This window comes from Dreissena polymorpha, chromosome 14, assembly GCF_020536995.1.
Source record: "Dreissena polymorpha isolate Duluth1 chromosome 14, UMN_Dpol_1.0, whole genome shotgun sequence".
In the NCBI taxonomy this organism is placed as follows: domain Eukaryota; kingdom Metazoa; phylum Mollusca; class Bivalvia; order Myida; family Dreissenidae; genus Dreissena; species Dreissena polymorpha.
Genome location: NC_068368.1, coordinates 17,982,736 through 18,042,858, shown reverse-complemented (window position 1 = coordinate 18,042,858; position 60,123 = coordinate 17,982,736). Strand labels below are relative to the sequence as shown.

Sequence of the window (60,123 nt, the reverse complement as noted above, 5' to 3'; positions counted from 1 at the left end):
TAGAGCTAAATTTATGAACGTTTACTGTTGTGATCCAGTTCAGGACTTTTGTCCTTCAATACAGGTTCACTCCCTTGTTCTGTTTTAGCTCCACTAGTCATCAAATAGTTTGACCTATACCGAGTGTTATGGGTTTAAGCATGAGGTCATTTACAGAATTTAATAATTCTTACCTGCAATTTGGAAGAATTATGCCACTTCACAATTCTAATTGAACGTTTGTGTGCAACAAGTCCATATCTATATAAATCTACTTAAGATATTTACATCAAATTTCATATATGTTTTTTGGGGTCTTTATAAACATTTATTGGCCAATACCTATAACTTTGACCAGCCTTTTAGCTGAAATAGGATATGTCTCCTTTTGTAACTTTACAAGTTAGGTTAAGGTCTGCGTGCCAATTGAAATTCATATTAAAATTTGCATGCAGCAAGTACATATCTCTGCAACCCCTACAGCTATTCAATGAAACTGCACACATGTATTTGGGATCACAATGTATCTCAATATGTGAAATTTTTTACAATAAAAATGAATTTTGTATAAAGAAGCGTATTTTGCCAAGTCCAAGTTTCGCAGGAAGACAACTTGCGCACAACAATAATACCGTACATATTATTAATAGTTACGATTCGTTTGGCAGGGCACGAGTGTGTGTTTTTTATTATTAATTACAAATCTTACAAAAATTAAATGCTATATGTGAGATCAATGTTTTGCAACATGTTGTCTGTGATATAAGCAGTTATCTCTATATAAAATGTATTCCAATATGTGAAATGCTTTACAATAAAAATAAATTTTGAATTAAGAAGCGATTTTTTCCGTGTCCAACTTTCGCAGGGACACAACTCGCGCACATCAATAATACGGTACATATAAATAATAGTAACTGATAAATATTAATATGGACTTTATATTGTGTTATTAATTTTATATTCTATTGACATTTATCTGCACAAAAATGTTCGGTATAATATAAGAAATAGAAAACCTCATTTCATGCCCAATGGCAGAATAGTGACCAGCAAGGCAGCCCCAAATAGTATATGGACCTCAGCCTTTGGCGTCGGTCCATATACTTTTTGGGGCTGCCTGGTTGGTCACTATTCTGCCATAGGGCCCTCAGTGAGGTTTTCTATTTCTTAAATAATACTTCAGGATCTCAAGACACAATGCTCCATCATCAGTATCTTTTCAGTTATTGCACTTTGTCCTATTATTGCCGTCCATTTCTTTCATTTCTCTTGTCGTGCATATTCTTTTGCAGACCTAAACTTTGAAAGTATTAAACGGTTTCACATTGACCTTAATATATCAATAGAGGACATTAAGGGAAGAAAATAGTACAAGAAAATAGTAATAGTACTCTTTTATCAAGACTTTTATAGTATTGCCTGTTTCGTCAACTGACTTGTGCAGGGAATTTTACTGCCGTAGTATTGAAGGTATTGAAATGAAACCGAGTACATTGCTATACGACATTAACTCAAAGGGCTGGTTACGATACCAACAACTTTTGTATCGGTATTTTTGGATATATTGTCCTTTATTTCTTTTTATAGTTCGTTTCTTGCATAGTGCATATCGTATACAATAATGAAGGAATTCAAATAAAATTCCAAATACTGATAACGAGCTTAATGAAAAGTGCAGAGTAACTAAAACGTTTTCATTATATTTTACACAGTTATACACCTTTAGTTTAAGTTCTTGCGGAGCACAACTCATTGAATATTGAAGATATTTACATGCAACCTTTGATAATAATAGAGGATATTGAGAGGAAGTGCACAGAGGAAGACCGAAAACTCTTTTAAGTATTTTTAAAATTATTTATTTTGTTTACATCTGTTTAGTCCGTTTATTGTGTAGTGCATAAACCATAAAGCAATAAACTGATTCAAATAAATTCAAATGACGCAGAAAAAACGAAAGAGGGATTATACTGATAAATATGATCGCAAACAATTACTATCAAACTCTACTTAATATACTTAAAAGGTGGTCCACTGACAACAATTCATTATCTACGACATGAAAACTGTGTCGTTTTCAAAAATAAAATGCTTTCTTTGATTGCATTTCAACATGCAGTCAATAAAATTAGTTAAGTTATAACTCAAAAAGAAAAAAAATGCGCATTTCTTGAAAACCAACAATTGTTTTATTATATCACTCTCTGCTAAGGATACAACATAGTAACGAAAAAATAAGTCACCACTTTGCAAACGCGGTATAGCAAATGTACCTGTGCGTCTAGTCTCATGTACGTTATCATTCTTTGGTATAAGCATCCATTGACTCATTAATAAGGGTCAAACAGGGAGTTCTTCATGACTTGAAATTTTCTAGATTAATAATATTTTAACGCCTGTGAACTAAAACCAAACGGGTATTATTATCTCTGGAAGAAATCAAACTATTCCTACTTTCATATACCAATAACGAGGAACTGTTCGCATGTTATCCTTATATAAAAGACGTAGAAAATTATTTGGAGTTTCTGGGCATTGTAAAATAAAGTCTCTAAAATCACTTTTTTCAACGGTCTAGCAACAAGTTCATATCGAGAACACAAATAAAAAGCCATTTATCAAATAATCCGCTTGTTGAAGAATGGAAATTTTAAGAGGTCCACCAAACGTATAGCGCAACAAGCGTGTCTTCGATATAGAGTGTGAATGAAAATGTAACAACACGGAATAAACCATTCATAAAGAATTAAATTAAATATGATTAGTTTCGTACTGAATTTTTGTTCCGAAATACGAGGTGTTCACCCAGCCAAAGACCCAGACGTAAAAATATTTCCATGGCGTGTTCAGACCTAATACACAAACAACAACATATTTTAACAAAAATATTGTTTTACAAATATTTAAGTCTTATTCAATCGTGTTTTAAATTTGCATAAACAATATGAAACTCCTACAATATCGTAACATAAACATACATCTTAATAAAAACACATTTAATAAACAATTTCTTAATTATTTACTTCAATGTTTCAACGCTTGCTCCAGCAAATACTAGTAATTGCTGCACTGTCAAATGCTTCTGAAGGGTCATCATGCAATTCGATGCCGTCTTGCTGCTTAATCCAGTCACAGACGTACACCGTATCCGCAGACATATTTTTAGTAAGCCATTTTAAATGACATTTCACGCAAACGTTCCTTGACTTTGACCATTCCACCATCGACATAATAACTTTAACGGAAACACATGTTTCCTTGTACCTTACTCGCATGATCGATACAGGAAAGTAATCGTGCAGTTGCGTATCATCAAGATGTCATCAGATAATAGAAGCGTTTGTAGACGTTTAAGGTGTTGAAGAGTTTCACATAAAAGTTCAATATTCTCACAATTTTCTATTTCAAGGCGACTGATTTTTTCACCAGTTGCTGACATCGACTCGAAGAGGACCCTTTCTGTTAATGGTGTTACGTAAGATAACTCACATGACACCATATTGCTGCAATCTACAGAGGTAATATTGATATCTCCATCACATGCCAAGTACTTGAGTTTTACACCCTGTAGATCAATGTGACCATCATCCTCTAGAATCATGTTATCATCACCATAGAGTCTCATATACAACAACGTTTCTCTCGATTGCGATATAATTTCCTGCAAAGGTTAATCGCAAAATTGACTGTCAAAAGAAAATATAAATAACATACTTACAATGTTTGATATGTTCATATCTATTAAGGTTTTAAGCACCTTCCCTTCCGGATGAGGTCGCCATAGCCACTCCTCAATGACCAACTCAGGGTCATTTCTCATATGACTGAAATTTAGATGGACGCCGGTATGCTTGTTTGCCGCCCCTTCCATGATGCCATTCAATACAATATTTTGAGCTTTATTAGATAATACACATGGAGAAAACACGTCAGAGTCATCCTGCAATTTACATTCCATGTCATTTGTAATGACATCCGAAATATGCTTTGACATTCTTTCAGCTGCTGGGGAACAGGTTCCGCATGTAAAGATGAACAACTGACCTATGTCTAAAATAGACCTACCATCACAATATGCCAATTGTAGTGCGTGCATGATTGCGTCCATTTTTGTCGGATTCATAGCAATATACAACGTCAACGATGATAGAAATTCCTGGATTGTTTTGTGCACAAACATATATGGAACATTCTTTCCTGGGCAAAGTGCTAAAGACTTTTTCTTCGTGATAATCCCTGTCTGAAGTAAGTAATCTAGTTCTGTTTTTGTCATGTATTGTATGATTGTGTTTTCTCGAAAGACAAGCGATGATTGTTTGTTAGTGTCTGTTAGAGTTTTAAATGCAAGCTCACTGGCGGAATAAACCAGCGACAAATTAGCCTGCACATACTCGGCTGTTTCTGTCCTTAATATATCTGGTATATCCCCACATGATTTTTCTCCAGTGTTAAATACTGGAATTTGAAGTTTTTGCAGTCCCCTGGCTATGTGCATATCTAGCATATTGACGTATAAAGCACACAGTGAACCTGTCGTTAAACGTCCAACGTAGAACTGGTGAACTAACTGAACACACATGGCTGGTATTGTAATGAGATGTTTCAAGTTATGTGTGTTTATTTGATGAAAGAAGTCAATAGAGTTGGCTTTTTGATCCGTTTTCGTTATATAGTCTTTCTCAGCTAGAACACGAAACATGTTCCTCGACAACGTTTTGTAGTTTAATACGCCGGAAATTTCAAATGTACGCGTTAAAGTATCGCTTATTTTTAAGTCGGCAAGTTTCCATGGTCGTGCAGTAATAATGTTGGTAATGTTCGTTCGCTGCAAATATAGCGGCATAGTACGGTCTTTATGACATATGCAAGTAGAATCAGATGGCGGAGGGAAGGGTATTTTGGCGTGGTACCATTCGTCTGCGGCATCGGTTAGAACAAGACATTTGTGTTCCCAGACGCAGTCATCCCAAGCTAGTTTTTTGCGTTTTATAGCATTCTCAATCATGTGAGTGACGTCACACATGTATTCACTGTAATCACGTAATGACACAAAGAACAGAAATGTGTAGTCTCGCAAAGTGTCAATATCGTCGAATGCTGTTTGCTCTGATGTTTTCTTGCTAGTTGTTGCGCTGCTCGTGTCTTTTTTGGATGTTACCATTGTCGAATGAGCTTTACACCAATCAAGTACGAGCTTGTTTGAAAACGTCGTTTTGCCACAACCCGGATTTCCTTGAATATAAACTGTATTTACCGGCTTCCCATCACGCAGCAATAGCCCATTATAGCTTCTGACATCGATTGAAAATGGTGAGGACTGGTCCGTGCGATACAAATCATTTCGGTCTTTCTGGTCTCTTTTAAGCTCCTTAATGGACGGGGTCACATATATCCGTTCTTAAGGTACATCTATGTCCGTATCTAGCATCGAAACCGGCGCGACTAACATTGCTTGGTACTGTTCGATTAACCACGCCTGTATTTCTGCAAACAAAGTTAGCGACTGACATGTATAAAAAAAACACCCGCAAATTCTAATGTATTATGTCCGAAATAGGTAATGATATATTGAATCGACACCAACGACACAGAGAGTTGCTAAAACAAGCTTTAAAACATTCTGCTAACAAATTTAGCGACTGACATGTTTAACAAAACACCCACAAATTCCTTTGTATTATGCCCGAAATAGGTAATGATATATTGAATCGACACCAACGACACAGAAAGTTGATAGAACAAGCTTAAGAACAATTTGACAATATAAAAAGTTATGTTTTGTAGTGTTTTTTTTTTCTTTGATCGTAGTGGCTTTGGAAATAAGGCAAATTGTTATTGTACTTGTAAGAAGCAATTATACATACATTTCGTATAAGACAATATTGATCACAAACATACATAACACTTACTAGATATTGTACTGCTCATTTCAACAGTGGGTGGTGTAGTCTCGTCAACTGTAACTCCTGGATGCTCAAGTTCGTTGGTTTTCGGCGTTGTACTCGGAATTAATAATTTTACAGCTGATGCTACATTATCCAACTCATTCAGCACTTCATCTCCTTTACTTTTTATATTTGCAAGCTGGTCGTCTCCAGCATCGATGATTGATTCAGTGATGTTTTCACCTATAGTCTTTAAAGCATCATCCATGGCCCTGACGAGTGTTTCCTTTTCCTTTTCAAGAACTTCTTTAATTTCTCCCGTCAAATTGTCTTTGAAGTGTTCAAAGGTTAAAGCGATATCTTCGTCTGTGATCGCTAGTGACCCATTCTTCAGCTGTAAACATAGTATCGATATGAGGATATGTAGTCTTACTGACTATTTATCTGGAAATAGTTTTCGATATGTAATCGGAATAAAATGTATTACATATGTAATATTGTAATACCCTATTTATTCTGTACACATCCTTAATTGCAAGGGGACATGGTCATGCTAAAAGCTGGCGATTGTGCTTATTTAACTTGGACAAGAATGTCCCTAAATACTCTGAATGCATTCAAGCGTTTACTACAATTTAATCATTTTAATTAGGGTAGATATGCACAGATTGAGTAGTTGCTTGCAAACGTTAACTAAAATTCTCAAAAGTACAAAAGGGGCACAATTCTACTAAATTGCAAGTCAGAGTTATAAAACTTTACCATTGACCTCACACATTGACCCCAATCACATGTGTTGACTTTCAATAGAGTAGCTAAGCATAAACAGTGACATGGAGATATTAAACGTTCAACTTAGTATTAAAAGAAAAAGGTTCATATTTCTTCTAAATTACAGGTGAGAATAAAATGGTCTTGGTAAAGTTCATCTTACAATGACCGCGAACACATTTGTAAAGTTTGAATTGAATGCCTGTAGAAGAAACAATAATATAGAGATTTTCCACGTTTACCTGAACCAGTTTTCTGACTACATTATTTGGCGATATTGCCTGTCAGTTACTAACCATTGTTAGTTACCACATACAATGACCCCGAACACATGTTTGAAGTTTTAATTGCCCTCGGTCACCCGATGTGGAAATAGACACCTTCGGTCGATGGTCCAAAGCCATTCTTCAGCAGGACAGCGAAGATGCCGAAAATTGTTGGAGCGTGGACGCAGCCCAGTTTCCAAGAGTGTTGAGTACCTTGTCTCCGATGTTATCAATCTCAAAGCTCGTTGGCTCTTTAGGTTCTAGGTAGAACACCTCCAAAAATTCTCGATTAACTTCACCACCTTGTCGGGTAGGCGGTCTTGCATAAATTAATACGATGTTTGCCCTCAGACCTAGATCGGTGAAACTTCTTAGGCTGATTCTTCTTGTGGAAAACCGGCGAGTGATCGGTGTCGCAGTCAGCAATGTGAAAGTTGCAGATGAGAAGATGCATTTCGAGGAAGATCGCCTGTTAAGGATTAGGTCGAGCTGGCGCAAGTCGTTGGATCGAGGGTGTCTCCAAGATACTTTATGCGGTGGTTTGGTCTGGAAAAAGGTGGAAATGAGACTGACGCTATGGCATGATTACAGAGCTGTGATCGGCGCCTTCTCTTGCATTTAAGTAAACCAGCAGTGCCATGTGTTCTTTTTTGGGGGGATTCTATTGATAAGGAATTCTATCTGGCTGTAGAAATCGTTATTGGAATCATTGGTGAAACAGACGTTTGAGTAAACACTCATAAAGTTGACTGGCTCAGTGGTGCTGTGGGACGGAGTGATTACAGTATTACAGTTCCTTGTTGTCATGGTTCTATCATCCTAAGCAGAGGACTACAAACAGTGAAACCAACGCCATACTCTCTTCTGTTCTCAGCCCTATTCCCTTGCCAGAAGAATGTAAAGTCCTTTTCTGTATGGATTCCAGAACCAGCCGCGTCTCTTGCAGTGTAGCGATATTGACCAGGAGTCTAAAAGGTTAATTAATGATAACTGAGGTATTTCGGGCATCACAGATGATCTGGAGGTCATTCGATTATCCTGGAGACAGTGTTCTAAGACTGTTCCCTATCCACGCAAGCTTACAAGTGCAGATGAAAGGCGAAGCCAAAACATCTTTCCACTGGCAGCGTCGCAAGAGTTTTCAAAGTGCCTTTTAGACATTATCAGACCACCTTGTGGATCTCGGCTCCGGATTTGAAGTAGGGGTAGACTCTCACCAAAACCTAACCTGCAAGGCGTAACTCTAGCATGAGGACTGAAGTTGTACTCGCACTTTTCTAAGGTGATCCCCTAGACTTGTAGTAGAACGGGGGTGTCGTGTTTTCCCGTTAAGGTTCATCATATGCCCACTGCCCCTGGGTTGGCCGTTGACACTATTGAGTGTCAATCTGCCCTTTGTTAGCTCTTATTCTTCGTGCTGCCTGGTTTCACAGTAACCCTCCTTAGTAAGGAGTCAACATTTTTGTGACAATATTGTGTGGGAGCCGGTTTAGTCAACGACAGCCCGACCCCGGTACATGCTCTACTTTGTTAAGTGGTACTAGTAGCTAAAATGCACACTTGACGTGTGCATGTCAAACCTGTGTTAACTTGTCCACTGCCGTCCGTGACGTAGCTTGGTGATCGAGGTGTTTCAGGTTCTGCAACAGCGATACTAGTGTGTCGATGGCTCTGTCACTGTCTTGTCTTATCATGGCCATTGCACACGTATGTCGTACAGCACGCCCCTCTTCTCTTGCCTTGAATGTGAGTTAGTTGATAACTTTTTGATTCATTCATTTGCATAACATATATACACAAATAAATATTCATGAAGTGTTTCGGAATGATGATTGTTAAGAGATTTTACCCTTTCAGCCATGGACTCAGAATATTGAAAACACATTTGCCAAAGTTTATTCTATTTTGAAACTTTACATTCATTAAGTGTTTGTAAATTTACATAGTTGTGTTAAAAAAGATAATTTGAATCAGAATAATGTAAACAAATTCGCCTTAATAAATTATATTTTGAAGCTTGACCTTTATTTAATGTTTGTAAAAATCCTTTGTTGTGTAAAACTTAAGTTAAATGGTTGCTCGTGTGGTTATGTTCAGTGTTTACTTTCGTAATGTTCTAGAGTTTATACGTGTATGAAATGTTAGACAAAAGGCAATACATTGACTTTTACCATAATTATATGGCGTTGTTACCTCATATAAGTATATTGTATCAATACATATCGACGCAATATTCAGTTTTTTCCTAAGTTTTGTTACCTTCGTGCACACATTTTCCTGTTGCGTCAGGTCGTCCTTGAAATACGTTTGGAAGTATTCACAGTTGTACATGACATTGACTATGCCGTTGAAGTCGGTACTTTCTGCTTGGTTGGCGTCTTTGTACCCATCTTTTGAGATAAAGCACTTAGAAATCTGCCATGGTTCAGAACACCATTTAGAGGCATCCGTGTTGATCCACGTAGGACCTTTAAAGCTGTGTGGGTTTTGTTGAGAGCGAAATCGGTGTTGTTTTACTAATAGTATATGTTTGCAAATTTCATCGCATAAATTATTTGGACAATTTCGCGGCTTGTGAATTTCATGAAATGCGCATTTTCCGCGATACGTTTTGCAGCATATGTTCGTAGGGTCACACGGTAAGACATTAGGAGTGTGACATTGATTACATACATCGCTCTCTAGAACACCGTGCTGTTGCTTGATCTCTCTACGAATGTAATCATAACACGCACTACTAATTTCCTTTACAATGTCAAGCAGGCAGTCACGTGTTATGTTCATACCCATGGCCGCCTTAAACCAGTTTAGAATTTCCGGGTTGCGAATAATGTCCTTGTAGTCCGACATTTTCCTTCACTCTTATATTTTTCTGCAAAACAACATCAAAATAGCTATAATTGTCGTTAAAGAACTAACTTATGCTATCAAAACCCGTGCGAACAAAAACTATAATAAATTACAGTCGATCGACTATTTTGAATGAAATCGAAGGCGTATAGATTCTTAATTATTTGACACTGTATGCATATTTACAACAACAATTGATGTAACAACTTACCAAACTGAACTTTATGGCATTTCCTTAGATAACACTACATGGCCATATCTCGCGCGACATACATTCATCGTGTGTATTGGTTTAAATCATAATCGGTTAAAAAGCTGTTAAAAAGCTGCGAAGGAATTATTTGTTACTGAAGTAAACTATATCAATAATAATACCAAGAGCCAACTGAAAGATGTGTAAACTTTGTTCAACTGTTATCTTCCCTTCCATTTGGTTTGATAATACTGTGTAAACTACGTTCAGCTGTTATCTTACCTTCCGTTTGGTTTGATAATATTCCTGTTGAGATCTAAGGCCTGGTCGCTCCAAACTCTAACCGCACTTAAGGTAACAGTGTGTTATATTCAGTCCCAAATGATATTTATTTTAAAAGGAATGTTTTATCAAACATATGCAAATTATTCGAGCATACACATTTGTTTACAGCTAACGCATATATACTTAAGGGTTAATAATTCACATAACGTCATATTAATAGATTGATCCAAACAATAGCGGCGGTTAGCTGAACTAGTCGTTAAGGTTTTAAGCAAACAGGCCCTATTCTTCGCGATTGAAATGCTGGCCTAGAAGATCATGTAGGCTTCACTGGAAGCTCGGATAGTGAAATAAATCAGTGTAAGTGTACTTGTCCTTCTTTTTTACACCATGCAGCCTTAAAAACTAACAGCGCTCTTTAAATTTATATATGTGTTTACATCGATGATTATATCAGTGGTTATTATTTATATATACATTATACATTCTAAAGAACTGGGCTCGATAAAGATCTTAAATGACCCGGTGGTACTAAAATAAATTCCTGAAATTAATATGCTGTACCTGAAACATTGTTTAACATTTAAAACAGATATAGTATTATGGTCATGGCGATCACATCGTTTTTCAGTGAGGGATATGTATAAGTACCATACATATCAAATGAACGGGTGATGTGTTACATATTTAAGATATTTGTCAATGCTTAGGCTTTAAGCTCATCTCAACACTTCATGCACACAGTGTAATTTGTGAAGACGAAGTCTCCAGCGTCGTCTGTCATAAATAATTTAAGACCGTGATATGGGCTTAAAAGATTGCTGTATTTGACTGCGTTCCACTGGTGAACATATTATTATTCTGAGTACACGTACCTTAAAATCGACATTTGCTTAAATCTACCGAAGCTCCAAAACGAACGTTTATCTTTGAAATAAGTGGAAACCCCGTTAAGGTATCTCATGCCCATCTACAACTAATTAATGTTGGTCATACTGATACCCTTTACGGCCATATTGGCAAAGTGTTTGTACTTTTCGAAAATAAAATAAGTAGAGATTTAAAACCGTATTAAATTAGTTGAGCGCTGAACATTTTGGCAATCTTTTCCACATGTTCAGACACGCTTTGTTGTGTTTCTTGCCTGATGTTTTTTTATTACCCATTTTGAGATAAAAGGTTGAACAAAGATATCTGTTATACTAGTCAAGAACAAGACCTTAAGAAATAGCATTCTGCATGTCTACTTTGTAATCGGCATATATTTGCTTCATATTGAGATTTGCTTCAATCATAAGAACAATTCTACACAAGACGTTGCCCACAGTGGTTCAAACTCAGCCGACAGTGCCCAGTTGCTGGGCAGGTGTCAGTACCTACCTGGTACTGACTGCACGTGGTATATGGAATGCTTGTCGGTAAAAGCGTAAATTGTGTTTACCGCATGCGGTATAGGGAATGTCTGTCGGTAGGAGCATATATCTTCCTAAATGAACATGGTATTGGGAATGTCTTTCGGTAAGAGCGTATAATAATGTTGTTGACAACACGTTGTATAGAGAATGTGTGTCGGTAAGAGCGTATATGTTGTTGCCAATACGTGGTATAGAAAAAGCCTGTCGGTAAGATGGTATATGTTGTTTACTGCACGTTGTATAGGGAACGCCTGTCGGTAAGAGCGTATATATTGTTGACAATACGTGGTATAGAAAATGCCTGTCGGTAAGAGCGCATATGTTGCTGACTGCACGTTGTATAAGGAATGCCTGTAGATAGTATGAGCGTATATATTGTTTACTGCACACGGTATAGGGAATGCCTGTCAGTCAGAGTGGATGTATTGTTGACTGCACGTGATATACGGAATGCCTGCTCTTAAAGAGCGTATATGTTGTTGACTGCACATGTAATATGAAATGCCTGTCGGTAAAAGCGCATATATTGTTGACTGCGCATGGTATATTGAATGCCTGTCTGTAGGAAGATATGTATTGTTGACTGCACGTGGTATAAGGAATGCCTGTGTGTAAGAGGGTATATGTTGTTGAATGCACGTGGTATAAGGAATGCCTGTCGGTAGGAGGGTATATGCTGTTGACTGCACGTGGTATATAGAAGGCATGTCGGTAGGAGGGTATATGTTGTTGACTGCACGTGGTATTGGGACTTCCTGTCGGTAGGAGGGTATATGCTGTTGACTGTACGTGGTATATAGATGATATGTCGGTAGGAAGGTATATGTTGTTGCCTGCACGTGGTATTGGGACGGCCTGTCGGTAGGAGAGTATATGCTGTTGACTGTACGTGGTATATAGAAGGTATGTCGGTAGGATGGAATAAGTTGTTGACTGCACGTGGTATTGGGACTGCCTGTCGGTAGGAGGGTATATGCTGTTGACTGTACGTGGTATATAGACGGTATGTCGGTAGGAGGGTATATGTTGTTGACTGCACGTGGTATTGGGACTGCCTGTCGGTAGGAGGGTATATGCTGTTGACTGTACGTGGTATATAGAAGGTATGTCGGTAGGAGGGTTTATGTTGTTGACTGTACGTGGCATATAGAAGGTATGTCGGTAGGAGGGTATATGTTGTTGACTGCACGTGGTATTGGGACTGCCTGTCGGTAGGAGGGTATATGCTGTTGACTGTACGTGGTATATAGACGGTATGTCGGTAGGAGGGTATATGTTGTTGACTGCACGTGGTATTGGGACGGCCTGTCGGTAGGAGGGTATATGCTGTTGACTGTACGTGGTATATAGAAGGTTTGTCGGTAGGAGGGTATATGCTGTTGACTGCACGTGGTATTGAGAATGCTTGTCGGTAGGAGGGTATATGTTGTTGACTGCACGTGGTATATGGAATGCCTCTCGGTAAGAGGGTATTTGCTTTTCTTTTCTTCCATGTGCTGATCTTCCAAAGGGCAACTACCGGGTATTACGTTAAACTATCTAATACGTACTGAATATGGTTAATGCAGTTAAGTGTTGCGTTCTTTGAGGTCCACGAAAACAATACCGCGACACTCGCCTGCACTAATTACACCTTTGCACCTTATGTTGAGTTTGTAGGCAAATTTGCATAGCAAATATAGTATCGTCGATCGCTGTCAAGTAAACTTTATTAAAGATGTGTAGGTATTTCGTGTCAAGCTCTTTAACATATGAAAGAGCTGTTTGTCATTTGGAAGTCAGGTCCTCAAATGTGCTTAAAAAGGAAGTCAGTTCCGAAAGGGGGGGGGGGTGGAGGTTAAACCAAATATTTTGGCAATAATTTTTTTATCACAGATGAAACGGTGTCGGGAAAATGATATTTGAACATAACATTTCTTAAACGTCACGTAAGTAGACAACAGATTTGTGGACGGTTTTCCTTCAATAACTTATTTATCCCGACGTCTACTATCTTGAAACAAAAAACCGAGGGAAGCGCATACACTGTAGAGCCGAAAAGGAAATATAAATCTTAAGCGGCTTAACGGGTGAAAATATGCGGTACTCCTTCACGAAAACACGAAGACGACGTTATCTTGGAAGTAAGCTCCAACGAACCTCACTTAAATCCGATAAGCTCCCGTATACGCATTCCCCCTGTTAATGTATGTGGGCAGATATTATTTCATTCAATTTAATAAAATAACTCTGTGAAAATACGTAGGAATTAAATTCAGTTTGTTTTATTTATTTTAGTTGTTATTTGATTATTTTCATACTGTTTTAACAGTTTTGCCTTTTTACTTTTTTCCAGAAACGAGACCATGGTAAAGATAAGGCCACATATAAGGCCACATCTTACGCCCCCGGATTCGGGAGACAATCTGTATCGAATTCAGAGCCCGGCGGGACGAGTTTTCTCCCGTAGGACAAAAGTGGATAAATCACAACGGCTTGTCTTCAAGTAGGACAAAGTTTTCGTTTGTTTTTGTATTTATAGAGAACGTGTTTTAACTTTAATATGATAACATATCGCCCTTTTGTCACGTATTTTCGGGAAACCAATATAAAACTATTCAAACCAGTATAACTTAATGTAACATGAGTACTGCAGAGAAAATCTTAAGTTTGTCAATGACGAATTGTGGTAAATATTGTACACTATGGTTAATTTAACAGATTTAAAAACCTCGTATAACCGATTCAAAATTAAAGATAGACAAGTTAGTAATATTGTAAACAGCTATTCCTTGATAAAAGAAGTATATGTTTAATAATGATATAATAATGTTTACCTAAAATTATTCTTGTTTGGTAATGTTGGCAATTAAATTGCAGACAAAGTTAAAGAAAACTATTATTTTTCCCAATGTTTAAAATCATTTTGATTCACTGAACTACTATTTACTTTCAACAAATTATTCTGCATCACTGTTTATACATCGTTTTGAATGCTCATATAAATACGCATAATTTTTCTTGAATTATACATATATATTGTCAAATAGTTTTATATTGTCACATTGCTGATTTACTTTACATGAACAGATTATTGGTATTGCATTAGAATAAATTTTATTGAATTTAATGAATTTTTCAATAATTATTCTATATCCAAATGCTATTTTGAAAAGTCACCTCTAGCAAAGTAGCATATATTCACATCAAATATCCTCGCAAAAATCGGAATAATTTTGGTGCGAATGACGAAAATTCAGACGGTATTGTCTTTCAGTTACAAACAAAATATACACATATTTTAATTGTATTCTACTTGGACATGTGTCAGGGACATATTGCATATGCAGGTATGTAATCTAATTGGTCAGTTATTTACATATGTTTTATAATTTGTCAGCTATATAGAGCACATGGTATATTTAGATATGTATTCTCATAGGTCATTTATGGGAGAAATAGGACATACTTTTGATATGTATTCCAATTGGTCTGCTATCGGTGACATGCGATATACTTTAGAAATGTATTTTCTTTAGTAAGCTATCGGAAACATATGACACATTTTAAATATTTATTCGAAGACCTGGCAGACACAATATATTGCAAACATTGCGTACACGTAACACTGCTTGTTCAATGCGAATTTCTTCATGTCCCGGTATTCATACAATACGCTCAGTTTTACAGGCTATGCAAATGCAATTCAACCAATGTATTTTTCTATTAACTGTGTTACAACATATACAATTGTAATACACAAAAAAGTATTTTGTATAATATTTCTGCATGTGTTTTAAATAATATTATTAGGTTACTATTTTATTATTATAACTATGTCAAATATTGAAATCGATTAATTAATGTCATTGAATTCCTAGAATTTTACATAATCACAATTACTTATTTATTCATGTTAGATGGGGTAATTAATTTAATAAAATACAATGGTTTAGTTGAGAAGAAAACCCTAATTAAAGAAAGGAAATTTAATCTGATTGGGAGCATGCCATTAGTGGGTATAAAAATCAAGCATAATAACACACATGTTATGGAATAGTAGTAATCTATATATAATTAAAAAATATCTGGGGTGAATGTCCAGGGAGCAGGGGTGAATTGTCTAGGGAATGAAATGTCTCCTGGGGGTGAATTGTCTTGGGGGTGAAGTGTCTCGCTCCCGTTTTTACAACTTACCTGTCATCGGAAATCTTATTTAAAATTACAGTGATCACGTGTTTCGAGCACGCTTTCTGTACGCTGAATGCTTTATGTTAATATAAACCGGGAGCATTTATACAAAACAAATAACATACGACTCTTTCATCTGTATCTTTGGAGTTATTGCCCTTTGTCCTAGTTATACCGTCAATTTCTTTTGTAGTGCATATTATTGTGCAGAGCTCTACTTTGAAAGTATTAAACGGTTTCAAAAAGACTTTTACATATATCAACTGAGAACATTTAGGGAAGAAAATAGTACAAGAACCATAACTCTCCCATCAAGACTTATACATGTATATATAGTATTGTCTGTTTCGTCAATTTACTTCTGCAGAGAATAATTGCCTTAGTATTGAAGGTATTTAAATGAAACTTTATACAATGCTAGAAGTCATAAATTCAAAGGGCTCGGTACGATAACAACAACTCTTGTATCGGTATTTTATAATAGATTGTCCTTTTTTCTATAGTTCGTTTCTTGCATCATGCATAACTTATACAAAAATGAAGGGATTCAAATACAATTCAAAACAATAATGAAAAAAACAAAGTATAGAGTAATACATCTTTAAAGTTTTCATCAGAATTTACTTAGTTATAGACCTTTAGTCAAAAGTTCTTGCGCAGAGCATAACTCATTGATTATTGAGGTTTTATTTAAATGCAATTTTTGATGAAAATAGAGGATATTGAGAGGAAGTGGGCAGAGCAAGACCGACAATTCCATGTTTACATCTGTTTAGTCCGTTTCTTGTGTGGTGCATAAACCATAAAGATATAAACTGATTCAAATAAATTATCCATGAGTGATAGAGGGCATTTTAGGAAAGTAAAGATTATAGGTCCCTAATTCTTTATAATTCAATGTATCATGAAAATTTAGAAGTTTTGTTGTTCCTTTACGTTTTCTAATAGATCGTCATCAAGGTTAGTCTGTTAGTTGATAACTCTTCTGTTTAGCTCGATTGCATCGAAAGCCTAAAGCTTATTTGAAACGCTATCAAATCCGTTTCCTGGGACAACAACTTGTACTTGGTGTCTATGGGGGAGATCTAAGGAACGCTCCCAAAGTGGGGATCGAAACCATGAACTCTCGCTCGCTAGGCGGACACCAAAATCCTCAACGCCACGGTGACCTTAAAGGTTAGCCTGTTGGACTACGCAGTTGTCTTTTTTGTAATGAAGGGCTTTAAATATTGTTTAAGATGGAAGTAATGTTCGATTCGATTTGGTTTTGTATAATAGCTTGAGAAATTTGACATTTTGAAAAGAACTTAACATCAGAAAGACCATACGTTGCATACAAATAATAAAAGCCCCATAATCGACCGATTACAGGCGCCATTATTGAAAACATCTAAAGATGGCAACATATTATTCAGTCCAAATACAACCATATTTGTTATTATCATTAGTACCACGAATCTTGAGGGAATCCAACTCACCACGGGGCTTTATAAATCCAGTTTTTAAATTTATGGTGTTAAAGTGAAATTATGGGAAATTTTTACTGTTGAATTGAGCTGAAGAGAATTAACAGGTCAAAAGAGCTAGTTAAAATGTGGTAACTGAACAATTATCTGCAACTCATCTTGCTACCAGTTGTTTATAAAAATATATATTATATTATATATTTTACATGACTGTCCCAGTCCTCTAAGCCGAGCGAAAATGTGTATTAATTAGGATCGGAGTTAGTGTTCGTGTGTCGTATGAATAGAAATAGTTGCAGGAAAACGAATCATTTCTGTCGTCAGTTATCAAAAGAAAGTACGGTTGATATTCAAATTCATTATTTTTCTCTGTTATGGATATTTTTTAGTATGTTGATGCTGCATTAACAAATTTAAGTGTATATGAAGTGAAAACACCAAAATAAACAACGGTTGCGATAGACACCTATAAGCATGGTATATACTGTTAGATGCGTCTTATGTCACTTTAAAGTAAAATTATGGGAAATTTTCACTGTTGAATTGAGCTGAAAAGAATTAACCGGTCAAAGGAGTTAGTTAAAATGTGGTAACAGACCAATTATCTGCAACTCATCTTGCTAGCAGTTGTTTATAAAAAATATATATATTATATTCGATATTTTACATGACTGTCCCAGTCCTCGAAGCCGAGCGAAACTGTCTTTTTATTAGGATCGGAGTTAGTGTTCGTGTTACGTATGAATAGATATCGTTGCAAGAAAACGAATCATTTCTGTCGTCAGTTGTCAAACGAAAGTACGGTTGATATTCAAATTCATTATTTTTCTCTTTCCGGGATATTGTTTTATTATGTTGATGCTGCATTAACAAATATAGGTGTATATGAAGTGAAACCACCAAAAATAAACAACGGTTGCGATAGACACCTATAAACATAGCATATACTGTTAGATGCGTATTATGTCACTTAAACCCAAAAAGAAAAAAACGTATTGCGTATTTCTTGAAAACCAACAGTTGGTTATTATATCAATCACTCCCTGATAAGGATACAACTGAGTAACGAAAAATAAGGCGCCACTTTGCAAACGCGGTATAGGAAATGTATCTGTGCGTTTAGTTTCATGTACGTTATCATTCTTTAGTATTAGCGTTCACTCACGCATCAGGGTCAAACAGGAGGATCCGAGATCCTCATTGCTTCCCATTTTCTAGATTAATAGTTATTAACTCATGTAAACTAAAACCAAAAGGGTTAACCCTGGAAGAAATCAAGCTATTCTTACTTTTCTATGTCAATGACATGGACCTGTTCTAAAAATATGCTTATATAAAAGGAAATAGAATATAGAATGAAATAGAAAGTAATTGCAATTATTTGGGATAATAAAAAAACAATGTCTTGAAAAAACGCAATTTTTAACGGTATAGCAACCAGTTTGTATGGAAAACACATTAAAGAAGTATCGCCATTTATCGAAGAATCCGCTTGTTTAAGAATGAATTTTAACAGATCCACCAAAACAGCGCAACAAGCGTGTCTTCAGTAAAAACTTTGAATTTAAGGTAGCGCACCTCTAATGATTTCCCGCGATTTCTTCGAAGGTTGAAGAGCCTACTATTAGGTGCCGTAGCCTAGTGGTTAAGGCGATAGACTATAAATCTTTTGGGATATTCCCGCGCAGGTTCGAATCCTGCCGACGACGTATACTTTTTTGCGACGCGTTTTATTTATTTTCTTACGTAATTTGATTTAATATGGCATATAAGCTATATTTATTGTTTAATATGTTGCCATTTTTATGCACATTCTTCAATTATTAAAATTAAAACAACGTTATGGCGAAATTGGGTGATTTACTGTTGAAAATACATGTTGCATTTTTATTTTTATTTCAAAAAGTAAACGGTAAATCTGTCTAGTTCTTGGTATTTTTGCTGTTTATAGTGTTTCTATAAAAACTGAGTTTAAAATATGACTTAAATGATACTATTTTGAATTTTATGACACTTTGTTTTTAACCGACCCAATTTTTACTTGGCTGAAATCACTTACATTTCATGTCGCTCTTCCATAGATAAAAATTTGTAAAAAATAAATGTCTGTAAAAGAATAATTATTTCATCTTGTTTAAACACCTTTACAGCATCTGTACACACCAACTGCATGCCCATATTTGGAAATTTGAATGAATTATGGAACTTTTATATACCCCAGGGGTGAAAATAAACTGGACAAAAGCCGAACGTGGGGGTGGTTTTGAAAAAATCGGTATATTTTTTTAAAAAGCATGGAAAGCCTACCTACAAATTTGCATGTAGTTCAGTGAAATGATGCTGATTAAGAAAATAATTAATTAGATTATGTTTGGATATGTGCCCATTAGAGGTGCGCTACCTTAAATTTCAAAACCCGGAATAACCCATTCATAAAGAATTAAACAACATGTATTTGACGATATGATTGATATATATATATATATATATATATATATATATATATATATATATATATATATATATATAAATATGTGATTGTTTAATGCATTTTTGTTCCGAAATACAAGGTGTTCACCCAGCCCATGACATCGAAATGATCCTCGTTTTATTTCTACGAAATACATAGAGTTCACGAAATTTACAAAGCTTATTGCAAAGCTTATCCGCACTGTAAAATGCCAGTATTTATTACGATAAAAACTAAAGCTATCATATTCAGTAAGAAACGTTTCACCAACATTGGTGCTCGGTTATTAATAACTCTGCAAGATTATAGATCAAAATAATGATTCCAACAGGTATTTAACCAAGAAAAATAATTCAATATCATACGAGAGCCAAAAATCCAAATATATCTCTAGAACGACTCTGACAATCTTCATATCTTCAATAAGCGACTGAAACGGAAAGATACACATACAATCCGGTAACAAAAAGCGCATTTTATGTGCAATGAATATCGTGTTTGAGAAAGTCTTAAACGTCTCGGTAATATCGAAACACTGTTTAAATAGCCGAACAATAGTTGTTTTATCTTTATCAACAATGAATTTGTTTTACACATCTAATCCGACATTCAACTTAATTAAAATACTGTAAAACCATTAAATTTAGTGTGGTACAAATTACGTGGATTTCGTTGGTCCGCTGAACCACGAATTCAAGTACCAACGATTATTTATACTTTTTTAATCCGAAATCGGTTATTTCCGAATGGCATGTGTACTTTTTAAATCAAGCACGGTATTTAAACTGTACATCAACAGTTTGCATATTTATCACATATGTCAATTAGTGCCAATTAAAGTTTAAAGAGACATAAGGGTTTTCACACGTGTATTTTGAGGACCTTATTACTCAATTGTTACTAATAGGGACCTATTGCGCTGAGAATTGCAAAGATTGTCAAAACAACATTGATGGCAATTAGCTAGCGGGGACCCACAAGTGTGCCTCTTTAATGCTCTTATCGACTATTATCGGCAAAACTTTCAGGCTTCAGTGCACATTAACCCCAAGTCTTGCTGTCAACACAGATTAGCAGATTATGCTTCGTTATTACTCTAGTTGTTTTAAATGAAAGTTCAATTATTATGACGGTCAGTCTTCTCCGAAAATTTGAAATGCACTAAATTACGTATCTACGAATTAGTTGTTTTATATTTGAAATCCACAAAATTACGTGTCAACAAACTAGTTGTTTTTTATTAAACCAAGAAATTTTATACCGACGAATTTCTATACCTTTACAGTAGTTTACATATGACACGTGCTCAGAAAATATGGGGCTAAATGCATGTGTGTCAAATGTCGTCCCAGATAAGCCTGTGTAGTGGAAAAAGGCAATTTAGGGACAACACCTTCCGTCTGAACTGGATTTTTACTGAGAAGAGACTTAATTACTCATATTTCTTCGCTCAGAGTTATAAATGACCACACATGCTTGAAACCCTGTTTACCAATACCATTACTCATATTTCTTCCCTCAGAGTTACGGCTTACCACACATGCTTGGAACCCTGTTTACCAAGAACGTTACTCATATTTCTTCCCTCAGAGTTACGGATGACCAAACATGCTTGAAACCCTGTTTACCAATAACATCACTCATATTTCTTCCCTCAGAGTTACGGATGACCACACATGCTTGAAACCATGTTTACCAAGAAAGTTACTCATATTTTTTCCCTCAGAGTTACGGATGACCACACATGCTGGAAACCCTGTTTACCAGGAAAATACTCACATTTCTTCCCTCAGAGTTACGGATGACCACACATGATTGAAACCCTGTTTACCAAGAACGTTACTCATATTTCTTCGCTCAGAGTTATAGATGACCACACATGCTTGAAACCCTGTTTACCAATAACATCACTCATATTTCTTCCCTCAGAGTTACGGCTTACCACACATGCTTGGAACCCTGTTTACCAAGAACGTTACTCATATTTCTTCCCTCAGAGTTACGGATGACCAAACATGCTTGAAACCCTGTTTACCAATAACATCACTCATATTTCTTCCCTCAGAGTTACGGATGACCACACATGCTTGAAACCTTGTTTACCAATAACATTTCTCATATTTCTTTCCTCAGAATTACGGATCACCACACATGCTCGAAACCATGTTTACCAAGAACATCACTCATATTTCTTCCCTCAGAGTTACGGATGACCACATATGCTTGAAACCTTGTTAACCAATAACATTACTCATATTTCTTCCCTCAGAGTTACAGATGAGCCCACATGATTGAAACGCTGTTTACCAAAAACATAACTGATATTTCTTCCTTCAGAGTTACGGATGGCCACACATGCTTGAAACCTTGTTTACCAATAACATTACTCATATTTCTTCCCTCAGAGATACAGATGACCACACATGCTTGAAACCCTGTTTACCAATAACATCACTCATATTTCTTCCCTCAGAGTTATGGATGACAACACATGCTTGAATCCCTGTTTACCAAAAACATTACTCATATTTCTTCCTTCAGAGTTATAGATGACCACACATGTTTGAAACCTGTTTTCAAACAACCTTACTCATATTTTTTCCCTCAGAGTTACGGATGACCACACATGCTTGAAACCCAGTTTACCAAGAACGTTACTCATATTTCTTCCCTCAGAGTTACGGATGACCACACATGCTTGAAACCATGTTTACCAAGAACGTTACTCATATTTTTTCCCTCAGAGTTACGGATGACCACACATGCTGGAAACCCTGTTTACCAGGAAAATACTCATATTTTTTCCCTCAGAGTTACGGATGACCACACATGCTTGAAACCCTGTTTACCAAGAATGTTACTCATATTTCTTCCCTCAGAGTTACGGCTTACCACACACGCTTGAATCCATGTTTAGCAAGAACGTTACTCATATTTCTTCCCTCAGAGTTACGGATGACCACACATCCTTGAAACCCTGTTTACCAAGAACGTTACTCATATTTCTTCCCTCAGAGTTACGGATGACCAAACATGCTTGAAACCCTGTTTACCAATAACATCACTCATATTTCTTCCCTCAGAGTTACGGATGACCACACATGCTTGAAACCTTGTTTACCAATAACATTACTCATATTTCTTCCCTCAGAATTACGGATCACCACACATGCTCGAAACCATGTTTACCAAGAACATCACTCATATTTCTTCCCTCAGAGTTACGGATGACCACATATGCTTGAAACCTTGTTAACCAATAACATTACTCATATTTCTTCCCTCAGAGTTACGGATGACCACACATGCTTGAAACTCAACTAACCAATAACATCACTCATATTTCTTCCCACAGAGTTATGGATGACCACACATGCTTGAATCCCTATTTACCAAAAACATTACTCATATTTCTTCGCTCAGAGTTATAGATGACCACACATGCTTGAAACCATGTTTACCAAGAATATTACTCATATTTCTCCCTCAGAGTTACAGATGAGCCCACATGATTGAAACGCTGTTTACCAAAAACATAACTGATATTTCTTCCTTCAGAGTTACGGATGGCCACACATGCTTGAAACCTTGTTTACCAATAACATTACTCATATTTCTTCCCTCAGAGTTACAGATGACCACACATGCTTGAAACCCTGTTTACCAATAACATCACTCATATTTCTTCCCTCAGAGTTATGGATGACAACACATGCTTGAATCCCTGTTTACCAAAAACATTACTCATATTTCTTCCATCAGAGTTATAGATGACCACACATGCTTGAAACCATGTTTACCAAGAATATTACTCATATTTCTCCCTCAGAGTTTCAGATGAGCCCACATGATTGAAACGCTGTTTACCAATAACATCACTCATATTTCTTCCCTCAGAGTTATGGATGACCACACATGCTTGAATCCCTGTTTACCAAAAACATTACTGCTATTTCTTCCTTTTGAGTTACGGCTTACCACACATGCTTGAATCCATGTTTACCAAGAACGTTACTCATATTTCTTCCTTCAGAGTTACAGATGACCCCACATGCTGGAAACCCTGTTTACCAATAACATCACTCATATTTCTTCCCTCAGAGTTACGGATGACCACACATGCTTGAATCCCTGTTTACCAAAAACGTCACTCATATTTCTTTTCTCAGAGTTAAAGATGACCACACATGCTTGAATCCCTGTTTACCAAGAACATTACTCATTTTTCTCCCTCAGAGTTACGGATGACCACACATGATTGAAACGCTGTTTACCAAAAACATTACTCATATTTCTTCCCTCAGAGTTACAGATGAGCCCACATGATTGAAACGCTGTTTACCAAAAACATTACTGATATGTCTTCCTTCAGAGTTACGGATGACCACACATGCTTGAAACCATGTTTACCAGGAACGTTACTCATATATCTTCCCTCAGAGTTACGGATGACCACACATGCTTGAAACCCTGTTTACCAAAAATGTTACTCATATTTCTTCCCTCAGAGTTACAGATGACCACACATGCGCGCAACCATGTTTACCAATAACATTACTCATATTTCTTCCCTCAGAGTTACAGATGACCACACATACTTGAAACCCTGTTTACCAAGAACGTTCCTCATGTTTCTTCCTTCAGAGTTACAGATGAGCCAATATGATTGAAACGCTGTTTACCAAAAACATTACTCATATTTCTTCCCTCAGAGTTACAGATAACCACACATGCTTGAAAACCTGTTTACCAAGAACATTACTCATATTTCTTCCCTCAGAGTTACGGATGACCACACATGCTTGAATCCCTGTTTACCGAAAACATTACTCATATTTCTGCCCTCAGAGTTAAAGATGACCACACATGCTTGAAACCATGTTTACCAAGAATATTACTCATTTTTCTCCCTCAGAGTTACAGATGAGCCCACATGATTGAAACCCTGTTTACCAAGAACATTACTCATATTTCTCCCTCAGAGTTACAGATGAGCCCACATGCTTGAAACCCTATTTACCAAGAACGTTACTCATCTTTATTCCCTCAGAGTTACGGATGACCACACATGCTTGAATCCCTGTTTACCAAGAACATTACTCATATTTCTTCCCTCAGAGTTACGGCTTACCACACATGCTTGAAACCCTGTTTACCAAGAACGTTACTCATATTTATTCCCTCAGAGTTACGGATGACCACACATGCTTGAAACCCTGTTTACCAATAAACAACTAGACAACACCCTTACAAGCTGGGGGATGAAGCAGGCAGGCCTCCCTACCCAACCTTGGAACTGCAGCACCAGATGAAAACCATCTCTGTAGGTTCTGATTAATATTAGAAAATATGAGCCGCATTCTTGGAAAACTAGGTTTAATGCATGTGCATAAAGTGGCATCCCAGATTAGCCTATGCAGTTTGCATTTACCTTCATAGGTACATTGATCATGACTGGCAGATGACCCCTATTGATTTTCAGGTGATTTTCAACGGAGAGCCCATATGGGGGAACATGCATGTTTTACAAACAGCCCTTGTTTATATATAAATAAATATATATATATATATATATATATATATATATATATATATATATATATATATATATATATATATATATATATATATATATATATATATATATATATATATATATAGATAGATAGATAGATATAGAGATATATATATATATATATAATATGTATATATATCTATCTATATGTCTATATATATATATATATATAAGTTAAAGTTTGCGTACCACCTCAAATATTTCCTATGTCCCTTGACATATTGCTTTTATATTTTGCATACTTCTTTACCAACATGACCCCAATCTATAAACAAGAGCAGGCAACTGTATCAAGCATTTTGTAAGAATTATGGCCCTTTCTTCACTTAGAATATGCATATTATTGATAAATCTATGTTAAAGTTTGCATACCACCTCAAATATTTTCTATGTCCTTTGACATATTGCTTTAATATATTGCATACTTTTAACCAACATGGCCCCAATCTATAAACACGAGTAGACAACTGTATCAAGCATTTTGTAAGAATTATGTGCCCTTTTTATACTTAGAAAATTGAAAATTGGGTTGTGTTTAGGTTCGCTTTCTTCCGTAAGTATCAAAGCTTTTGCTTTCATACTTGCAACACTTATAAACAATCAAGTATCAAGGCTATTGCAACTGTACCTGGTAAGTTGAATTTGACCTTGACCTTTGAATGACCTTGACTCTCAAGGTCAAATTAATAAATTTTGCTTAAATTGCCATAACTTCTTTATTTATGATCAGATTTGATTCATACTTTGAGAAAACAACAATTACCACAATGGACTCTACCCAAACCACCCCCACTCACCACCCCAGAGTCCCCCCCAATTTTAATTTTTTGTTGTTATTTTTAAAAGATCAACTAATAAATTACCACACACCCACATTGACCCCCCCTCTCCACCCCCCTACCCAATTCCACCCCCCCAAAAAAAGATTTTTTTATACATGGTAAAAAATATTTATGCCATCCTTCAAAGAAGAGGTTGTATATTGTTTTGCACATATCGGTCGGTCCGCCGGTCGGTTGGTCCGTCCACCAGATGGTTTCCGGATGATAACTCAAGAACGCTTACGCCTAAGATCATAAAACTTCATAGGTACATTGATCATGACTGGCAGATGACCCCTATCGATTTTCAGGTCACTAGGTCAAAGGTCAAGGTCACAGTGACTCGAAACAGTAAAATGGTTTCCGGATGATAACTCAAGAATGCTTATGCCTAGGATCATGAAACTTCATAGGAACATTGATCATGACTGGCAGATGACCCCTATTGATTGTCAGGTCACTAGGTCAAAGGTCAAGGTCACGGTGACTCGAAACAGTAAAATGGGTTCCGGATGATTACTCAAGAATGCTTACGCATAGGATCATGAAACTTCATAGGTACATTGATAATGACTGGCAGATGACCCTTATCGATTTTCAGGTCACTAGGGCAAAGGTCAAGGTCACATTGACTCGAAATAGTAAAATGGTTTCCGGATGATAACTCAAGAATGCTTACGGCTAGGATCATGAAACTTCATATGTACATTGATCATGACTGGCAGATGACCCCTATTAAATTTCAGGTCACTAGGTCAAAGGTCAAGTTCACAGTGACTCGAAACAGTAAAATGGTTTCCTGATGATAACTCAAGAATAATTAGGCCTATGATCATGAAACTTCAAAGGTACATTGATCATGACCGGCAGATGACCCCTATTGATTTTCAGGTCATTAGGTCAAAGGTCAAGGTCACAGTGACACAAAACATATTTACACAATGGCTGCCACTACAACTGACTGCCCATATGGGAGGGGGCATGCATGTTTTACAAACAGTCCTTGTTATTTTATTTTTGAAGGACCGTCCAACCATCCCACCCGAGCTATTGCTATCAAACTTGAAATAAAAAATTATTAGTTTGTTTTATGTCTTTACAAATGTTCAATAGATTGTGTAAAATATACCTGAACTCAATATCGTCTATAAAGAACAACTTTTTTAAAACATAAGTGATCAATATGTTTCAATTATTGTCCTCTTCCACTTAGAATATGACTATATTACCCTGACGTTATTATAAAATATGAACAATTACCCCACGATGGCTATACTGTCAAGCACTCGAACAGTCGAGCGCGCTGTCTTCTGACAGCTCTTGTTTTTATCCCAGTGATCTAGACTCTATCAATTCCTTTCTTATTTCCCCTCAAATATATATTATGCGTATAAGACACGTTTTGGAAAAATCTCTTGGAATTAGAGTTATTGGATACAGGCCTGTAGAGTTATTCTATTTGACCTCAAATATAATTTCTTGTACTAATTAAAAAAATATGTTGTCCAGTGAGGCTGATCCCTTGGTCGGATGGTCAACAGATGAAGAATGGCGGGCTGATTCTACGTACGCGGTCATCGTTGCCAAGGTAATGATCTATTGTACATTTTTGGAAATGTCTTATACGTTTGTTTGCAAGAAAACAATATTTCTGTATCATATAAATATGTCTGTTATTTACATAAAACTGTATACTGGTACTTTTCATAACAACTACAGGTATTTAAGCTTTGTCCAGTTGCTGCATTTGTAAAGGATGGGTATGACTTGCATACAAATCAAGTTATATTGGTATTATTGTGAGAAAATTACTGTTTTCTTCTTTCTATAATTTAAAGACAAATTACACCTTAAATGATAAAAAAATATAATATTATTGAAAATATGATACCTTTCATGCTTGTTAATAAACTATTTTCTGAATTGAGATGCACACATTTTTTATCTTTTTTAGGCATATCAGAAAAATATCAACTTTTAATCAATCATAGACAAATTAAATGACCATGGTATTAAATATTTTAACCAAACAACATAATGAACAATAAGATTATTCTATTTGTCTGCAAATAGTTTTACAATATCACAGTGAAGTAGTTCTTTTTCGTGACATTTTACAGGTGATATTCTAGCATCAAAAAACCTTTATTTCGAACCCAAAACCGAGAATACACAATTATCAGTTGCTAAGCAATGACAATGCCTTCCTGAGCTGGTTCCCTCACCAGTACACGCAGCGGACACTTTTGGCCAGGTTCCAAATGAACAATACCAGTCCGCCACACACACACTTCTTTCAGAAACCAGTCTACAATGTGATGGCATTGCTGTCCATGTTGGGAGAGACAGAGGTTCATTCAAGCATTACATGTAAGTGTCATCTGCAGTTATACATGAGGGAACTTATGAATTTTTGAAGATTGGAGATACAATAAGCCTCATTCTGGGAAAAGTTGGCTTAATGCATGTGCGTAAAGTGTTGTTACAGATTAGACTGTGTAGTCTTCACAGGCCTATCCAGGACAATACTTTCCGCTTGTATGGTATTTTTTGTTTAAAAGATTTGTTAACAAATATGATTTTCATCATCAGTAACAGCACCAAAAATTGTTCAAGCATCAAATTAGGGGCCTTCTGGGAAAAATGGACTGAATGATTGTGTATTAATTTTCTTTCCAGACTAGCCAGTGCTGTCCAGGGAAGACACTTTCTGTCTGAACTTGATTTGTGTTAAAAAGATATTTAAAAAAAATTACTATAAAAGCTTAACATGATTATCTTGTGCAGGACGATGCTTTAAGGACATGTATTAAGCCCCGTTTTCCCAATACCAGATTCAAATCATTAAATTACATTGTTGATCCTCGTTTAAAAATGAAATACTGAGAGTATTCCATAAGAAGGTCCTAAAATGAATGCAATGTGTCACAGCCTTGGTTTTGACTTGGTATACAAAGGTGTCAACACTTGAATATAAACAGAAAAGAATAAGTGGGTAAATAAGAGTTGGGGAAAAGCACTTTAACATGACTGAGTCTTTGAATTGAAACTTAGTTGAGTTAAAACATTACTTTTTGTGTGCACCCATAGAGTGAGTGGCATGAAGAATTGCCTTTTTCTGTCCTGCATATGTACCTCCATTCGAAGGAATGTCCTAAAGCTGGTATTTTGGTCTCCTCTTTAATAACCATGTGGATATTTTTAAACAGTTCATAGTGCAATTACCTAATTATTTAGATGATCGCAAAGAAAGGATTTTGGGCTTTGAAAATTTGTGGCAGAATTGTGGCTCTAGTCTGTTTTTCTAACATAGAAAATAGTGTCTCCTGGAGTTTGTGTCTTCAACTCTTTAATTATTCGGTGATTCTCACTCAAGTTTGCTCACTTAAAGGACCTGAATGTGTATATGGTCTTTTAAAAAGTAAATTTGGCTATGATGGTTAGTGGCATAATTGTGGGCCTTTGTCTATTTTCCCATTCTAGTATTATTGTCCTTAAATTTTGCTTTTAAAAATATTATTTAACTACCAGGTGAATCAGCACTCAAACTTCTACAGTAGAATTATAATAAATGGGTAGAGGATCAATAAGAAGGGGATTGGTGCAACGAGAAAAATTTGGCAGATGTATGGCCCTTTATGTGTTTTTCCATAATATATATATACTTTAAAAACTTGTGTGTGTTTAACTGTTTAACTGCTTGGTTATTAGCTCGGCTGTTTTCGGAGACAACCCGAGGTATTGTCATAGCCATCTCGTCGTCCGCCGTCCGCGTCGTGCTAAAACCTTGACATTTTGTCAAGGTTTTGAACATTGGCTATAAAATCAAAGTACTTCCACCTACAACTTTGAAACTTCATATGTCGCTTCACCTTGATGAGTTCTATACGCCTCACCCATATTTGGGTCACTAAGTCAAAGGTAAAGGTCACTGTGACCTCTAAAAAATTTCTGACAAGCTTTCATTTATTAAAAATAAAACCCGCAGCCGAGCGTTGGCAACCGTTATGCGGTGCTCTTGTTTTGCTCATACTTTTGCATCCGAAAAGTTAGATGTAATTATGGCGGGAAGTTTTGTTGCAACCAGTTTTAGCCATTTGTCATTTTGTCTGCTGTAAATTATGTAACAGACTTTACTGTGTCCAAACATACGCAGGGGAATTGGTGTCTGTTAAAAATTTCTGGTTGTTTTACTATTATGAAAGAAAGTCATAATTGTATTTTTGGTTTGACAAGCCCATAATTTCAACTTAAGGAAGTTTGAGGTAACAACTTTCAGTTATTGTAACGTTTTTGCAGATAGAGATGGAGAAGACTAGAACACTCCACTAGGTGTCCTGGCCAGCATACGCATCCCTGTGACTAACCACACTTCTGACAGGTAACACTCCGCTAGGTGTCCTGTCCAGCACACACATCCCTGTCACTAACCACACTGCTGACAGGTAACACTCCACTAGGTGTCTTGGCCAGCACACACCTCTGTGACTAACAACACTGCTGACAGGTAACACTCCACTAGGTATCCTGGCCAGCATACACATCCCTGTGACTAACAACACTGCTGACAGGTAACACTCCACTAGGTGTCATGGCCAGCACACACACCCCTGTGACTAACAACACTGCTGACAGGTAACATTCCACTAGGTGGCCTGGCCAGCATACACATCCCTGTGACTAACAACATTGCTGACAGGTAACACTCCACTAGGTGTCCTGGCCAGCATACACATTCTTGTGAATAACAACACTGCTGACAGGCAACACTCCACTAGGTGTCCTGACCAGCAAACGCATCCCTGTGACTAACCACACTGCTGACAGGTAACATTCCACTAGGTGTCCTGGCCAGCATACGCATCCCTGTGACTTACCACACAACACTGGTGACAGGTAACAGTCCACTACGTGTCCTGGCCAACACACACATCCCTGTGAGTAACCGTACTGCTGGCAGGTTACACTTTACTATGTGTCATGGCAAGCACACACACCCCTGTGACTAACCACATTGCTGACAGGTAACACTCCACTAGGTGTCCTGGCCAGCACACTCATCAACGTGATTACCACACTGCTGACAGGTTTCATTTCACTATGTGTCATGGACAGAGAACTCATCCCTGTGAATAACCACATTGCTTACAGGAAACACTCCACTAGGTGTCCTGGCCAGCACACTCACCACTGTGACTTACCACACTGCTGACAGGTTACACTTCACCATGTGTCATGGCCATAACACACAACCCTGTTACAAACCACATTGCTGACATGCACCTAGGCTCTGTCTTTTTTAGCTCACATGAGCACAATCATGGTGAGCTTTTGTGATCGCCTTTTGTCCGTCGTCCGTCGTCGTCCGTTGTGCGGCGTCAACATTTGCCTTGTTAACACTCTAGAGGCCACATTTATTGTCCAATCTTCATGAAATTTGGTCAGAAGATTGAACTCAATAATATCATTGATGAGTTTGAAAATGCTAACGTTTGCTTGAAAAACATGGCTGCCAATGGGTGGGGCATTTTCCCCTATACGGCTATATATGGCTATAGTAACATCTTGTTAACTCTAGAGGCCACATTTATTGTCCGATCTTCATGAAACTTGGTGAGAAGATTTACCCCAATAATATCTTGGACTAGTTAAAAAATGATGCATGTTGGTTGAAAAACATGACCGCCAGCGGGCGGGGCATTTTTCCTTAAATGGCTAAAGTAAAACCTTGTTAACACTCTAGAAGCCAGTGAAACTTGGTCAGAAGATTTGTCCTAATGATATCTTTGATGAGTTCGAAAATGGTTTCGGTTGCTTTAAAAACATGGCCACCAGGGGGCGAGGCATTTTTCCTTATATGGCTATATTTGGCTTTAGTAAAACCTTGTAAACACTCAAGAGGCCACATTTATTGTCCAATCTTCATAAAATTTGGTCAGAAGATTGGTCTCAATAATATCTTGGATGAGTTTGAAAATAGTAACGTTTGCTTGCAAAACATAGCTGCAAAGTGGCGGGGCATTTTCCCTTAAATGGCTATATATGGCAATAGTGAAATCTTGTGAACACTCTAGAAGCCACATTTATTGTCCGTTCTTCATTAAACTTGGCAAGAAGATTTATCCCAATATTATCTTGGAAAAGTTATAAAATGATGCCGGTTGGTTGAAAAATATGGCTGTCTGGGGCGGGGCATTTTTCCTTACATGGCTATAGTAAAACCTTGTCAACACTCTAGAGGCCACATTTATTTTTCGATCTTCATGAAACTTGGTCAGAAGATTTGTTCCAATGATATCTTGGATGAGTACGGAAATGGTTTCGGTTGCTTTAAAAACATGGCCACTAGCCAGGGGTGGGGCATTTTTCCTACTATGGCTATATATTGCTTTAGTAAAACCATATTAACACACAAGAGGCCTTATTTATTGTCCGATCATCATGAAACTTGGTCACAAGATTTTTACCAATGATATCTTGGATGAGTTTGAAAATTGTTCCGGTTGGTGGAAAAACATGGCCACCAAGGGGCGTGGCATTTTTCCTTTAATCCTGGCACCTGGTCGATTTTTGCAGCGAAACGCTGTAGCGTATTGAAACGTATACAATTTTTCTCTTCTCAGAACCGGGGCTTTTTTTAAAGGTAACACCTACAACGTTGTTAAACGTGAACGTTTTTCACCATTTTAAATACTGTAACGGATTTTCGCGTTTTTTTAAATACATTTTACGGTTCACAACGAAAATCGGGCCTAAAATACGTTTTTACCCGTCACAGTTGTTTATCGTCAAACAATTATCTGCTTAAATGCGTTATAATTTGTTTTAGAAAGGAATGCCCCATAGCGGTTTCAACCGTATTTTTACGCTTTTATACAACTGAAAAATGAAGTGCATGAGAATACTAAGAAGAACTGTTACGCATTTTTTACGAACTTGTCAAAAGCAAATAAACCTCTGTAACGTATAAAAAACTATTTTTGAAAAAATCAATACAGATCAATAAACAATATTACACATGATCCGTTGTATGAGTTGATCTTTTTTGCCAAAACGTTGTCATATAAACATCCGAAATGCAGAACTTTCTTAAGTTTACACCACAAACATGACAGAAAATCATTGTTTTCAAAATACCACTCATTTGCTTTTTTAAGATGAATTTTGAGCATTTAAATATGTATTGATTTTAACTCTTAATTACTAACTATAAATGGTCGAAACTATATTTGACAAGTTTATAGTCATCAGACTGTATATTGAACATGCGAACGTCGCAGTCTTATTATATTTTTTGTCTTTGATTAAGTTTCAGTTCATTAACATACATTGATACTTGTATTTTTTAAGAAAAAAAGTGTCAGGGTTCCTACGCTAATAGGGGTCAGGTTTTGAAACAACGAAATTTGTATGCGTTCTATAACGTTGTAGTCGTTTACTGTTCAAATCGCCCCGGTTTTGAGGAGAGAAGAAACGTGTACGTTCTAAAACGTTACAGGTGTGCAAAGGATATAGCTATAGTAAAACCTTGTTAACAATCTTGGAGCCATATTTATTGTCCAATCATCATGAAACTTGTCAGAAGATATGTCCTAATGATATCTTGGACAAGTTCGAAAATGGTTCCAGTTGCTTGAAAATCATGGTCACCAGGGGGCATGGCAATTTTCTTTATATGGCTTCATGAACCTTCATGAAACTTTGTCAGACTATTTGTTTAAATAAAAATCTTGGATGTGTATGAAAATGGTTCTGGTGTGTTCAAAAACATGGCTGCCAGGGTGTTCACTACTCATGAAAGTTGGTAAGAACATTTTGTTCTAATGACATCTTGGGCTGCACAGAACAGGTCAGTTCCTTTGAATCTCAGGTGAGCGACTTTGGGCCTTTCAGGCCCTCTTGTTGAATTTTGTATTTGTATTAATTTCTAACAATCATTACATGTTATCTTAAATTAACTCATATTTTAGTATATGTCTTTGTTAGTAGTTCTAATATAATCTGTAGTTTACACAGTTCTTTAATCTGTGACAATTGGGTGAAATATTGGAAATTTGCTACAATATGAACTGGTCCTTTATATTGTGTAATTACATACGACCCATGCACAGAAAAAACGTAGCTTAATGCATGTACATCAAGTGTCGTCCCAGATGAGCCTGTGAAGTGGAATAAGACAAATCAGGGACAACACTTTCCTTCATAACTGGATTTTCATTAAGAAGAGACTTAATCAAACGAAAAATACCATTAAAGCGGTAAGGTCGTCCCTGATAGCCTATGCAGACTGCACAGGCTAATCTGGGCTGATCCTTTACACACAGGCATTAAGCCCCATTTTCCCAGTGCAAGGCTTATGATTTAAATGCTTCCTCTGCCAGAGTTACGGATGACCACACATGCTTGAAACCCTGTTTACCAAGAATGTTACTCATATTTCTTCCCTCAGAGTTACGGATGACCACACATGCTTGAAACCATGTTTACTAAGAATGTTACTCATATTTCTTCCCTCAGAGTTACGGATGACCACACATGTTTGAAACCCTGTTTACCAAGAATCTTACTCATATTTCTTCCCTCAGAGTTACGGATGACCACACATGCTTGAAACCTTGTTTACCAAGAACGTTACTCATATTTCTTCCCCCAGAGTTACGGATGACCACACATGCTTGAAACCCTAGTTACCAAGAACGTTACTCATATTTCTTCCCTCAGAGTTACGGATGACCACACATGCTTTGAAACCTGTTTATCAAGAACGTTACTCATATTTCTTCCCTCAGAGTTACGGATTACTACACATGCTTGAAGCCCTAGTTACCAAGAAGGTAACTCATATATCTTCCATCAGAGTTACGGTCTGATGGCTAGACAACACCCTGGGCAACTCCTACAAGCTGTGGGATGAAGCAGCCAGGCCTCCCTACCCAACCCTGGAACTGCAGAACCAGATGAGAACCATCTGTGTAGGCTCTGATTAATATTAGAAAATATGAGCCGCGTTCTGGGAAAACTGGGTTAAATCCATGTGTGTAAAGTTTCATCTCAGATTAGCCTGTGCAGTCCTCACAGGCTAATGGAGACACTGCTTTACGATTTGATGGAGTTTTTCGTTTAAAGGAAATATGTCCCTGATAAGCCTAGAGGACAGCAAACCCTTTTCTGGCAGGACATTTTTCGCTCAAGCATTAAGTCCCATTTTCCCAAAACGCAGCTGATATAACAATACTAAATTTTTAGGAATCTGTTGTGAGGTTATCATTCATTGGATATATCAAATATAATGTAAAAGCTTATCACGTATGGACTTATCGGCTGTATTCTTATCAGTCATCAGCTAATTTGTTATACGTTTATTATAAGAAGGATTTCAGGTGTACACTTATCATCAAAAGGCTTATCAGGACCCCGTTTGCTAAAAACTTTGGCCTATCAGGCATTGAGTTAACATGCATTATGCATATTAGTCGTAGAATAATCAAACACAGGCTTAAAGAGAGCTTGTCAGTCATAGAATTATCAGGTATAGGCTTAAAAAGGGCTTGTCAGTTGTAGAATAATGAAACATAGGCCTATAGAGGGCTTGTCAGTCATAGAATTATCAGGCACAGGCTTATGAAGGGCTTGTCAGTTGTAGAATAATCAAACACAGGCTCATAGAGGGCATGTTATTCGTAGAATTTTCAGGCATAGGCTAACAGAGGGCTTGTCAGTTGTAAAATAATTAAACATTTGCTTATAGAGGGCTTGTAATTTGTAGAATTATCAGGCATAGGCTTATAGACGGCTTGTCAGTTGTAAAATTATCGACATAGGCTCATAGAGGGCTTGTAATTTGTAGAATTATCAGGCATAGACTTATAGAGGGCTTGTCAGTTCTAGAATTATCAGGCATAGGCTTATAGAGGGCTTGTAATTTATAGAATTATCAATCGCAGGCTTATAGAGGGCTTGTCAGTCGTACAATTATTAGGCATAGGCTTATAGAGGGCTTATAATTTATAGAATTATCAAACACAGGCTTATAGAGGGCTTGTCAGTCGTACAATTATCAGGCATATGCTTAAAGAGGGCTTGTCAGTTGTAGATAATCAAACATAGGTTCATATAGGGCGTGTCATTTGTATTATTATCAGGCATATGCTTATAGAGGGCTTGTCGGTTGTAGAAATATCAGGCAAATGCTTAAAGAGGGCTAGTAATTTGTAGAATTATCAGGCATTGGCTTATAGAGGGCTAGTCAGTCGTAAAATTATCAGGCATAGACTTATTGAGGGCTTGTAATTCATAGAATGATAAGACGTAGGCTTATACTCTTAAAACAGTGTTAATGTACGTTTGTAACGCTTGTATTCCATTTGTGAACCTTGCAAAACTCGCCCCCAATTTTCAACCAGCCAATACAGCCTGGCAATCAGTTTATAGGGAAGTTATTCATCCAAGAGCCTGAAGTTGTTGTTGTACATGTCTGCTCTAAACCAGATGCACCTCCTGATCAGGTATGGTGAAAACCATGCACATTAGCCTCACACTCAGAAAACAGGGCTTAATGCGTGTGCTTTAAGTATCGTCCCAGATTAGTCTGTGCAGTTTGCACAGTCTAATCAGGGACAATACTTCAACTTTTCTTGATTTTTGTATAGGATTTCTCAACAAAAATCCAGTATATGTGGAAGGAGTCGTCCCTGACAGGCTCATGTGGAACACTTAATAGACAAGCATTAAGCCCGGTTTTTCAAGAGCAAGGCTCATTTGTAAATATCATGCAATTACATAAATTTGGATATGTTAAACTTTGTATATCTTAAAGTCATTTATAAACTCCCAGAGATAACGAAATTCAGAGGTGTATGTGGTAGTTTGATATCTGTTTTGGCTGAAAAAAACAACGGTCCTGGTTGCATAAAAAATGCCCTTTCTAAGAGTAATACTTTCTCACTGTTTAGCTCACCTATGCACTATGTGCTAATGGTAAGCTTTTTAATTACCTCTTGTTTGTCAGTTGTGTGTCAGCAACATTTTCATTGTGATCTCTCTAGAACCCACATTTATTGTCATATCTTCATGAAAGAATACCTTTCCCACTTCAAAATAAAAAACTAGGTCACTAGGTCAAATTAAAACAAAGGTACTAAACACTTTAGAAGTCTCATTTATTGTCAAGTCTTCATGACATTTGGTCAGAACATTTGTTCTAATGATGTCTCAGCCGAGTTTGAAAATGAAAATGCCTAAAATTAAATATTTATGTTTAATAAAGTATTCGCATTATTCTCAACTCCATCTTCTCAGAAAATGTTAGTCCTTAGGTTATCACGTGAGCGCCTTAGGGCCCATGATTGTCTTGTTGACAAACATTGTTCAAAATCTCAATAATGTCATAGTTTACAGGAAGAGTCCACTTAGAATATCTTAATAGTATAATAACTAAAATATTATGAGCTGTGCTGTGGAAACTCTTGGCTTAATGAATGTGCGTAAAGTGTTGTCAGCGATAAGCCTGTGCAATTCGCAGAGACCTATCAAGGAGAACACTTTCTGCCTAGAATGGATTTTCACTATGAATGAACTTTCTTTAAACCAAAAATACATTAAAAGCGAAAAGTGTCGTCCCCTGATAAATCTGGAACAACACTTTACGCGGCTAGATTGAACTTTACCGGTACGCAGTTGTTTACCACCATCGACAAAGCGGGGGATTTTGGGGCGGTAGCCCCCGATACTAAAGAAATATATAGGATAAAAGGATTATAAGGTGTTGCGTTAGTTGTTATGTGATAGGTGTTAAGGGTTAGGGTTAGGGTTAGGTACGCTGTTTGATGTTAAGTGTTGCGTACCGGTAAAGTTCAATCGTCCCCTTTACGCACATGCATTAATTCCCGTTTTCCCAGAACAAGGCTCTTGTGATGATGTCATAATGTACTTCATTTCAGCACAACAATGTGAACACTCTGAATATAACCTGTGGACAGATACTGCTAACTTCGCCGGATAAGTGATTGAATTCAAGGTAACATGTACACTTTCTTACTCTCAAATCATGAGCAAACATCTTCTACACATTTGAGTCAAGCTCTGGGAACACTTGTCTGAATTCATGTGCGTAAAATGTCCTTCCAGATTGGTCTGTGCAGTCGGCACAGGCTAATCTGTGAGAACACACTCTACTTTCATGGTATGTTTTGTTTAAAGGAAGATATTTCTTAAAGAAAATCTAGTTCATGCGGAAAGTGTTGTCCCCAATATACCTGTGCCAACTGCAGAGGCTTATCTGGGACAACATTTTGCGGACTTGCATTAAGCCCAGTATTTACAGAACGATGTCTGAATGCATTAAATGTCCTTCCAGATTTGCCACTTCAGTTTTATGGTTTGTTTTGTTTAAAGGAAGATATTTATAAAAGAAAATCTAGTTCATGCGGAAAGTGTTGTCCCTGATACGCCTGTGTGAACTGTAAAGGCTCATATGGGACAACACTTAGAGGACATGCATTAAGCTTTGTATTTACAGAACTATCTGTGGAGGCTCATCTGGGACAACACTTTGTGGACATGCATTAAGCTTAGTATTTCAAGAACGATGTCTGAATGCATTAAATGTCCTTCCAGATTTGCCACTTCAGTTTTATAGGTTTTTTGTTTAAAGGAAGATATTTCTTAAAGAAAATCTTGTTCATGCGGAAAGTGTTGTTCCCTGATACGCCTGTGTGAACTGCTGAGGCTCATCTGGGACAACACGTAGCGGACATGCATTAAGCTTAGTATTTCCAGAACAATCTGCTGAGGCTCATCTGGGACAACCCTTTGCGGACATGCATTAAGCTTAGTATTTCCAGAACAATCTGCTGAGGCTCATCTGGGACTACCCTTGGTGGACATGCATTAAGCCCAGTATTTGCAGAACGATCTGCTGAGGCTCATCTGGGACTACCCTTTGTGGACATGCATTAAGCTTTGTATTTCCAGAACGATCTGGGGAGGCTTATCTGGGACAACACTTTTCGGACATGCATTAAGCTTTGTATTTCCAGAACGATCTGGGGAGGCTTATCTGGGACAACACTTTGTGGACATGCATTAAGCTTTGTATTTCCAGAACGATCTGCTGAGGCTTATCTGGGACAACACTTTGCGGACATGCATTAAGCTTTGTATTTCCAGAACTATCTGTGGATGCTTATCTGGGACAACCCTTTGTGGACATGCATTAGGCTTAGTATTTCAAGAACGATCTGTGGAGGCTTATCTGGGACAACACTATGCGGACATGCATTAAGCTATGTATTTCCAGAACAATCTGCTGAGGCTCATCTGGGACTACTCTTGGTGGACATGTATTAAGCTTATTTTTTTCAAGAACGATCTGTGGAGGCTTATCTGGGACAGCACTTTGTGGACATGAATTAAGCCCAGTATTTGTAGAACGATCTGCTGAGGCTCATCTGGGACAACCCTTTGTGGACATGCATTAAGCTTTGTATTTCCAGAACGATCTGGGGAGGCTTATCTGGGACAACCCTTTGTGGACATGCATTAAGCTTTGTATTTCCAGAACGTTCTGCTGAGGCTTATCTGAGACAACACCTAGCGACATGCATTAAGCCCAGTATTTCCAGAACGATGCACATTTGTATGACTATGTATTACTTAGTATGTTGTATTATCACTATATTTAGATGAACATGGACTTTATGAATAGATAAAACTGTAAATAACTGTAATTTGTCTCAACGTTGTATATTTGAACAAAACTGGGCGTCATGCATGTGCATAAAGTTTCAATCCAGATAAGCCTATGCAGAATAAGGGAAGACACTTCCTGACTTTATTGTGTGATTATTTCTTTAAGGAAGTCTGTTGTTTTCAAAAATTCAGTTGATGCAATAAACCCCATTTTACCAGAGCGAGGCTAAATTTTATAGGTGTATATTGAACTATGAAGTTGCCTACTCAATCATTTTTATAATAAAATATTTTATAGTTGAAGGTGTTAATTGAACTTTGATGTTGCCTACTAAGAAGATGATACAAACTACACCACTATAGATCCCGGCTATGGTTTGGCATATTCTACGTTTTTAGTATACCAACCTATATGTGTAGGTGTATATTGAACTATGAAGTTGCCTACTCAGTAGATGATACAAACTACACCACTATAGATCCGTGCTATGGTTTAGCGTATTCTACATCTTTTGTATACCAACCTATATTTGTAGATGTATATTGAACTATGAAATTGCCTACTCAGTAGATGATAAAAAAACTACACCACTATAGATCCGTGCTATGGTTTGGCATATTCTACGTCTTTTGTATACCAACCTATATTTGAAGGTGTATATTGAACTATGAATTTGCTTACTCAGTAGATGATACAAACTACACCACTATAGATCCGTGCTATGGTTTAGAGTATTCTACATCTTTTGTATACCAACCTATATTTGTAGGTGTTTATTGAACTATTAAGTTGCCTACTCAGTAGATGATACAAACTACACCACTATAGATCCCGGCTATGGTTTAGCGTATTCTACGTCTTTTGTATACCAACCTATATTTGAAGGTGTTTATTGAACTATGAAGTTGCCTACTCAGTAGATGATACAAACTACACCACTATAGATCCGTGCTATGGGTTGGCATATTCTATGTCTTTTGTATACCAACCTATATTTGTAGGTGTATATTGAACTATGAAGTTGCCTACACCACTATAGATCCGTGCTATGGTTTAGCGTATTCTACGTCTTTTGTCTACCAACCTTCAACTTTACAAGGTTTGTTACGTATTTGAACAAATAACAATATGTGATAATTATCCCTTCGCCCCCGCCCCCCCCCCCGCCATATGCGGAGGGATATTGTTTTGGCGTTATCTGTCCGTCCGTCTTTCTGTCCGTCCGTCTTTCCGTCTGTCCTTCCGTCCGTCCGGCACTTTTGTGTCCGGAACCATATATTATGTATATATATATACGGATAAGAGGATGATGCACGCCAAACGGCATTGTACACCATCTGTTCATAACGGAGTTATGGCCATTTGTATTTTGACAAAAAATGGCACTTTTGTGTCCGGAGCCATATCTTGAAAGTGCTTTGGCAGATTTCATTGAAACTTGGTATGAGTATATATATGGATAAGAGGATAATGCACGCCAATTGGCATTGTACACCATCCATTATGCCCCTTTGCATCTTGAAAAAATTCTTCTTAATATAAGCTTAGAGCTTTATCTCCATTAACATATGAGCCAGAGCCATGACAATTGCGATAGTTGTTCTCCATGATCTTGGGGTGCTTCACATTCAACACCCGTAATCTTAGGGGCTAAGGTCAAGGTCACACATTGAGGTCAAATGTCACAAATTTGATGAATTATTCATTATTTAGTCATTCCTTTACTATGCATTAAGGGATTCTGTAATAACTGTCCACAGTTGTTCTCCATTATCTAGCTGAGTGTCAAATATAAGATCAAAGTCTAGGGTCATGGTCAAAGTCACACACAAAGGTCAAAATCACACAATTTGATTAATGGATTCTGTAATAACCTTCCATAACTCTTCTCCATCTTCTTTCTTGCTGTGTGTCATATGTAAGATTCATGTCTAGGGTTAAGGTCAAGGTTCATGTCTAGGGTTAAGGTCATACGATTCACATCAAGGGTCAAGGTTACAAAAATGCTTTATGTAAGGTCGTACTCTATGATGGATTATTAACTTTAAAAACTTATTTATGTTATTTCCACGTATGTCATGACAGATGTTGTGTTCACTCTGCAAGACTCTGAAAATTTAGATATATTAAGATTGAATGTTTTCGTGGAAAAGGCAAGACTTTTGAATTTACCTAAATAAATATTGAACGCTCAAGAACCCTCAAGAACCCTCCTCTGTCTTAGTTTTGAGTTATTGTCCTTTGTTAATTTTGTATGTTGTTACTTTTCGGGGCAATTACTCAGTATGTAAGATTTATATTTAAGAAAATGCTCAAAACAAGCGATTTCTCCTGTTGTCATGATACTATCAATGTTCATCGATTCATGAAAAATATAATATCCACAGGTGGTTAGCGTGTGGCTATGATATTAATTAGTGAAAACATAATTTTGAATGAATAATAATTATTTTATAACGAGAAATCAACTTTTCTGAAAAAAAAAATCACTAGCAAATATATATATATATATATATATATATATAGCAAGGTATTCAACTCGAAATCACCCGAAAACAGGGTGCATCGCTTTGAACAGCCATTACTTCATCAATTTTGCAGCGATTTTCACGATTTCGGTCTTATTCAACGCATAAATGAATTTCGTTCTGGAAATGTACATGTCTTGCAATATTTTTACAAATACTGGGTCAACGTTTAAGAAATAACACGATACACAACTCGCGTGACCCACTTGACATCGATCAGACCGGATCTAAGACTGAAATCTTCACGGAGTAATGGGCATTTTCCCTGCTAAGTTTACGGACCTCGATACCGTAATTCAATAAAACGTATGACAAACATTCTTACCGTGCTTGCCGTTGCATTATGCATCAAAACTAACTGCCCAGCGCCGTTTGAAACCTTTGTTTACATACAATTCAACTAACTGATATTTTAAACACGAGTGATTACATTGGTCCAATGCGAAGGTGTGTCTTTACACCTGGAGATTTCATTCATGAATCCTGTCTGATCGCTGTCAAGTAGGTCACGCAAATTGTGTATCATGCATGAAAATCGCTGCAAAATTGATGAAGTAATGGCTGTTCAAAGCGATGCACCCTGATTTCGGGTTATTTCGAGTTGAATACCCCAATTAAATTTCATTTGAATATTTATTGACGTTATGACGTCATAATTGATATGACGTTATCTCCATGACAGTTTGACGTTGTAATATATTGTATTATGACCTGATGAGCTGTGCGAAACGCGTTGGCTATATCAATATATTATAAACAAAATGGAAGATGTGTTGGACTGCAATAACCAAGAGATGGACAAATACTTACGTTATGTGTCACATAAAGATTTTATATCAAAGTGTGTAAGACATGGGATTGTACCAGAAGGATTCAAGATCAACTTGAATATTCAGATAGACTGTAGCGATGAAATACTAAACAAGTGTGAAAAAATCAAACAAGATGCGTCGGTGAAACTCATGGAACTTACATTGGTAGCTTGTGAAGAGAAAATTAACAAACTAAAAAGTGATATATATGTGGAAGATTCAAACAATGAGGACCATAAACTGTTTTCAAAACGGAGACTAGCTGAACTTACACAGAAAAAGAATGAAAAATTCTACAAGCTGTTAAACTGTAAGTTAGACTTTTTATCTTCATTGGTAACAATAGACAATTTTCAAGAAAGTTCCATACAAATGGATGGGAACTGTTTCTACAGATGTATTGCAAAAGAAATATATAACAATGACAACAAGCACGAAATAGTTAGACAAAAAATTAATAACCATATGAAGGACTTAAAAGATGTTTACAAAGAATACGTAGATAGAAGTATCACAAAGCATATAGAAAACCATTCATTTAGTGACGGAAGAGTTGAATCGTGGGCAACTGAAGCTGAAATATATGCAGCAACAACCCTATTCTTAAGTGAAATATGCATATTTGCTGACGACCAAAATATTACAAGTATACTACTTTTCCAACCACTTAATGGAGTTAAAACAAAACGAAAAATATTCCTAAGATTAAGAATGCAGCATTTCACTTTACTGCATATAAAATTGGACAAAAACAAACATCAATACCTTCCTGAATATGAGAGAATGAATAGGGAAGTTCAAATAGATTGGTTTACAATGGAGTTGCAATTTTGAAGAAAGAGGACATAAAATGAACTATCAAGATAAGAAAAATAGAAAAATGCAAGAGTCTGATACACAAAAACTTAGATCAAACGATAAAAGAACTAAAAACAAGGGTGAAAATAAACCAGCAAAAAAAGACACAATTGAAACAAATAATAATAGTCTTGACACTGTTACAAATCTTTCTTCAAGAAAGTTAACAGAAGCAGAAACAAGTCTATTATCCAAAGGAATATCTTTTGTACCGTCTAAAAAAACGTAGATTTATCTAAGATACACAGTGACCTAGCAGAATGGGAGAGACGGATGCGACTCGCAGAGTATTTCCATAGTGATGAAAATCAAGAAAGGAAAAATGAAAAGGAGGAATATAAGATAAAGAAAGAAAGCCGTTTTACTCCTGAACCTGGTAGAGAAAAGTGGCTAGATGCTTATATAGAAGCAGTTAAAAATGATATTCTAAATGGCATAAAAGAAAATGTACAGTCAAATATCACAAGACAAGAAAAACAAGCATTGCAAACGTTACTAAATGATTCCAGTATCATAATAAGGCCTGCAGACAAAGGTTCTGGAATAGTGATAACAGACGCAAATGAATATGTAGAAAAACTCCGGAATGAACTTAATGACAGTACATCATATGCAAAAACTAATGGGAATGGACTTGAAAATGCAAACAAAAAGGTGAAGCAACTAGCAAATAAACTATTTAAAAACGACATTATCTCAAAGAACTTACAACAATACTTGATACCCAAATATCCATCAAAAGGGAAACTCAAAGGAAATCCAAAACTACATAAAAAAGGCAACCCGTATAGAACAATCGTAAATGGCATTGGAACAAGTACTGAAAGAATGGCAGAGGTAGCAGAAAAGGAGCTAGAAACCTATGTTATAGAAACACCAAGCTATAAAAGAGACACCACGGCATTTTTAAACGCTATAGAGAGGGAAATAACTACACCATTACCAGAAGGAATTATCTTATACTGTTTTGATGTTGTCAAGTTATACCCATCGATTCCAAAGAAAGAAGGCCTAGAGGCGTGCAAACAAGCTTTAAATGAACGCTGTACTAAGACCATCAACACTGAAGCGGTGATTGAAATGATTGAAACTGTTTTAGAAAATAATGTGATCGAATTTTGTGGACAAGAATACAGACAAAAAGAGGGAGTAGCTATTGGATCGAAAACTGGGAGAAATTATGCCTGTTGTTACATGAGTAAATGGGATGAACAATTATCTGAATACAATAAACAACCAATATTCTATAAACGTTTCATAGATGATGGGTTTGGACTATGGACACATGGAATTGACGAGCTCATGAAATGTTTCGGCTATGCTAACAAAATACATAAAAACATCAAAGTAGAATTAAGATGGAACACAACACAGATAGACTTCTTAGATACAAAAAAAATTCAAATAGAAGATAATAAAATAACAACTGATTTATACTCAAAGCCAACTGATAAGCATCAATATGTCCAATATGACTCAGACCATCCAACAAATGTGAAGAAAGCAATACCCTATGGATTAGGAATACGTTTAAAAAGAATATGTTCTGACGAAAACAAATACAGACATCGGAAAAAAGAACTAAAACAGAATCTACACAAAAGAGGATATCCGAATAAATTTGTAAACCATGAATTATCCCGAGTTGATAATGTAAATAGGAAAGACTTACTTAAGAAGAAAGAAACACATAAAACATTCAACAAGAGAGTACCGCTAGCTATAACTTATTCTAACAACCTTCCAAATATCCACTCAATAATTCGAAAACATACCGACAAACTATATAAATCAGACAGAATGAAAAATGTATTCACAGACGTACCAATAGTTGCATACAGACGAGATAGGAATATCGGTGACATTTTGGTTCATGGAAAAACAAATAAAGAAATAAACAAACGTTTTCAACTAATACCACATTCGTGTAAGACTAATTGTATAGTCTGTAAAATGTTAAAAAGAGGTTTTCATAACAACCCAAAAAGTGAAATTTCAAACGAAGCAATAAAACAGAACTGTAACATTTATAACTTGGTGTACGGTATATTTTGTATTAAATGCCAAAAGATGGTATACGTCGGAGAGACAAGCAGATCATTAAAGGAACGTGCCAAAGAACACGAGGCTGACGTGCGGCTACGAAGAGAGAAACCAATCTCAGAACATTTCAATGGTGCTGGCCACTGAGTGCAGGATATGGGTGTATCAGTGTTATCACAAATAAGATACAGTTCCCATTATTACAGACTTTTTAAAGAATTGGAATTCATAAAGAAGTTTCAAACGCAATCACCAAATGGACTAAATACAAAAAAATCAACTTGATGTCCTGCTACGGGAAACTATCTTGTAAAAAATATATGTGAAAAACATTTTATATTAATCATCAACATAAATGAATGTAAAAATAATAGCACTTTATGCAATTTTTCTTGTCCATAATGTGTATAAGATATATAGAATAGCAAGTATATACGATTGTTTAATCAAATATCATTATAATATTTTACATAGATATGGATTGAAATAATTAGAGTCATTAAATAAGTTTACCCTATTTAATTTATGATAATAAGTTTAGGTAGATTATAATTACATATGATGATAATTGTTTTATTGTAAAATATCAATTTATTAAATATATAAAGCACACATTTAACATAAGATTAAGACACAATATGTAAGTGTTTAAAGTCATTTCATTTTTGGCGAATTTTTACATTTTTTGGCGCCATTTTATATAACGCCATTTATGACGTCATCATGTACAACGTCATTTGACGTTTAAAAACGTTTTTCTTTGTTATTTAAATTGTGCAGTCAAAAGACGTAAAAATGTAGTTAACATAGAATTTCCAATGTTTTGATAAAGGCATTATGCCGAAACGTCAATTAAAGGAGTATAATCAGAGAGTTATAATTATTTAATATCCCTTCGGATAATTCAACTGAGCTTATATATCAATATATATTTAAAATCCCAGACACGTGTTTTTACTTTTATTATATAATATTCACAATCTGGATGATTACATTTTACTTATATATATAGTGATTTTTTGTATAGAAAAGTTTATTTTGCGTTATAAGTATGATAATTTATCATTCAAAATGATGTTTTCACTAATTAATATCCTAGCCACACGCAAACCACCTGTGATACTATCTGCATTTTATTGTCTGCAAACCCATCATAGGTACAAATGAGTTTTTAAAAAAGTGACAAAAGGCACAACCCTTCACTTATACCTTTAATTCTGTATCTTAAGTCTAAGAATGGGTTGGTGAATACGGACCCTGATCTCGATTAACTTTCTTCAACGCAGGGGTTGTAACCCCGGGGAGTGGTTTGAATACCTTCTGGCAGCAGCTACCTCCCTTATACGTTTCTGGTAACCACTGCTGCAACAATCGTTATACTATTCAAGTTATATATCCTGTGCAAAGAATGAAAAGAAAATAGAAAATATTATAATTTTAACTAAAACCACTCATTTATATCGGTGGACTTAATAGTCAATAAATGATCTTGAACATATATATGTTTTTTTACATGCAACCATTAACTAGTATACGAATTAAAATACATTTCTTAAGTGTTAAAACAAACATCCGAGCGCATCACATGACGAGATAAATTGTAAAAGTAAATTAGTTACAGCTGAAATGTCCATTCATATTGAAAAATGTCAACGAGTGTCTGGATTGTAGATAACAATGTTTTGTAAAATCGTTGTAAAATTCGTACCACTTTTGCACAAATTACTTCATCATAGACATAAAAGCATAGTAAAGATTGACACACTTCTTGGAAAACAATTATCAGAACTCGACACAAAACGTCTTATCCAGTGACAATACTTGGGCCCTGTACATTCGCAGCTTTGTGCACACAGGGACTTATAAGAACAATACTATATACATACAAGAAATATAAATATGTATAGCACAAGATAAGTATTGATGCAAAGCATCAAAGGGCGTCGAGAATTTCAGTGTAAAAGGCACTTAATGAAGTTACATGGAACGATTATTTTCTACTGTAAATATTAATATATTGGCCGATTATTTTAAACAAAATAGAAAAAGATACTGGTATGATCATTATCTATGATGTTGTGTTATAACCCCAAATAACCATTATCTATGATTTTGTGTTGTAATCCCCAAATATTTCATAGTTAATTTTATTTACATTGGTTTCATTTTTTTACTGGCATACGTGCGCAGTTTTAATTAATGGAACAGAACTGTGTTGGTTTTTAAAAATCTGCTTCATCTTGTAAGCGTAATTTCATATTTTTCTCAACTTCAAAGGGAGATGATTCTTAACTTATTCTTACGTTGCTCATTTACGATAGGGGTTGTGTACTCATTGATATGAAAACACTGTAAAAGTTTAAATGTGTTTACGAACCTCCCCACCCTCTCGCACATATATTTCATGGGCATAATAAAAACAAAAAATGGTTACAATAAAACAGCATATTTATTTTAACTGAAATGTCTACATCAAAACAAAAACTTAACATAGAACACAAATTAAATCATTTGATTCTACTGGGGCACGAACCTTGGGTCTCTCACATGTGAAGCGAGCGTGTAACCACTACACTACGGAACCGCTTGAAAAATCACCTTCTAACTAAGATATTAATAAGTTCATGTAGTGTAACGGTTATCAATAAAGCAATAAACCGTGTAATCGCTGTCGTCTTGTAAAACTGAAGAAAATACGCGTTAACCAAAACTCGAACAGCAAAAGTCTGCGCTATTGTTAGAAAAACCACAAAATAAATATAATTTGATTATGTTTTGTTTTTATACAAAACCAGAAAGTTTAACCGGTTCGCGTATTTGCTCAGTCCCTGTGATATTTTATTATTTCCTAGTCCCTGTGATCAGTTATTAATTAAAAGAATTAGCTTTGCATTATTGGCAATAAATGTTGTAGTAAATGTAATAGGCACAAATGCAGTACTTATTTACACTAATTTACCCAAAAAAATCACCACTATGCAAGATATTATGACAAAAAAAATTATATACATTGATCCGTAAAATAACTTCTCCTCCCATAAGCGAAAAAAACATATTACATACGAGTCGCCGCACTTCAGTGCGACGCCAATTACAGAGTGTTTGTCCTGGTGCTATGTGTGTGCATTTTATTACAAGCGTTGATAAAAGTAAACACTCACCGTATTGCCTGTTGCTATTAATCGATTTTCAGAATCCAAATATATCCAAGTAGATAAATACTCTATATGTGTCTTAGTGCTTTCTTACGCTCAAGGCGAACAATATCTCGGAGTTAACAGAATTATTTTGTTTAGTTGTAAAACTTTTTATGCCCCCGAAGGAGGGCATATAGTGATCACACTGCCCGTCTGTCTTTCCGTCACACTTTTGCGTTTAGGTTTCGAAAAATGCTCATAATTTCTATGTCGCTTCAGATGTAACCTTCATATTTGGTATGCATGTGTATATGGACAAGGCCTTTCCTTAATCACACAATATTTGACCCCTTTTACCTTGACCTTGAACTTAGGGTCCGCGTTTAGGTTTCGAAATCTTCGTTTAGGTTTCGAAATCTTCGTTTAGGTTTCGAAAAAGCGTTTTTCGGGGGCATACGTCTACCGATGGAGACAGCGCTGGTTGTTATGGAAATCAAACACTTAATAACGCAATATAAGCGTGTTTGGTAGAAAAGAAATTCGACAACTGGGCAGTTAGCAATGATGAAAAACTTATGCAGAGATTCACACTTCGGAACTCGTGTTGGATTTGCTGTGACAGTTGAAATCATCGATAATTATGAAGGTAATTGCTAAATTAATGTATTAATATAACGAAGCTGTGCGTTTTTGATTCATTTGTATTCTATATTAGTTTTTTCTCATAATGTAATAGATCAGTTCCCAATTAGCTTAAATAAGTATTAGGAATGACGTCAGCCTTAAAAATATAGAAATTTGGACGCCCATCCATAAACCTATGCAGACTTTGTTTAAAGTTGTTGTAATTAATTCATACCTTTTCATGTAAAATAAGCATAACAACAAGAAACAAAATAATGCAAGATTCCAAACGCCCCCCAACCCCTCCACCACAAACATTAACTACAGTGACTATTATTAAATCAATTCACGATCCTTATATTACACATCAAAGGTAAAATTATAAACTTTATGTCGATTTAAATAAATAGATATGGTAATAGAAATTTCGAATGTTCGATTGGAAGGTTATTTGTGATTATAATAAGCTCGGCTGTTTTCGGAGAAAACCCGAGGTATTGTCATAGCCAGCAAGTCGTTTCGTGTCGTCCGCCGTCCGCCGGCGTCGTGCTAAAACCTTGACATTTTGCTCTAAAATCAAAGAGCTGCCACCTACAACTTTGAAACTTTATATGTAGATGCACCTTGATGAGTTCTACTCGCCACACCCATTTTTGGGTCGCTAGGTCAAAGGTCAAGGTCACTGTGACCTCTAAAAATATAATCTGACAAGCTTTCATTTATTACAAAATGCACCCGCAACCGAGCGTTGGCACCCGTTATGCGGTGCTCTTGTTTGATTTATTTCTAGATTTATAGGTAAAACATGACCAAGAGAGCGCCCAGTGTTATCTCACACTGCAACATCTAAGTATTCGCGTCCGCTAGAACGACCATCTTGATTTTTTTATCCGTATTCGAAACCGTCTGGTACCAGCAGCTATATGACATATTTGGGATCCAGCTTAGAAATATCCTCCATATTGCCGACGTCAAAAAATCGCAAACACGTTGCGAAATTTATACGTACCATTCCGCATCCGTTTTCGTTTTAAAACTTTTGGTTTGAAACGTCCAGATGCACGCGCAGTGCCAGCATGACGCCTCGATTATTATGTCAACCACAAAGGTCAGGTAATAAAACATATAGTAATGTCAGCAAAAAGGTCTGGTAACACCATTAGCAATATCAACAACAAAAGTATGGTAATACGATTGATACCAGCAAGGTCCGGAAACACAATTGTCAACATCATCAATCAAAATGCTTGCACCCTTTGCTCCAATGCAAATAGCCAAGTCAACCATGTCAATAACAAGAGCTTGTTTACTTTATTGACATCAAAGTTAACCACAAAGGTCTGATTACATAATTGAAAGAACCGTAAGTAACAAAGCTTCGGTCAACCATATCGTCGATCATGTCGGTGCAAAAGGCCTGTTTACACTGTTGGCAACTATCTCAAACACAAATGTCTTGTAACAGTATTTACACAATCGTCTATATATATTTGGTCTTTGACCGCTTTTCGGAACATGATATAAGGCAGTAATGCTTGATAAGGCAAAACATGGGCTGAAATAATAACTTTTACATAGAACTGCTGATAAGGATACAACGTTGTAAAACATTTTAAATATGAGACAAGGACTTTACTCTCGAAGTGTGTGAATCATTTCGAACTTTGTTGAGTTAACAATTTAAAACAAAATTAGAAAACAAATATAGCAACGCATTTCTTAGATTATGTTGTTTTTTTATGTCGATTGGGTATGATGTTTTTTAAATTAATTAAGTGGATGTTAATTTACAATCATTTAATGGGTTTATGGGAGTTAAACTTTTTATTACAATTTAATGCTGGACAGTTTATAAATGTTGCACATATGTGCCACCCATTGAATGTGTTGATTTTGTTTACGTGATGTAACCTTTTACATGAAATTGGATGGTTTGAGACTGTAAAAAACTCAACATGATTAGTTTGCAAGCCAATCCATCAACAACTTTTCCAGTAATATGGTTGAAATTTGGGTAAATATTGAGAAAATAGTTTTACCAACAGTCACTACGAACCTTCTGGTTCTGAATGAACAAAACTCAAGCAGTTACAAAATCATGAATGTTCAGACGCGACTATTTGAATAGTTTATACTTATTTAATTTATATCTGGACATGTAAAGATAACAATTTAAAGCTCGACAATTCTGATATACGCTCATTCAAAACAGCATGATTGTAAATACGCGTCTTTCTATATGAACAACCGTCTATGTAAACATTCCAGTGTGGCGTCAATAAAAATACTGTTTTCTTTCGTAAAGACAACCTTTAACTCTAACTGTTTATATTTGCTGTCTCTAAAGTATAAACTCTGACTGTTTATATTTGCTGTCTCTAAAGACGTTGATATTTCGTCAGCACAGTATTTTTAGCGTGGCTGGATTCCGTGCATTCTGAATTCGAATATTATCGTCACCGTACGTGTGAGCTGCCCATTCATCATTTAAATAGTTAAATGTTGTGCTGTTCGCCAAAGTGCAAAGCAATCAAAACTCTCGTATTTCTAATACACGCCCGGTAAACCAACTTATGAATCCCCAATAGGGACACGCTTAAAATCATAAGTTGTACTTCCGGGGATACAAACATTAACAGGAAAACTGCCAAAATGGAGCCTCAAGAGGTGAGTCGTTTTGATTGTTCACATATATCCTCTACTTGGATACCTTTTCTCCCAAAAAGCTCAATGCTATTCGACCGCACACACATAATTATTTCTTAATACCACATTTATATAGCGCCCTTTTCATACTCGAGATGTGCGTTCAAAGGCGCTTTACAGTTATTCCCTGATCACTGGGTCATAAGTCGTCCGTTAACATCTTGGCGCAGTATGCAGCCACGGCACATTGGCTTATTTCCTTCACATGTACCCATTTATACACCTGGATGGAGAGGAGCAGATGTGGGATAAATTTCTTGCTCAAGGAAATTCCAGTGGTCAGGGCGGGATTCGAACCCAGAACCTCTCGATCCCTACGCCAGCGTCCTACCATTAGACCACTGCTCCCACAATTGTGGTAAATGTGTACTGACTATAGATTATTCTTTTGAATCCGTCCCGAAATTGTTGTTGTTTTTCTTTTTATCGAGTGCACCGGGATTGTCTCCCATATGGCCATCGCCCCCAGAAAGACGTGTTAGTTGGTTACGAGGGATAGTGCAAGATACAGGAGACATCCCGTTCCAGAGGTGACCCTGGGTCTTTTAGTGCCCGGTGTATAGCACCTAGTACACTGCACCTCGGTTTAACGTCTCATGCGAAAGACGATTTAGTAGGTTAGGTGCAGCGGGGGATCGAACCAGCGATCTCTGGATTGTGAAACCAGTGTGTTACCACTAGACCACGGATCCGCTACTCCGTCCCGAAATCGCTTTCCTAGTGGTGACCTAGATAGACAATGTGGTTAGCATTTCGCATTTTCATCGAAATTCTTACTCGTAACAGTCGGACAGTGTATCCATTCTGTTATATTTTGAACATTTCATATTGCCAGCGACATCAGAATCTTCTCTTTGTCGCAAATCGTTTTGGAACGGCCACAATTCACCAAAATCTAATAGGGATACATAAGTGGTATTGGGATACATAAGTTGTATTCGTAGTCAACATATCTCTTGCTCGTGTGACTTACTTTGGGGTTCGAGTTCAGAAAGAAATTACGGTTATTAGGTCTACTCGTATATTCTGATACTATCAGTGATGGTTACACCATCATTATTACTGCTGAAATTAGTTGATGGTTTGATATGTCATTCAAAATTTGTTCGTTAAAATCAATGACAATAAAATTAAAAATTAATAATTGCGTTATAAATAGGCTGCAGTTACTCCACTTTTATGATTAGCAAAGCTCGAGAACCAGTCACTCAACGCTATATAAATTAGCGCTGTGTGGTCGTATAATTTTCAAAAAGTTACTTCCCTTGTAAGTAAAATTGCCTCTTCAAGTGAATGTTTGATGATACCGGACCTCGACAAATTTTATCGGAAATGTCTGAGACCCGATGTCTTTCGCATGGGTTGGTAATAGTTCTTCTTGAATGCTCTGAGCTTTTATGAGTACATACGTACAGCTCATAGTTCTTCTGGTCAAAGGAAAAAACAATGTAAAAAAATATGTCTCACGTATGTCTATAAAACCGAGTTAAATCAACCTAATACATTGTTACAAACACAATAACTGTTACAATCGACATCAAATTGCGTGTATTTTGTTGAGAAATGCTCAAAACATAAACTTGATAACAAATCGTTTGTGGCGGAAGTTGTGAATTGTCGATTAGAGCAAAGCGAAAGAAAGGGTTACACTCCACAAATTGTTTTCACCGTAGCTGGTCTTATGGTAGCAGTTGAAAATGTATTGTGTATAACAGTGTAGTTTGAATTAGGACACATTCTTATGACTGTATTCTCGCTGCGATCGGATAAGTGGCATGTTCCATTAGTACATGGAATAAACAAGTTGTTATTAAAATAAAGATACAATGATAACTTTTACTATTTTACTAATGAATTAGGGTTGGAAAAACTATTATTTAAAAACATAAATAATTTAATTCAAGGTGACTGTGTAAAGTATGGGAATAATAATAATAAAAAAGTGCTGACAAATTATAATTGTTTAAGTCGTAAGACATAATTAAACATATTAACTGCGTTTAATTCCAATGATTAACTTTACAGCTTACGCAAAAAGTGTTGCTTGGACAACAGTCAATTAATGACACACGCCTGCAATTGTCAATAATAAAAAAAACAAATCAGTTTTCTTTAAAAGTGCTCCCTCAATGGATATTTGATTAACAGTCTGAACAAGTGTCATAAGCATGCCACTCAATTCGGGCATCTTATCTTTTAGAACATTTAGTGCTGCAAACAGGCACACATAAGTCGCTTATTTAGGGGAGTAACTGGCCACTGATCATAAACAAAGAGTTTTATATACAGAAATGTTCATCTGGGTCTGTAGATTATGGTATGAGATTTCATTTGTTCGAAAAGTGCTGGAGGGCTTCAACATCCAAGATTGCGTCCAAGATGGCCGCTAAAAGTGTCCTACTCAGTGTATACATTACAACTTTTTTTTATGTGGGGAAAATTGCTATCCTCCTTCTAAATCGACATTAAATGAAAGGGGTGTGTATCTTAAATGCTTTTTTTACCTATTACCATGTAATGGAATGCATTTTTGTGCATATTTTACTGAAAATCAGCAACAACTGCTCCAATTTTGGGGGCAAAGTCTAATATCTTTATGTATAATTATCGAGTATTTGATTAAAATTTACTTAAATTCAGGTAAAATTAATAAGTGTATTAATATCCTATCCTATTAATAAAACAAATGAAAAAGAAAACTTTATGGTCAAGAATACGATATCATTAAATAATATTTTCATTGATGAATGGATTTGTAACTGTACTTTCGTTTGATACATTGTGTTAATTAATAGCTTAACACTTAAATTATGATTTTATACCAGTAATATGTTATCCATTTAAATAAAATTATATACCATTTTTATGAACTGAGTCAACTTTAAACTCTGAAAGCTATGACAACTATGATAATATAAAGAATTATTTGATTTTAGATACTAAACATTTGTTGAGTTACTCCCCTTTGATATAAATTTACCATACACATAAAAGTTAGCAGACACCAATGTCAAACTTGTTTTGTCATTTTCACAGTTTTCATTTCCATGTACATCTAATATGGTTAGTATTTAACATGTTTATTCATTGTTCTTTTATAGATTTTAATTGATTAAACATTTTCTCAAACATCATCACAAGGAAATTTGTCTGCAATGTCATTGATGTTATTCATCACATATATTTACTAAAATCCGTTTGAATACATGCAAAAGTGGTGTGCGTGAAAATTTGAAACCCTAACATGAAACCTACACTGTCTTTTGTATTTAATAAGAGGTGCTAATATTTGTTTTTCCAAAACTTGAGTAGTACTCGGATAGGTACTAGTAAGCGGACATTGTTTTCACTCATTTTATTATCTTGTAAATTAACTTATTTGATTTTTTTATATTTTTTTCTGTTGATGAATTATTGTGTATGCCTAATATATGTTAATTTCTGCCTATTCTAAACTATTGTTTGGAATATATTAATAGGTTTCGACAAAAGAACTTCATCAGCCAAGAGAATGCCACAGTCTTCGGGAAAGAAAACATGGCTACATCTGGAGAGAGCTTAAAATCTACTATGACTGCAAAGTAAGAAAGAATGTATTGTTAATTGTAATTCTGTTGATCCATTATTACAGTCATTTATTAAAGAGGTTTGTGTGTACTCAAAAGTTAGATATAAATGTACTTACAATGAGAACAGAGGCAGGTTATAATTATTATTAAATCAAAGATGATTTTTGTTTGCAAAAAAAATGAAGCACAGGAGTGTACTGAAGACATATATGACAACCATGTGGTGATCCAGGTCTGGTATGACAATGATAATGATGTTCATAAATATCATAGATTGATGAAATAATGCATATTGTCACTTTTAACCTGAACGTGTTTTTTAAATAAACCTTGTAAAATTCTACTTGCAAATTATCTGATAACCTCTGTACTTATTTTATTATGCTTGCAAAAACTGTGCATATTTGTTTTAAATGAGACACTTCATACATATATATCAGCACATGTAATTTAATCATGAATAAGGCACAATTCTAATATTGGGAGATAAATCTCCAAGTATAAACATGCTTGACATTGATGTCAATAGATGCTACAAAGTGGTTTATTTCTGCAAAATTCTACACATCCATGTTCTTAACAAGATATTGTTCCCAAACAGTCGATACTTACAGATAATTCTTACTCACTTTAAGACCAAAACCGTCGGTGGATACCGTAATTCTGACAAGTAAACACAGATGAGAAGCTATTTATCATACGTGATATGGAGAGTCCTCAGTTAATCTGCACTAATCGGAGCAAATTATCAGCTACATTTGTTCGAGTGGACATAAACCAACGCGTTTATATTGTAATCTAAGAGTGCTCAGTTTAAAATTTATTATAGGGCGGTTAAATGCATTGAAACTTTTTTCAGCACATTTGTCGCAATGATATTTCGGACAACGTCACTAGGTCAGATTTAAATAAAAGGGCTTGTGAAAACTCTAGAAGAAACATGTGTTACACAATCTTCATGAAACGTACCCAGAACATGTGTTTTATGATATATCAGCAGAGTGTTTGGAAACGATTTTTGTTCGTTAAAAACATGGCTGTCTGCGGGAGAGGGGTAGCAGCTGTTATAACATGGGTATAGTCAAACCTTGTGACACTCTAGAAGTCTGATATTTTGCAAAATCATTATGAGACTTGCATAGAACCTTTTTTTCAAATGATATATCAGCATAGTTTGGAAATGGCCCTTGTCCTTTTAAAAACATGGCCGCCGTTGGGTAGGGCAGTTGGCTATAGTGAAACAAGGAGGTGAGGCAGTTGTTCGAGGCTAAAGTGATATATTGTGGACGCACTAGAAGACAATCATCATTAATTTCAATCAGAACATTTTTTAATGATATCTCGGCTGAGTTTGTAAATGATTCCGGTCTGGTTTTTCTTCTTTTGCGTCTGGGAAACAATGTAAACAGTTAAAAACACATATCATTTTGTATAATGATCATTAAACTTGCTCAGAACATTAGTTCATATGATTTCGAGGTCGAGTATGAAATAAGTTCAGGTCCATTAAAAATTTAAAAAAACACGCTTAGCGGTTCTACTGACCTATTGTGAAGACAGCGATGTTTCAACAAAAGGGATTAAATGTGCGAAAGCGACTCTTTGCGGATAATGGAGCGTGTCTGTCAATATCGTCAATACTATGCGTATCCTTGGAAATTTATGAAATTCTACGCTGGATTATAGTGTGCAATCGATAATTGACGGGCGTAAAATCGGATGATTGATAACGATAGCAAAAGTGGCAAATACGCGGTTATTTTCGGGCACTATTTTTTTCAGATATATTTTTTTTACAAGACGAAAAAAAGTAGGATCGGGACCAAAATCGTAGGTAGGGTCGGGTAACCCGAAACACATCTTTTTTTTTGTTTGGCCTAGTTGAAACTTCTATATCTTCAAACACTAACTCTATATATCGCAAAGTGTAAGATATTGCTACTGCAATAAATGGTGAAGCCATTATGGACAGATTGGCAAGTGTTCCAAATGGTGATCTTGTAGCCTTTGAGGCTCGATATCATAGAAAAAAGGTTGTTTGACTAAATACTACCAGTGTAATACTTATGCATTCTCCGGGCTGACACCCAATAAGGCCACTTATGAAAACCAAACAATTTCTTACACAATAATTGATGAGATAAGTAAAAATGAATTTGAGCATTCTATTGTTGTTGATAAAAAGGCGTTCTTCTTTCCTACATTAAAAAACGTTTTGTTGAAATTGCTGAATCAGAAGGATGTTCAAATGATGCAAACTCTTATAAAAGTTCCAATTTGAAAAGGTTGTTTGAAAAATTACGGCCAGAGGTATCCTTTATTCATCAGCATGAAAAGCCTGACATTGTTTGTTCGTCTAGTTTGACTATTAATGATGCTATCAGAAAGTCAAAGGAGATGGAACAGGTCATTCAAGATGACAATGAGTGTTCATACGATGAACAACCAGAGTCAGAGGACGACACAGATGAAGCTGGAGTTCATAAGACTATGGGTATTTTGAGAAGACGAATTATAGAGAATACTCCTAAATTTGATGACTTCTTTTACGCCCCAGAAGAAATCAAATTGTCAGACCAGAAGCAGTTTGTGGAGCCTCTTCTTTACAAGGCAGTGTGTTGGTTACATGACAAAAATGCTACAAGGAAGCTTCTGAGAGGACCATTATAAGATGTCTAGCTGTTGCGTGTGACCTAACTACACTTGTCACGTAAAGCCCATACCCTAAACACCTGGGCTTAGGGATACACCTCAACAACGAGTTTGGCAGCCGCCATCTGATTGAAGATATGTACTTTCTTGTTTATTCAATCTCATATCCAGATATTCGGTTATTCTTGACATCAGCAGCCCAACAGAACATTGCATCACACAAAATAACAGACTCTGGTGGTAATGTACCAGACAATATACTACCTAGAGATCAAAATTGGGGAAGCTTGTAGTGGCAGTTGCTGACAACTGGAATCTGAATGAGCGAACAGTTGATGGTAAAAGGACGACTCATGTGATGACAAGCGTGTTGGTCAGCAGTGCGCCAGCCGAGTCAACGAGGATTCCACGACTTCCGAAAGCAACAAGTAGGACGTTTGACAGTCAGTCATTTCCTGGTTTACAGGAGTAGTTTTTCAGTGTTTGTAACTTGAAAACATAATTTGTTATTTGCATCATTTGTATAAGTAAATACAGTGTAAACCTCATAATTTACAACATTTGTAAATAACGTTTATGAGTCTGTATCAAGCACTAATACCTGGTTAGATTTGATTGTTGAATAAATATGATACATGGAACACTGCATAGCTGTTCTTTACATTTGCCTTGATAAGTCTTAAAGTTTTTATTAAAGATTAAAAGCAAACTTATTAAACTTGATGGTTATAATGCCAAATGACTTCCACGAACCAGGAAAATGGCCACATAGCGTATGTAGACTTGGTTACCATGGTAACCAACACAATTTTAGGCATTTACTTTTGTTTAAAATGAAGCTTGTAAATGTGGCTATATAATAAAGAGGTTAGTTATCACAGCAAATGTAAAGCATTTGAATTAAAAAAGAAAATGTCAATACTCAAATTTCGTTTATTTTTCCATTTTGGCCATGAAATGACCTTGACCTTGACCTTTGGTGACCTTGGTGATCTGTTTGGTAGAAGCCCTATATCAATGGATTACTTCTATCAGATATTAAAGTCAGTACATATAGGTGTTCAATAGACGTATTCAATTCATCTTTATTAGTAATTGAATCATAAAACGGCGGTCATCTTGGACGCCATCTTGGATTTCTAAGCCTTCAAGCACTTTCCAGAAAAACGACATCTTGTTCTGAAATCTACAGACCCTGACGAACATTTTTGTATATTAAACCGTCTGTTTATGAGTTGTGACCAGTTAGATGTTATAAAGCTTAACAAATTTGCAGCAATAATTGTCGCTAATCCGATGTTGTTGCGTAATGTTATTTTTACTATCAGATAAAGATTGTCATGGAGTGGCGGTTC

General features: G+C 36.1%; 1 protein-coding gene and 1 non-coding gene across 3 annotated transcripts; one reads left to right on the top strand and one right to left on the bottom strand.

Moving 5' to 3' along the window:
* Positions 1 to 1,853: 1,853 nt before the first annotated feature.
* On the bottom strand, positions 1,854 to 10,176 carry LOC127858425 (uncharacterized). 2 transcript variants are annotated; one of them, XM_052395581.1, is made up of 5 exons: positions 9,966 to 10,176; positions 9,164 to 9,776; positions 8,485 to 8,643; positions 5,892 to 6,261; positions 1,854 to 5,466 (listed from the first exon to the last, which is right to left on the bottom strand). In XM_052395581.1, exon 5 carries the CDS (start codon positions 5,141 to 5,143, stop codon positions 3,653 to 3,655), a length of 1,491 nt encoding a protein of 496 aa, XP_052251541.1. In that variant the 5' UTR covers positions 5,144 to 5,466; positions 5,892 to 6,261; positions 8,485 to 8,643; positions 9,164 to 9,776; positions 9,966 to 10,176; the 3' UTR covers positions 1,854 to 3,652. Both variants share the same exon structure in this region, with proteins under 2 accessions (XP_052251541.1, XP_052251542.1).
* An 8,734-nt stretch (positions 10,177 to 18,910) lies between these two features.
* Trnay-aua (transfer RNA tyrosine (anticodon AUA)) lies at positions 18,911 to 18,992 on the top strand. The gene has a single exon. It is a non-coding gene; the product is annotated as a tRNA-Tyr (tRNA).
* The last annotated feature ends 41,131 nt before the right edge of the window (positions 18,993 to 60,123 follow it).

Bases quoted from the DNA above. Each gene is read 5' to 3' on its own strand.
- LOC127858425 (XM_052395581.1), bottom strand. From the start codon at position 5,143: ATGGTAACATCCAAAAAAGACACGAGCAGCGCAACAACTAGCAAGAAA.